Source organism: Rhinolophus sinicus, linkage group LG13 (genome assembly GCF_036562045.2).
Source record: "Rhinolophus sinicus isolate RSC01 linkage group LG13, ASM3656204v1, whole genome shotgun sequence".
Taxonomy (NCBI): domain Eukaryota; kingdom Metazoa; phylum Chordata; class Mammalia; order Chiroptera; family Rhinolophidae; genus Rhinolophus; species Rhinolophus sinicus.
The window spans coordinates 42390096-42442250 of record NC_133762.1 but is presented as its reverse complement, the minus strand read 5'-3'; the positions used below and the strand labels follow the sequence as shown (position 1 = coordinate 42442250).

The 52155-nt window shown below is 49.0% G+C and overlaps 1 protein-coding gene across 8 annotated transcripts; it reads right to left on the bottom strand.

Annotated features, from left to right (window-relative positions):
• Window positions 1-12110: 12110 nt before the first annotated feature.
• On the bottom strand, window positions 12111-47170 carry SMOX (spermine oxidase). 8 transcript variants are annotated; one of them, XM_074317229.1, is made up of 9 exons: window positions 46954-47137; window positions 40527-40603; window positions 23524-23757; window positions 20746-20972; window positions 16737-16910; window positions 15816-16575; window positions 14972-15132; window positions 13030-13119; window positions 12111-12577 (listed from the first exon to the last, which is right to left on the bottom strand). In XM_074317229.1, exons 3-9 carry the CDS (start codon window positions 23729-23731, stop codon window positions 12440-12442), a joined length of 1758 nt encoding a protein of 585 aa, XP_074173330.1. In that variant the 5' UTR covers window positions 23732-23757; window positions 40527-40603; window positions 46954-47137; the 3' UTR covers window positions 12111-12439. The 8 variants fall into 8 exon arrangements, with proteins under 8 accessions (XP_074173330.1, XP_074173331.1, XP_019589362.1 ...); XM_074317230.1 differs by lacking the exon at window positions 40527-40603 and adding an exon at window positions 29510-29598; XM_019733803.2 differs by lacking the exon at window positions 40527-40603 and having other exon boundaries at window positions 46954-47170.
• Between the last annotated feature and the right edge of the window lie 4985 nt (window positions 47171-52155).

Here is a 52155-nt window from a genome sequence, read left to right as displayed (position 1 = left end):
TGTCCAGGAACTGGGGCCACAACAGGCTGAGCTTTCAGAGCCAGGAGCCAAAGGGAGAAATGTAGCTCCAGGCCTCACCCATGACACCCGTGGAAGTTCCTTCCAAGGGTTCTCATTCATGTGACTCCACCATGATATCTGTGTCCAACTCTTTCTGTCCTGTCAGAAACCAAAGAAAGAGTCTCAATTCCCATTCCTGAGAACAGAGAGAGAGAGAGAGAGAGAGTGAGAGAGAGAGACCCATGTAGGTCCCACTCATCTTTGAACAAAGCCACATAGGTTGGTCACTGGCCAGCCTATGGATTGTCTAATTTGGGGACCAGTCAGAACAGCTGGGCTGGCAGATGGGAATGGGACAGATGGTACAGTACAAAACCCAGCTGTCTGGATACCAGTGTCTGTGTGTGGAGTGATTTTCCTAGACGGAAGAGGGGCGGGGCAAGTAATGATTGCTATCTCTGCTGGATCTGTTGATTCCACAGCTGCAAGTCATAAGGAAGCTGATCAACAGCTGCTTAAACATGGGCTATTAAACATGAAGAAAGATGTACCATGGAAACGGGCAAAATACACAGGGATGTGGAGCCATGACTTGGGGACCAAGCCCATGGCCTGGTGCACTCCATCCTCCCATCTAAGTGGCTCATGCTTCGATCCCAGCCTTTTGTAGCCAGAGCAGATAAGGCAGAGCAGGGGAATAGAAGATGAAGATGCCAGATGTAGGAGGTGATGGCAGCCAAAGTGTACAAGGCTGTGTAAATCATAGCAGGACTCTGGGTTTCCCACTGAATGAGGTGGGCCCTTAGGAGGCCTTGAGAAGTGACAGGACCTGACTTTGGATGAACAGGGTCACTCTGGCTGTCATGTGTGAGAGTGAGAGAGACCAAAACAGAAGCCCAGTTAGAGAGTGGTGACTGCAACAATCCAGGCAAGAGGTGGTGGAGACTTGGCCATTGGCCACGAGGATGGAGATAAATGATGAAAAGAGCTAGATTCTGGAGATTTTGAAGATGGCATATACATGAGCCACCCATGCTTGGCATTCCCAAGCTACCATCAAGAACTGCCTGCCTTATTAGGCGCCCTTATCACCTCAGGAAAGATTTTGTTTCTTTCCCTTCTCCCATGTCCCCCTAAATTTAGGCATTTCCTGAAGTTCTGTTCTCAGGTTTCTTTTCTTTCCTTCTTTTTTCTGTTCTTTCTTCCAGTGCCACCCATAGGAGCAACCATGTCCCAAACCCACATTTCCAGCACCAACACCATCTCCCCTACCTCATATTTACTGTGGTAAAACATATAGAGTTGACTGTGGTTGTCCGACACAAATTTCCTCCCGAGTCAATACTGAAGCTCATACACTCATACGACTGGTGTAGGAAAGCCATTTTGTTTTTTCGTCAAGGACAGGTACTTTCAACTTAAGATGACATCCTGCCAAGCCCTTTATAAAACCCCTCCCCTTAAAACACCAACAAAGACCTAAAAAGAGGATAGAAATTCAAAACAGATCTGAAGAGTAAGGATATCAACCAACCATTTGCAAACCATGGGGACTCCAGAGCTGGGGAAGCTGCATTCAAAGACGGACTCAGAGGCCCTGCCAGAGTTTTGCCTCCACATCAAAGACACCACTGGCTTGGAGGTGGGTAAGGAAAGGCTTTACCCTCTCCACTGCGGAACACCCCCCCCCCCATTGCCCACCCCTAACTCCAAGAAGAGTCTGCTCAGTCATCTAACCTCCAGTCACTGTCCTACTGCCCGACAACTGCTTTCTGAGTAGCTGAGGACACAGTAATGGCCCCCATCCTCCCAATTCCCTGAAGTAACTTTCTATTGTCAGGAAAGACTTTATTTCGCTGGCCTATCAGGCTTGTGGATCTGGGGTCAGAAGGGACCTTGAGAGCAGAGTAGGACAGTATAGTTTCTCAGGTGCTCCATTTGATGGAAAAGGAATAGTCAGCAGGTCTGAATTTTTAGAACAAAGTTCTTCCTCATTAACCTGAGAACTGGGCAGTAGCGGGGAAAAGAGGATTTTCCTCAGTCTGATAGAACAGAACTAAAAGAATGCCCAATGGTTTCTGTCTCCTCCAGCTCCTTGAGCCAGAGCCCAGCCATGAAATGCATCCTCCACAGACCTGAATCCCTTGGCCCATTCCTGCCAGGTCCCTCTGCTGGGACTGTGCCACCCTTGTACCCTGAGTGATTTCCCTGTCTATGGGTTCGTCACTCACTCTATCACTAATGCCCAGAAATATCCCTCTTGGGCTGGGTGACACCGCCGAACAGAGGTGTGTCAATCAGCTATTTCTGTGACAATGCTATAAAACAGACCACCCCTAAATTCGCAGTTTACAAGAGCAAACATTTGTATTCCTTGCTTATGCGTCTGTCTGCGAGTCCTAGGTTTGATTCTAGGCTTCTACGGGCTCAGATCTATTCCCCCTTTCTCCATATTCTCCTTGAAACATCATTTATCAGGGATATGTTCTTCTTGAGACAAATGGCAAGTACATGAGATGCCAAACCCAACTGTACAAGCATGTTTAAAGCTTCTGCTCATATTACATCACAAATATTCACATCCCATTGGACAAAACAACTGAGATGGCCAAGCCCAAAGTCAGTGGGGCAGGAAAATATACTCTTTTCCCAGAAGAAAAGAGAAGTGATTGAATATTTGCTGAATAATCTTCCGGTCTATCTCAGGGGGGCTGGATTAGGACTTCAACATACGAATTGGGGGAGGAGCGACATAATTTAGCCCACAACAACCTCTTTAGTGTGAGGAGATGCAAGGTCATATGTCAAAGCATGCAGTCACAGAAAGGAGTGACGAACTGAGGTCGCTTTTGCCATCACCTCTCATAGTGCAATACCAGTTTAGCTCTTGCCCTGAGCTAGAACGAGCATTGGTCCAGACTAAACTACCCATTCCTGTAGTCTAGGTTTCCTGCTGTCACAGGGGCCCAGCTCACACCTTTCTTGTAAGAATCAAATGAGATCCTGTTGTACATGTGCTTTGAAGAGTAGAGGGAGCTCTAAGGAGAGACTGGTTTTCTAAGCTAAATAGGGTGTTATTCACACATACAGGCAAAAGGTAGATATTCCCAAATATGCATGAACTCTTCTTTTAAAAAGGACCCTCTGACAAAACCCAATCAATGTAAATACAATGAAAAAGAAAAAATTTGAAACAAAAAGTGAACATATAAAGTCACAAAAGAGAATACGGTGTGCAATTTTAGACCAGTAAATGTTTAAACCAACATGGAAAGGCCAATTTTCTAATAAAATATAAATTGCCAAAATTGTATCTCACCCCCAAAAGTGAAAAATCTTAACAGAGTATTAACCATAAAAGAAATTAAAACAACAGTCCAGTATCTACTCCTCCCCCTCCCTGCCAAAAAATGCATTAAGTTCTTTAAATTTCTAGGAAACAGATAATTAACATTTTGTACATACTTATCCAATGTATATAGTAAAAAGATGTAAGTCTACCCAAATTATTTTAAAAACCAAAGAGGGAGGGGAAAAAGCCCAAGAAAAAAATTAGGTCGCTTGTGAACATAGACTCAAAACCTAAATAAATACATGCACATGAAATCCAGCAACACATTAAAATAAGAATATATCATGACCAGTGTGATAGATTATATTATTGACAAAACATTCACTGCCCCGACCTGCGAGGCACTTTCTGAGGGAGGAGTGTATGCTTGCCTATTCACTGACATTAAGCTCAGGCATTGACTTGATTTGACCAATGAAATGTGGATAGAAGTAACACATGCTACTTCTGAGCAGAAACATCAAGATGTTCCAGTATTTCTCTTTGCCATCTACCATGAGATGCTCCATCAATGTGGGTACTAAAATTAATAAGCCATGAAATCAATCCTCTGTGGTCATGTGACAGGAGCAAGAAATAAACTTCTGTTGTAATTCACTAAGATTTGGGGGTTGTTTGCAATCAGAGCAGAACCTAGCCTAAGCTAAGGCAAAGACTGCCCCCAAAATACAAGGAAAATTTTATCAATGTAATTAACACATTAACAGATAAAAGAAGAAAAACCTTATGATCATCTCAATAGATGCAGAAAGTTCATTTGATAAAATTCAATACTCATCCTTAATAAAACACTTACGAACTAAATATAGAAGGGAATTTCTTTAACCTGATAAAAGGTACCCACCAGAAACTTAGAGCAAACAGCATACTTATTAAGAACTTTAGAAACATTCCCATTAAAGTCAGGAACAAGGCAACGATCCCCATATCACTCTTTTACTCAACACTGTACCAATAGTTATATTTAACGCAATTAGAAAAGGAAAAAGAAATAATAGGAATATTGACAGTAAAGACATATGACTATCAAACTTTGCAAGTAATGTGATCTACCTAGAACACCCAAGAAAAGTGACTGATAAATAATCCAAACTAATAAAAGAGTTTGCAATTTAGCCAAGTCTACATTAATATTCAAAAACTGGCATCCTTCCTATTTCCCAGCAATAATCACTAGATGCCACTTTAAATCAGTGGGGAAAGGGAAGTCATCCAAGTAACATTGAGATGACCAGCCAACAATGAGGAATAAACATAAACCTGGATCCCTGCCTCCTACCACAAGTCCACTAAAGATCTAAATATATAAAACTTTAAGAATTATTTTAAAACATAGAATACTATTTTTATTACTTGGAATAAAAAACAAGGAGAAGCTGAGAAAATGTCACAAGCAAGAGGGAATAAACCTAAGGAAACACAATAACTCAACATAATATGGTATCCTGGATGGAATTCTGGAAAGAAAAAGGACATTAAATAAAAACTAAGGAAATCTTAATAAACTATGGACTTCAGTTAGTAATAATGTTTCAATATTGGTTCATTAGTTTTTACAAATGTACCATATTAATGTAAGATGTTAATAATAGGGAAAATGGGGGAGGGGGTCTATATACTTACTATTTCTATAAGTCTAAAACTTCTTTTAAAGTCTACTAATTAAAAAAACTGATGAAACTAAAAGGATAAATAAATACACAATTACAGTTGGACACTTCAACACTATTCTGTCAACAACTGGTAGAACTAAACAGCATGGATATAAAAGAAATCAACAACACCGTCAACCAACAGGTATAATCAACACCTATAGAACACTCCACCCAACAGTAGCAGAATGCATACCCTTTGCAAGCACCATAGATCATTTACCAAGATGGACTCTATCCTGGGCCATAAAACAAACATCAAAAAATTTAAACCACACAGTCCAGCTTCATTTGGGGAACAAAATAAGTTCATTTCTTATTTATTTATTTATTTGTTTGTTTGTTTACTAAACTTATTTATTGAAGCATAATTAAACTTTTTTAGCACAGAGGCTGGCATGCAAAAGGAAATCACTAAAAGTCTGGGGAATGATCAAAAGAATAAGTGAATGAATGAATAAAGAAAATATCTCATCTTGGGGGCAAAGGCCTCTTTACCGTTAAGAATAAAAAATAAGTGATACTCTAGAATAAGTTACAATCTTAATTTATTCAGTTATTCAACATTAATTAAAGGTACTTTCTGTGATGTTTGGTTTTTCGTCCTTTTTTTTTTTTTTTTTTAATTCAGAAAAGGTCACAGAGAATCCACACATGTTCTCCCTGCAGCACGAGGGCTGTAGTCCGATATGGCCAGTAGATGGTGCCAGAGGACGTGCTTCAGCCCATGAGGTTGTCCTTGCTCCCAAATGCCGGGGAATCAGTTGTGGCTCCTCTCAGCCTCTCCCAGCCATGGTGGGACACGGAGCCAACCCAACCCTTCCTATGTCTCCCTCTGCAACCTGAGGCTCCCCGCCGACAACCGCTAGGGTAAGGGTAGTGAGGATGCACAGAGAGCAAGTGTAGAAAATGCTAGTGTGAAGCTCGACTATGAAAGGGAGGCAAGGGGAGGTAGTAGCAAGAGGGTAGGTGATGGGAATGACATGAGCATATTGCAGTGTGGATGAGAAGGACGTCATAGAGAAAAGGGGAAGACGAAAGGATGAGGCAAGCCCCTGAGTTTGGGACATGGGCTGTACAAGTGGAGGGTCACTCACTTCCTTTGTGTGTGTAGAGGGGGTCTAAAAGGACTGGTGTAAAGGCTGGCTATCTGCAGACTTGCTGAGTAAGGTGCCTCAGTTGGCTCCTGTTTTGCCTATGACACAGGAGACCATATTTTGCCTGTTGACACTGAGGAGGTAAGAGGGGCTGGAAGTTGAAGGGGAGAGAGCTGATGATGGAAACCTAGGGGGATTGCCTGCCAGCACTGAGGGTAGGTCCAGAAGTGGGCACCATTCAGCTCGGCTTCTTCCTTCACTTGTTCATTCATTCTGTAAATATTTGATAACCAGCTATTACAACAGGTACTATTTTGGACACTATAACTTACATTTGGGGGGATTCAGACAAATAAATAACATATAAGTAAACAAACAAAAAATGAGAAAAGAGAAAGAGAAGAGTTATAAAGAAACAGGCCAGGGGATGGAACAGAGTGCTGGCAGTGCTATGAAAATGGGGTGTTTAGAGAAGTCCTCCTGGAGCAGTGACACTGAGTTGAGATCCAAACACAGTGAGGGAATGAGACTTGCAAATATCTGGGGACAAGCATTCCAGATAAAGGGGAAAGCCAGAGCCAAGGGAAGGGAGCAGGAAGTGGCAGTCAGGGGACAGATCACACGTGGCGTTGGAAATCACCTGTTAACGCTCAGTGTGGTGGGAATCATTGGAAACCAGGAAAGTACATGACTGTATTCATATTTTAAAAGGATTACACTGGCTGCTGTGTGGAGAACAGGCTAAGGCACGAGCGTGGACCATGCAGGGGGCTAATGCAGCCACAAATGACAGAAATGAGAGGAACAGGGGAGAAAGTACCAAGCAATCATATTCAGGATGTGTCATGTAGGTAGAGCCAACAAGATTTGCTGATGGCAAATTTGATGATAAGATGTGGAGTGTGAAAGAAAAACAGGAGCCCAGGACGCAGGTGTTTGCCTGGAACCGCTTATTCAAAGCGAGTAGAGTAGATTTGGGAAGGAGTAGATCAAAGAGTTCTGTTTTCCATGTTAAGTCCATGGAAAGATCCTGTAGGCCTGTGTTGCGTTGTTTGCTCTGTTTTGCTTTGTTTGGGCCAGGAGGTGTGACTCTGTGTTTTTCTCCAGTGTACCTACTGGTGACCCAGACACAACTGCGGAGAAAGCAGACAATGGATCCGTGACTGGGCTTTAACAGAACAAATGGCAAGAGAGTTAAGGATATTGGAAAGAGATCAAGTGAAATGATAGATAATTGAAAACCCTACACCTGGAACCAAGTTTAATTAGTCAGGGCTAAACTACCTACCTAGCCCAAGCTAATTAAACCAAAGGGAAACCAATGGATCATGTTGCTGGAAAGGACACTGGGGTAGCTCAGAAATGGGCTACAAGACATCTGGTCTTGGTCATGGCCTTGAATTGGGCATGGATGGATGACTGTGACCCCAGAAGCCCCACATATATGAGGGGTAGGTGACAGATCCAAGACAAAAAGGAGTAATGGACTCTACAGTGAAATGGAGGGGGAACACCCAACCCAACAGGTCAAAATCACTCAAATACTGAGCTCACTAAAATAAAATATGCCTGACGTGATCCCCTAACAGAGATCCAGGTTTTGAACACTCCTGCAAAATCATGTGTTCAACAACCACCACTAGAATCATGGGAGGTGAGAACAGCTTTTATAACCATCATCTCCCGTTACATAGTATGAAGCAGAGCGGTGACCTCCCCCTTCCTTTCTTATATGAAACAAGTAACATGAGCTTAGATGTCCTAGATGTCACCTTAGTAGGGCCACAACTCTTCCTGTTTGTTGAGATTTGATTATCCTACACAAATCACAAGTAGCCTCCACAAACAGCCCAGCCAGTCATTATGAGAAAGCATAGCCTCATGTAACACTACCATTATGTTTGGCAGACCATTCATTAGGCAGGCAGTTCTCTAGAACTGAAGCAGCTGCTCACCACACTCTGCACCTTGGGGTTACCCTTGGGCTCATCCCAACAGGCCCAAGTGAATGCAGGGTGACTCAAACCAGAGACGCTTCACTCCGGCATTTGTCTGTGGGTAGGGCAGACAGTCCAAGCCGCTCCCATGAAGTGGGAGCGACATGCTGCCCACCAGGCCAGTAGCAGCAAAGCTAGAAAGAGACAGTACCTGCTGAGTCCCTCAGGGGCCCAAGGGAACATTTCTGAGTCTTCCACGAAACCAAAACTGAACACCTGGCCTGTGACTTCACTAATGCCAACAGCACAAGAAACGATGCAAACAATTCTACATAGAATTCAGTGCCAGGAAAGAACTTTCCTCTCAAGTGACCTTCGACCGGCGATAGGAATTGGAGAGCAGGTATTGGTTTGGGTGTTGGCCCAAGCATGTCACATTTTCCACCCCTGTTCAAGTCCTTCGGGTTTCAATCAATGCCAAGGCTGCTTCAGAAATAGTCCCAGCAAGGAACTCATGCTGTGTTCATGGTACGTATAGTCTCTCCTCACTTCTGAGTGACTCTTGCTTTTCTTTTTGTATCTGCCTCGAATCTGCTTTTGGAACTGCAAATTGTTACGTGCCATCCACACGATGCAATTATTTAATATGGAGGCAGTGCCTAGGAGGGCTGACTGCTTTGGCAACCTCTCCAGGGCCATGCCTCCCTCACCTACTCTCACCTGTCTCCAAGGCTCCCCCCACCTCCCTCCCAGGGTTGCTCTCTTCCCTCTGAGATGGCATCTTCTCCAAGCTGTGGGGCTTTGCACAGCCCCACACCAGTCCTTCTGAGAACCTTGATTTCCTCTGCTGTGAAACAATCCCCTCCTCCCTAACATGGCTGCGGATAGATGCCCAGATGAGGGGACACGGGCAAGGGTTCTGATAAATGGTGACATCCTATGTAAATGCAAGGCCAATTCTTATCACTGGGCAGCCAGTGGGGCATAAGTAGGTCCTTCCTCCCTTTATCTGCTCTCATGATGGGTCATCTCTGCTGAACGGAAAAAATTGCCTGGGCCAACACAACTGTATGTTTTGGGATGGGCAGGTTGGGGAAAGGCCATTGTCAGACTCTTTTTAAAACTTTTTTAATTGAGTTATAGCATACATACAGAAAAGTACATAAACCTTCAGTGTATAATCCAATTCATTTTTACCAATGTATGCATCCATGCAACCACAACCCAGATCAAGCTATGGAACATTTCTGTAACCCAGAAAGTACCCCCACACTCCCTCCCAAGCACTACCCCATCCCCTCATTTCTAACACCACAGATTAGTTTTGCAGGTTCTTGAACTTCTATAAAAGAAATCATAGAGCATCGTGTTTCCCCGAAAATAAGACCTAGCCGGAGCATCAGCTCTAATGTGTCTTATGGAACAGAAATTAATATCAGACCCAGTCTTATTTTAGTATAAGACCCGGTCTTATATAATATAAGACCGTGTCTTATATCAATTTTTGCTCCAAAAGACGCATTAGAGCTGATGGTCCAGCCAGGTCTTATTTTGGGGGAACACTGTACCTCCTAGGAGATACTGCAGGTTCAGTCCAGACCACCGCAATAAAGACAGTATCGCAATAAAGTGACTTGTGACCTTCTTGCTGGTGGAGGGTCTTGCCTTCAATTTGTAAAAGCTTAACATCTATGAAGCACACAATAAAGAGAAGTACAATATAACAACGTACATCTGCAGCCTTGTGTCTGGCCTCTTTCCCTCAACATATTTTTGAGATTAACAGATGTTGCAAATATCAGCTCATCTTATTCTATTGGTACATTAGTATTCCATTGCATAAATGTACTAGTTTGTCCATTCTACTATTGATGGACATCTGGGCTGTTCTCAGTTTTTAGCTGTCACAAACTGGGTTGCTATGAACATTCTAAGATGTATTTTTGGTGGGCATACGCACTCATTTCTCTGGGGTGTGTATACCCAGGAGTGGAAAACCTGATGGACACATGACCAGTTTGAGTAGAATCTGTCACAGTCTCTCAGTCATGGCCACTCACCCCATTCTCTCCAGCAATAGCCTAGGGTGTTTTGTTTTGTTGTTTGTTTGGGGTTTGTTTGTTGTTATGCCATTAGCCTCTTTTCATCATGCAATAGAATGAGCCTGCACTATGGAGTTGGACAGACTGCAGTTCAAGTTTCAGCGTCACCTGAGTGATGTTAGCCTGAGTTGGCATCCCTGTTAAATCAACAGACCATGCGCCCAGCATTTATGACTGACATCCTACCTGGCAGGTGGTGAGCAGTAAGCAAATATTCTCTCTCTCCCTCTTGACCACACCTGAAGCTCCCAACAGGCGGTCACCAAATAAAAATTTCAGGCCCTTTCATCCCTGTGGAGTCCTTTAAAATTCCCACACCTGAAAATCTTCTGTAAGTTTCTTCCTGCATACTTATGTGACAAGCCACTTCTGCCCATCCCATCAGTTAGTGGGGAAAATCCCAGATGCGGAGAGGGTCTGCACTGGATCAGGACCTCCCAAAGAGAAGTTAAGAGAAAGGGCTTCCCGCAAAGTAACTTGGGGCCAGAAAGGAGACACTCTTTGACCAAAGTCAGGTCAAAATTTACATCATCTGTTTAAGTACTGTTATAGAAAGATTGCCAAGATACATCATGTTAATTAAAATGAGCAAAATGCATTATGAGTACTTTGTCATTTTTTATTGAAAGGACAGAGAAGGGTATATCTTTATATTGACATATCTAAAATGGATATGTAAGACTAACAACCTGGGGCAGTGAGAAGCGGCAACGGGAGATGTTTCAGTGTAGACTTGTATGACTTTTGAGCGTGAAGAGCCACATCAATAGATCCTCTATTCAAAATTCTTTTAATTGTTATACTTATAATTTTTAGAAGTTATACATCAGATGAATATGAATCCCTGAACACGAAGTCCATGAAACGTCTGGTGGATCAACCATGGCAAACCAAGATACCTGTTAAATACGTCCATGTGGATGGGTGTGCATGTAGGTGGGTACAGGCAGGCATGTGTATAGCTGTGTCTACATGTTGGACAGCTCTATCACAACCTGAGGTGAGGGAAGAAGAGGGTATAAAGTCATATCAAGGGAAAGTACCCTAAACTTCCAAGAAGGAGATCCAACCTAAGCTCATACAAAGTTAGACCAGGGGGCCCACCTGGCTTTTCACAATTTCCTCCACCTTTCAACCCTTCAACTCTATAGAATTTGAACTTTATCACTAGAAATCCGGAGTAAGAAAATGAGCAAATGTTCTTTCAGGTTCTATGCATGTGTATGTAGATATAGTTGTGTGCAAGTAGAAGGATGTGGGATGGTGTATCTATCTGTGTGGCAGTGAGTGTATGTAGGGGTGTATGTGGGTGAGTATATGTAAGGTGCATGTGTGTGTCTGTGTGTGTGTGTGTGTCTGTGTGTTTCACTTAGCAAACAGAGCAGAAAAGACCACACCTATATAAGGGGCAGGCCCTTGGAACACAGCAAGTGGGCAACACTTAGGGATATCTCCCTGCCCCCAAAATGGTCAGACTATCCACTTTCCCAGAAGTCAACAGCAGCCACCCCAAGGGCCAGACCCAGGGCCCCATGGAGAGGTGACACCAATTAATAATTAATACATATGAGCTTGACATGGAGCCACAACAGGTGTACCCTCCCATGGCACTCACCTTCACTCCATGTGGCCATGTCACCCAATTAGACGCTGAGAAGTTCAGCAAAAGGCCAGCAGGTAGGCCCAGGCCTGTCCTGAAAGAGCTGAGGCTGGGCAGTGAGGGGCCCTTATCCCTGAGGGTCCTCACCAACAGGAAGGCAAACCAACACAAAAAGATTGGGTTAAGGGGATATCCCTTCCAGTAAAGGCAGGCACCTTCCCTTCTGGAGGTACAGCCAGGCCATGGTTCCCCCCACAACCCCCCCACTCAAAGGGGATATAATTAAAAAAACAAAACCATACAAACACAAACACACACACACACACACACACACACACACACACGGCTGAGGAAAACAGAACAGAGGAGCTGAGGAGCATGGGAAAGGCAAGCCTCTTTTATTATCCCAGAATGTAAAGTAGTAAAGGCACTTTCAACAATGAGGTGGGAGGGGAAGAAAGGTCAGAGGTCAGAGCACAGAGGTAAATCAAAGGGCCCTACCCTGGTCACCACCCAGCATGGAGAAAAGAAAAAGCTACAGGGCCAGGTCTGAAGCTAGTCAGGGTGTCTAGCTCTACAAAAGATACAAATCCATCCTACAGAGTATTAGGAATTAGGAGTATACAGCAGCAAGGGGCAGGGCTGGCAGTCACGAGTTAGTGGTTCTTTAAGGAACACGCTCGGCGGTGATGAGGACCCTCAGGTCCCCTGCTGGAAGAGGTCTCTGTACATCTCGATGAGACGGGCGGCCTCACGCTGACCAGAGAGCAGAGCACCATGGGTGGTAGAGTAGTACTTGCGGTGGGTGGCCTCACCTGAGAACAGCACCTGCATGGGCTGGGCGGGGGACAGATAAGTGAGGGTGAAGGAGTAAGAGAGGCAAGAGGCTATCTGTCTCTCCCAGAACCCTCCATCAATACTGCAAGTCACAGAAGAATGAAGAGGCATCTAAGATGCAGGTATTTCTGCTTCCAGAGGATGAGGAGTTGCCCACCCCACCTGGCCACCTTGCCCTGCTTCTACCCCAAACATCCAGGCCTCAGTTCTGTCTACTCTGAGGCTTTTAGAGTCCTGGCTCTGCAGTCTCAGAAGCTCACTGTGCCTCTTACCAGTGAACTCGGGGCATGCAGTTTAACCTTCCTAAGATTTGATTTTCTCATCTGCAAAATGGGTTTATGCTACCTACTTCTGAGGGTGGTTATAAGGATTAAGTGAAATAATGTATCTAAAGCACTTAGAACCTGGAAGAACATAAGCACTCGATAAAGTTAGGCGGTAATTTAACAAACCTTTATGGAGCCCCTATTAGGATCCAGGGACTGTTCTGGGCACTTGGAAGATAAAAGGTGACCAGGCTGCTGCTTTGAGGAGCTTCCTTGCTGGTGGGGAAGCCAGACACGAAACCCAATTATTAATGATGTCATATGTGACATGATGGGTGTTTGGGTGAGGTGCTGAGAACCCAGAAAAGAGGTTCATAGTTGGGGAGAGGGACACACAAAGCTTCCCAGAGGACAGGACCTTGGGCTGCTTCTTGGAAGACACTGGGTAAATACAGGCAAAAGACGTTTCAGGAAGAAGGAAAGTGGGAGCAAAAATGCACCAAAGCAGACCTTGTTTAGGGGAGTGACGATTTTGATATAGCCAGGGCTCAACCTCAAGAAAACAGGCTATCTAGGTGAGGCCAGGCAAAGCACAAGTGCTCACATTCCAAGCTTGAGTTTGGACTTTAGCCCAGGGCATCTCAAACTGAATGCATACCAGCTGGGAAGCTGGTAGAGTGAAGTTTTTAATTCAGTAAGTCTGGGGTGGGCTGAGTCTGAATTTCTAATGCGCTCCCACATGATGCTGGGGTTGCTGGTCCATGGACCACGCACTTTGAGTAGTGAGGCTTTAACCCACCAACAAGGAGCCCACAGAGGTGGTTAAGCTGAAAGGGGGAACGCATATTCTGGCAGGGGGCAAGCTGCCTACTCCTACATCTATTATCCTTTCTCCTCAGTAACAAAGCCCTGATTTTTAACTGGGTCCATTGCCATCCAGAATAAAAATGACATATCCTAGCCTCCCCAACAGCTGGTGTGGTCATGTGACTAAGTTCTGGCCAGTCAGCTTCAAGACTATTGCTTAGATACACTGATTCAGCCCCAAGGGACCTCCTCCTTCCAACCTAAAACGTAGATGTCAGAGCAGCAGCCTTGGCAGCCCTCTTTGGACCACAAGGAGGCCTTGAAAATGGAGCCAGGTGCTAACCATACCAGGTCCTGATGCCTACTCTGGATTTCCTTTTGTGTGATAGAAGTATACTTCCTTCTTGTTTAAGCCACAGTTATTTCTGTTTTGCTTTGCTTTTGAGGAGGATGGCTGCAGCAGCACTGAGGGCCTTTGCCTCTCTCCCCGTGAGCACAGCTGGGGCAGGCACAACACACCTTGCTGGTTGGTTGACTCCATGTTGGCAGACAGAGAGAGAGGTTGGTGACAGCACCAATTTCACCAAAGAACTGTTTTAAATATAATTCTGTTGGGGTTTTAGCATTTATAGTATGTGTATGATTGGGGGGAGGGACTCAAAATCCACTTTATGGGAACAGAAATATAATTATTTCTCTCATATTTATTATTTTTCTCTACATATTATTTGTTATACAGTTGATAGAATTTGGGAGAGGGTCAGTGTTCTCAATTTTACATTCTAAAATATATTAGAGGAGAAAAGTCAATAATACATAGTGGGGCAACTTACTTCCACTGAATCAGTGCTGTCCACTAGAAATTTCCATGATGACAAAAATGTTCTATAGCGACATCGTCTAACATGGTAGCCACTAGCCACATGTGGTGATTGAACTTGAAATGTGGCTAGTGCAACTGAGGAACTAAAATTTTAATTTATCAATTTAAATTTTAATTAATTAATTTAAATTAAGAATGGCTAATGGCTACCATATTGGACGGCACAGCACTAAATGGCTCAGTTTTTATAACCTCAAGAAAGCATTTAACATCTCAATTTTATTCCCTCTTTTTTTTCCAGATGTTAAGTACACATTTTCTTGTTTTCTCTTCCATTATAGGAGACACTCCATCCCTGTCTCACCTTGGTACCCCTCAGTAAACGAACCCTTCCCCTTCTCTCCCTGAACCAAACAAACATACAAAATACACACAGCCACCCCTCACAGGCCCCTCCTTACCCTGCACCCCCCACATGTGGAGCACACCCACACTCACTGCCATCTTGGAGCTCTCCGTGTATGGCAGGGGCTTGGCCAGCTTCTCCACATCTGCCCCACTCGAGCCCACCTGAGTGTACGAATAGGAGCCTCGGAAGTAGGAGTTGCTGCCCCAGGCCGAGCGCAGGATTCGCCGAGGTTTGGGAATATTGGGGTTTCCTATTGGGGAGTCAAAAGAGCCAAGAGAAAGGATAAGAAATAGCCACACACAGAAGACACCCTGAGCCTCTCCTATCTATCTCTGAGGTTCCAAGAAGGCCAGGTTGCTGTGGGGAGGCATGGAGGATGGAGGAGGATGGAGGGAGGCTGAGGTTCAAGCTGTGTACCCCTCATGCCTCCTTGTGACCCCCAGCAAAACACCTCATCTCCCTGGGCTTTCATTTTCCTATCAGAAAAACATTCTAGATAATCATGTTTCCTTCCAACTTCAGGGGTTCTTGTGGGGCTTTCCCAGGACGATGGATGAAAGATGTTCAGCTAAAAGAATCAGACAGTAAAACACAAATCCATCTCTTTGCAAGATAATATGAGTCGGATATAAGCAATCTGAGGTTTTGCGGTGACATCTGAGTGTTTACCATCAGCCCTTAGAGAGAAGAAACATAGGACCTATGGTTTTGAGTGTCTCAAGCTCCAGACAGGGGAGGGCCCATAATTTAGGAGCCCAAGGCTGAGACGTGGCACCCTGTGGCAGGTCTCCCAATGGCTGTGCCACCTCAGTTTCACAATCTATGGAGGGAAGAGCTACCACATGGTTCAGGGGATTCAGAGGGTCTGGCAGAGGGTCATGGACGGATGGAGAGAGGCAGGTGGAAGCAGACAGAGGTGGCACAAGGTCGCACCTGTGAACTGCCGCAGCATCTCTGTGCAGATCTCAGCCACTGCCTCGTCATCACACTTCTCCATGACGAGGGCCTCCTCCCCACAGATCCAGCCGCTCAGCACGTGGCCATAGCGCTCAGGCGGGTAGAGGACATCAAAGCCGCAGATCTTGCGGTACCAGAGCTCGGGTGGGTAGGTGAGGGTGCAGCTCTCTGCCTCGTCCTCCCACACAAACTGTAGGCTATTGCACTCGGAGCCCCAGAAGGGCTCCTCGAATTCCAGAAAGATCTTGTCGGTGGTGCCGATGCCCAGGCGGTGGATGGCAGCCACCTTCTCGGCAGGCAGGCCAGGACGGAAGAAGCTGGTGTACTGCCTCTTGAGCACGCCCAGCGACACCGTAACAATCACGTGGTCCGCTGGGATCACCTCGCAGTCCTCGCACTCCACCAACACCGGCCACTGCTCATCCTCATCCCGCCTGTCCCCCAGGGGCTCCCCTCCACCCTGGCCACCCTCCCCAGCATTGTGATTGTGGTTCCCCTCACCCCGGGGCTCAATCTCAGGACCCCGGGGACGGCCCGAGGCCTGGTCCCAATGCACGCAACGGACAGGTTTCCCCAGCTGGATGACGTGAGCCGGAATGCCTTCGGCCAGCAGCTCTACAACCCGCATGAAGCCCGAGGGGATGATGTGGTGGGCGCCAGGGATCTCTGTCCACTCCCCAAAAGCGCTCAGGGATACCTCGTCCATGCTGTGAGAGCTACTCTCACAGCTCTCCACCTGTGGGAAGAGCCAGAGAGAAGCCAGGTGACCGCCAGGACAGGGCAGGGGTCAGAACAGCACCTCAGAGCAGCATGTCTTCCTTGGACCCAGACTCCCCAGAACAAGTCTTCTTCACTCTGGCACCTGTACTCAGCTAAGCTCCCACACACCAAAGATACCTTCAGGTACTGCTGGATCATGGCGAGCTTCAGGCGCTTGGTGGTCTCCGGGTCGTCAGGGTCATCCCTGATGCGGTTGCGCACCTTCTCCCGGGTGAATACCCCCACGCTGTTCTGACTCTCAGCATTGACTGGTTTACCATGCCGGAAAAACTCCTGGGTCAAGTTATAGACCTGCCAGAGAGACCCGAGGAGACTGAAAACATACTCCCCCATCCTATCTCCACCTCAGACTGAAGAATTCCAACATAAAAGTTGCCATCTCCCAGATGTCCCCAGATATACTGAGCCCACGACCCCTCTCCCTTGGGGCATCAATGTGGCGGGCAATGCACGGAGACTGCACCAACACGTCATGGTTCAGGGATAGCAAGCTCCCCTGGGCAGCCATTCTCCTCCAGATGCCACTCTCAAAGGCCAGTGACGGGGGTGGGATGGGCGGGCCCTAGAGGCTTTGTTGCTGGGCCTTTGCTTAGAAAAGTGGGATGCTTGGTGCCTGTCCAGTCTATGGGAAAGGAACCTCCCCTTATGGGCTCTACATGGCCAAGCAGACCACCCACTTCAGAACCCAGATCTGCACACATTTGCCTTTTCCAAGAACTAAATGCACAAACCCTTTCCCTGCCACCTCTGCCCAAGCATGTCCGCTTTGCTGTCTCCCAGGAGGGCAGTCTGGAGGGGTGGCCTGACCAGTGTTTTAGGGGAAGGGGAGCAGAAGGGGCTCTGAAGTTTGATCTCCCAGGAGACCCTGCCTGGCCAAGATACTCCCTTTATTGCAAGACTCAGACACAGGTAAGGAAGATGGCCATGCTGGGGCAGGGCATGTGCAGAGCAGGGAGGCCCTAGTGTGCCAAGGAAGGGAAATGCATTCCACCGGCATATTTTAGCAAGAACTTCAACCCACATCTCATCGACAGAAAGTAATGGCCCCCTGGAGTGGGTCCTATTGCCTCCCCTGCCTGTCTGGTATATCACCCCCACCAATCACCAGGCAGATCTCCCTGAGGAAAGGAAGCCAATCTTGGGTCAGGCATGGGATCCCCAAAGGGCAAGGTCTGAGTTGCAACATTCACTCAACAAACATTTACGGACTGCGCGCCTGACATAGGTTGTAATAGTGAGCCAGACGGATACAGCCCTGAACCCCTGCCCTCACTCAAGTTGGGGAAACATCAGAACTGTGCTGTTTCTACATAACGTGCCCAGAAAGGAAAGAACCCAGGGGTTGTGAGATCATCCACCCAGACAATCTTGGACAGTCAGGAGATAGCCAGGATGGCAGTGGGAGGGAGAGGAAAAATATTTCAGGCAGAAGGAATAGCATACTCAAAGATGAGAGAGAGGGAGAAGGAGAGAGAATATAAGATGCATTGCATTCAAAGGTGATTCAGTCTTGCTGAAGTGGGCAGCAAGGAGAGAGAAAATTGGAAGAGATGACTAGAAAGGCAGGTAAGGGCCTGAGCATGAAGAACCAACGGTCTTGTCAAGGGCTCTGGATTTTATCCAAGACCCTGGCATCACCACATGCCGTTGTCCCTCCCAGGACACTGGCAAATGCAGGCTCCTTGGTCAAACATCTGTGGCTCATGCCGATTCACGCTGTGTTTCCCTTCCTAAAGTGAGTTTGAATCTGGTTAGCACACATTCATGGGAAGGACATCTGCCCTGTAATGCAGCCCTGGTATAGACCATGGGGCTACAGAGTGGAGGAAGGAAGGTGGCATTGCCCACCCTGAACCATTCCACCCAAGAGAAAGGCCTCCACATAAGATAGAAACATGAATTAAACATGCCTCTGAAATATAAAATATAAAAACGTAATGAGTTAAATTGTTTATTTTTCCTCCCTTCAGTCACAAGATGCTGGGTGTTTGGCCTTAACTGGAGTCCTCTGCAAATTCCTCACCCAGTACCACTCCCAAGGAGTCAGGCTTTCAACTTGCCTCTTCCTACCTGCATTTTCTTCCTAGCTTATGTTGACTAGAGGCCAAAATGCCCAGCTGAGGAGTAACAAATTTAGTCCATCTACATGACTCTGTGTCAGTCACCAACTAGGACAGCCTTAACTGAATATGGGTTTGTCATATGGGTACAGTCTCCTTTTATGGGTTAAATGACATCTTCCCAATGTGACCCAAGGGAAATGGGACAAACCTATAACAGCTAATACCCACCCCGATTCTCATTAAGCACTTTCATCAGGATCTCATTTAATCCTCATGACACTATGAAGTTGCTATAACTATGCCCATTTTACAGATGAGGAAAGTAAGACTCAGAGAGGCTCAATAACTTACTCGAGCTAATAAATGGTACAACGGGTATTTGAATCAAGGTAGTCTTGCTCCATAAATAAAGTCATTTATTTATTAACAAATATAACACATTAAATGAGTAGCCCCCTTCAAAGTCATCACCTTTGGAGGGAGGCTTCATATTTGTTATGAAGCCACCCTCAGGCAGGGCTTCACTGCTTAGACACACCTCTTCAGAATGGCCTCCAGCATTGATTAAAAGCTACACAAGGAAACCTATCTCTGGATTTCATGCTTAATACCTTCTCCTTCTGATCCAAAGCATCACTACCCAGATCTATAACCCACCTTACCCATCCTACTTTCTACAACTCACTCCTGGTTTTCAAAAATCAAACCCACAAGCAGAAGTTTATGGTGATCTACTTTTAAGGATATTTAAAAGAACAAGTAAGTCATGGACCCTGAAAGTCATTCTCAAGAGGCATCCATGCCTGAAACACAAACTAACCTGGGAATCAGCACATGACTGATTCCCAGTAGACCAGAAAGTTCTACTTTGAAGAATACTAGTTCTTATCTGCTCAGTAATAATTCAGTCTTTTGGCACATGAGTGAGAACACACAATACCGTGGGACTGCACACAACATACCTAGTGGATGCACACACATTGAGCCGGCCTCATTGAGCAGGGACTACCCCAAAGCAAGTGTCATTTCTCCTTTTCCATGCCCAAGAGACATAGAAAATGTACAATATGTGTTTGTTGGCCAATTTATGGACCTGGAGTGAAAGGTCATTACACTATAAATGACAAGGTATCAAAAAGCAAGGCCTACATGTTACCTTGTTTGTTCAGTGCAGTTCACAGTACCACTGAAAAGACACTAAAAATATTAATATACTTTTAAGAACCTGAATAAGACAAGGATGTATGCCACTTCTCTCTGACACTGTACTGGAGATACTGGCCAGTGCAATAAGGTAAGAAAAAGAAATAGTCTTAAGCTATGCTGTCCAATACAGTAGCCACTAGACACCTGTAGCAATTTAAAATTAAATTAAATTATTAAATTAAATTAAATTAAATACTTACTTACTCGGTTTTACTAGCTACATTTCAAGAGCTCAAGAGCCACATGTGGCTAGTGACTACAATACTGGATAGTGCAGGTCTAAAACATCTCCATTACTGTGGAAAGTTCTATTAGACAATTCTGGTCTGAGGATTAGAAAGGAAAAAACAACATTTTTTGTACAGGATTATATACATAAAATTCTAAAATACTATTAGAATATAAATTAATATAACATATTGATATACAAAGTATTAGAATTAAAATAATAGTTTACCAAGGTCACTAAAATCAATATATAAGAATCAGTTATAGTTCTATATACCAGGAACAACTAGAAAATAAAGATTTTTAAAATTACCATTTACAAAAATATCTAAAATCAATAACAACAATCACTACCTAAGTATCTAGTAGTAAATCTAATAAAAGATGTTTAAGGCCTTTCTGGAGAAATATTTAATCATGTGTACCAATAATCTCTTACCTAGTACTTCTCCACTCATTATCTTCATTCTATCCACAAATTGTCCTGATGTTCCAAATGCAGTGCCCAGAGTGTGCAAAGACATGACCAGGATCTTAGAAGACCCTAGCAAGTCACTTGACTCCCCCAACACTGCCAGGGCACCTCCTGCCCCTATACTCTATGCTCATCTGCCCGGCCAACACCTCACCTCGTTGTATAAATCGCTGAATTCCTCAACCACGTCCTTGGGGATTCTGCGGCCACGGTTGGTAAGGTAGCAGGCCACGCCATTCTTGGAGTAGAGGCTGATGCGGCCCACGCTGCGCTCCCCATCAGTTGTCTCTTCCAGAAGGCCATTGGCTTCTGCTAGATGATAGATGGGATTCCCATGGGAGCCATGGATCCAGGTGGCTCCCAGCTCAAAGGTGGCGTGTCCTGATGGTGAAAACAACAGGCCCATAAGAGGGGTGAGGACTTCTTCAGAGAGGGCTATAACACTGCTTCACCCTCCTTCCTCCAGGAGGATCATTCCACACTCATAACAGGGCAGGAAAGGGATTAGGGTCCCCCTCTGGCAACCTACCAAAGTCTCAGTGGAAAGTTTTCAGTGAAACCACATGTGGCACAAAATGGATTCCACTTTATAGCTAACTGCCACCCTGAATGACTGTGATTTGCTCCAGAGTCACCACACGAGACTAATTAGAAGTGGGCAGACTGAAGGGCACCAAAAACTGAAAACTCAGTGCCCTGCCTCCAGTGGGTTCCTGGTGGGCACTGGGGGCATTTATTACTAATCTTTCTTTAGAGCCTCAGGCTTAGGGCTCCCCAAAGAATCTTGCCTGGTTTGAGCCCCCAAAAGGAGCAGAAGGGGTAGGCACCCTGGAGGCCCTAGTAAACCTAGGGACCCTCCCCAGGGCACAGCAGGGAGCTCCAAGTCATATAGCCACTGGGAAGTGATGCCCAGGCATGGGGTACCCTTCCTGGCTCTAGACACCCAGTAAAAGCAGGAACAAGGGGAGCAGCTAGAGGTCAGCTGCAAGGTCAGTACCCTACTCCTACCCCTCAGGCTCTGCCAGGAAATTGTATGGCCCAGAGCAGGCCCCAGTCTGAGGATATTTCCTGCCCTCTCCCATATGGCCCTCTGCTTCTGTGACCCTTGCTACACGCCTACATCCAAAGGACATCAGGTACTAGTTGGTGCAAAAGTAATTGCGGTTTAAAAGGTTAAAATTGCAAAAACCGCAATTACCTTTGCACCAACCTAATATCTCCATGTCTTCCCCCCCTTGGGGCCTTTGGCCCTGAACCCCTGCTCTTACCACTGAGATTCACAGCTACCATCTCACACTGCAGCAGGTCCATTTGCTACCTGGACTTTCAGCCCTGTGTGTCTGCACACACAACACATGCACGTATGCCCTTGCTTTGACATGCTCTCCCCTCTCCTGGCAGGTCTACCTTCCTCACATACATTATTCCACAAGTACTGACCTGTCCTCTTTTCACTACTACCCAATTCCCTCCATCACCTGAGACCCATCTAACCTCCCTCCCTCTGGGGGAAGGCTTCCTGTCCAGTTGTGTATCCCCTCCGCCTCCTGCAACCCAATTTCTTCCTCCTCGCTGCCTGTACCATCATTTCACTGCACGGCATGTCTCAGCTGTCAGCTACCACTGAGACGGGGCCATTTGTCCTCCCATCTTCTGCTTCTGTGTCAGATCCTAAATGTCTTATCAAGACTCAAGAACCACAAATGAAGCCATCCCTTCTCTAAGGCTCCAGCCCAGCCAATCAGGTGTCAAGCAAAGAGTTCCAGGCTTCCCCACTGGCTGTCCCCAGGTTTCCAAATGCCTTGGATGGTGCTTTCAGTCTTACTGCCAACAAACACTCCTGTGTGTGCGAGAAGACAGACGCAACTTCAAGCATGCCTTCCAGTAACTGCTATAAGGGAAGATTCCTAATGTGATCAGAGCTTCTGAAAGACGAGAGAAGGTCCCCATGTGTCCTCAACCTCTACTTATTCTAAGCCTGACCACATACTTCTCTGAGCCATTTGCCCTATCCATCCAAAATGGGCACACCGGAGGTGGCCCGTTAGCTCAGTTGGTTAGAGGGTGGTGCTAATAACAACAAAATTGCCAGTTCGATCCCCACAGGGGCTACGGTGAGCTGCGCCCTCCTTTAAAAAAATTTTTTTTTAATTAGAAAAAAACAAAATGGGCTCACAGAATCTGCTTGGCCTTGCTGCCTATGAGGGAATGGTCACAGAGACAAAATCCTCCAGCCAATGCAGCCCATAGTGAATGGTCCCACTGGGCCATTTTCATGGTCCCTATCTGCTCAACCACTCATTGGTCAAATTGCCTGGCTGGGAAGCCCTGGCCTCCAACTGCATTTCAGGCAATTCCCTACCCTCTAGAACCCCTGGTATCATCTGCCTACCCCTGGGGTAAGCCTCTTACCTAGCTGCTTTCTCCAGAGCCCTCATTACCTCATTACTCTGCAACCTGGACAGGCCCTCTTCCTAGACAATCCTAAGACCTGCCCATCACCCACAAAGAACCCCAAAATCCCCTTCCATCTCTGCTGCCCTGAGTTTCTATTGTCCCAGCTACTCTCACTCATGACAGACTAATTCATACTCAAAAGTTAATGACTAATAGAAGCTCACAGAATTTCCCTTCTTGGGAAATAGAAACTGGTCCACCCACTGCCAAGACAGTTTGGTTCTGGGTGTTCCCTCCCTCCTACACACTATGAACCCTAGGTAATGTTCCAAAAATGGAGGCCAGAACCCCATCTTGCCTACCTCAGAGGGCTACTGAGAGGGGAATAGGGAGCTTCTGGAAAACATCCAGGCAGCATACATGATGGAACACTCACCTCAGAGAAGAAACTAAAGTAATGAGATTTCAGGCAGGGCCAAGGTATTAGGGAACAAGAGGTAACTTTGAGAGGTGGCTGGGCTAAGGTGGCACTCACCGAGTTTCACGCTCTGCACACGGCCTCCGATGCGGCTGGAAGCCTCAAGCACAGTGACATCCGTGAAGCCCTGCTCCAGAAGCGCTTTGGCTGCAGCCAGGCCAGCCAAGCCGGCGCCGATCACCACCACACGAGGCTGTCCCCTTCTCCGTAGGCCACGACTGAGAGGGTCATCCGCACTGTCGCCACTGGATTCACAACTTTGCATACCGTCCGCACTCGCCTCCTAGGAACCTGCAGGAAGCAGGGGTGTCACAGCTCACCTACCCCCCTTCACTTCCCACCTACCCCAAGGGGTACTCACGAGCTCCACCCTCAAGGGGGAAGCTCAAGCCCTCCCCCACCTCCTTCAGGACCTGAGCAACGACACATCTCCAAAGGATCTGGGGAGGGAGGAAGAGAAACAGGGAAGGAGAGAGGAAGGAAGGGATGTACTGTTGGACCCTGTCACAAGCAGGAGAACTTGAGTCCCTGAAAGCCCTCAATGCCATCCCAAACCTACTAGGCACTATTTCTTCCCCAAGGCTAAGAGACTGGCCAGGAAGAGGATGATCAAGAAGGCCAAAGGCAGGAGAAACTGACTCTGGCACTGCTGACCCTGAGCCAGCTGGGCCCCGCACGGCTGCTGTAGTTTAGTTCACACCAACCCGAGGATGCCCACACTGACCCCAGGACGCTTGCACGGACCTCAGGATGCTCACACTAACCCCAGATACTTGCACACACGGCGCTGGACCTTCTGTTCTCTCTCCCTTGCCTGGCTCTTCCCTGGTACTCTCTCTTCCTTGCCCCTTCTTTTCTCCTCTGGCTTTCTGTTAGTCTTTCACAGCCTCAACGAGGTGGCAATTTGGTAGGCAGGACAGAGTCCCACCCTCCCCCCAGAAATGCCACGAGACCGGTATTGGACGCGCCTCTGCTATTCCGGGTAGACCTCTGGTTGTTTTCTCCAACCATCCAGCCCCTCAGTCACCGCAAAGCAGCAAGGAGCCCAGGAAACAGTGGACCATGAGGACCTGTGGCACCAGAGGCCAGACATCAAATTGACAGTTACGCTAAGCCAGCTTGCTCAGAGACGCCAGGCTAAGAAGTAGATGGCTGGGAGGCCAAGGGGGTCCAGAAATCTGGCCCCAGGGCTGGGAGAAGCTACCCTTCTATTCCCAGAGTGACCAGAAAGGTCTGAAGGTGTCCGTGGGTCACCCTGGGGAGCCACTCAGCTCTGATTCTGTCCCTGTTCCTTACCTGACCCAGTTGCCATGGCTGAAGTTTCAATGGCAGAAGTTGCAGACCTAACAACAGGGAGCGAGGTGGCTGCTCTGGGCAGCAGACAGGGGGCATCTAAAAAGCTGTGACACACACCCAATAGGGCAGATTTCACCAAACAGATATGCTGAAGAATGTTTATAGCAGCTTTATTCACAATAGCCAAAAAACAGAAACAACCCAAGTCCATCCACATGAGCGCGGATAAATATATTGGGCTATGTGTAGCATATTCATGCAAGGGACTAGTTCTTGGCAATAAATTCAACAACATTACATTGAACAAAAGAAGCCAGAGATAAAAGAGCTCATCCTGTATGAGTCCATTTATGCGGAGTTCACGAAAAGGTCAAATCAATCTGTGATGACAGAAGAGAAATGGCGGTCGGGAGGATGACTGAAAAGGGTCACAAGGGAACTTTCTGGGGTGGAAGGAATATGTATCTTGATCTGGATGGTGGTTACACAGTAAACATACAGAGATCCACAGAGGTGGACATTTAGGATTTGTGCGATTCACTCTATACGTGCATTTATACCTCAGCAACCACTCAGATATCCATTCCTGGCTCCCTATAAAAATAATAAATAAAAGCTGACACCCTGACTTCCTTCTCCATACATCTCAAGGACTGATCACTAAAGTTTTACCTTCGAACATCTTTTTATCACACATTTAGCAAAGGGGTCCTTTTATAAATATGCTCAAGCTGAGAAGCTGCTCCTCGCACCTCCCCCCACCCACCCCACCTGTCATGCCACACCTGGGCATGGACAAACATGTCCCCCCACTCCTGCCCCAAACTCCCTCCAAACCCTCCAGGCCCAGACTCAGTGCAGAAGTGGTTCCCTAGAGGGCCAGAAGGTGGTGCCTAAGGCCTGGAATCTCTGAGACAGACTCTCAGGTTCAGAGGTAGGGGCTCGCAGACTCAGACTGGTGCCCCGCCTCCTTCCAGGACAGCCTGTGTCCCAGCTTTCCCATTCCTCCTCCCTCCTGCTTCAGTCCTCCTGTCCGTCCACCACGCTCCACCCACTCCACCCCCAGTTTCCCAGGATGTTCCGTCCAGCCTCCCAGGAGCATGGGGATCAGGGCTGGCTTGAGTCCTTTCCTCCCTTCCCTTCTTCCCTCCCCCAGGTTCTCCTTCCTGCGCACTAAATCTAGGTAAGGCTGTGGCTGTCCACACCAGGAGGCCAGGGCAGGCAGCAGGGAGGAAGGGTCTACAGCAGGTCTATAAATACATAGGGCGCTGGAAGCTACCACTGACACCAACACAGCTGGGCACTGCTCATCTCATCTCTATTCCCACCCCTACCCTGAGGCCACCCCCAAAACAAACTCTTTTATACAATAAAGGAGTTGGATTGGTGCAGTGGTTCTCCAACTTTGTTGGTGGAACCCCTTCTCGAAAAGTTCCTGTGGGGCCCAGGGTATGCCTGGGATGAAGCAGGGGGTCCTGCCCCTACTGAAGTCTCATCACAGGTTCCCTGGGGCATTACCTCTAAAAACCTGGGGTCTAGGTAAGAAGCTACCTTGGGAAGCGGGTCTAGGGAAAGAATGCTTGGGGCAGCAGCACTTTCCCAGCCCTTCCTGAACATCCTTCTCTCGCAAATGGTCAGCTTGCCCTCACTACCTCGTTGTGAAGTCCAATAAGGCCCTATGTGGACGTCACAAGACTGTCACCCTTTTCAAGAGCTGCGCATGTAAACATCATTTGTGAAGTTCTATAGCTAAATTATGAGCAGATTGTCTTTGGGAAGGGGGTCAGGAATGGATTTTGAGAAGTACAGGCGGGCAGCTTGCCTTTCAGATAAAAACAGAAAAGTACCCCGAGTTCCCAAGTATCACAGACAGACATCACACATGGGGTGTCAACGTGGAAGCAGTAAGTAGGGTCATGTAGGTCGCCAGTGTCCCTGGCCCTCACAGCTAATCCCCCAGTCCTATGCTTCCACAGGCCTTGTCTCAGATGGCCCATCAACCCCTAGGGCCCCCAAGAAGCCACAGAAACCACCAGCATAGCTCACAGAAGGCAGAGAGAGATGAGGTGTCTGCCATGCCCCCCATATCGGTCCTTGGAGCCAACACGCCTTGGGGTCCAAACTGAAAGGTAGAAAGCCATGTGCAGGGATACCTGCTGTGTGCTGGGCCCTCAGCGCAATGCTGAACTGGATCTTCAGGTGCTGTTATCTGATTGGGGAGACAACTTGTTTTCTATTGGTTTGTGTCATGTTTTCGTTTCCAACATTTTTTTTTTTCAGTTTTATGAGAAAATGCCTGACTTAGGAAGAATTACTTAATGCTCCTTGGTGCCTGCCTGCCCTTCTCTCAACTTTGGGAAATAAATAAATAAATAACATCCGCTCCCTGATCTGTATGCACAGGAGAAACAGAACGCCCTGTACTTTTCTAGCAGATAAAGGAGAGAAGAAAAAAGTGCTGGCTCAGCCAGGCAGGGAGGGGGCAGGAGGAGGAGGAGGAGGGAGAGGAGAAGGGGTAGGGGAGGAGGGAGGCAGGAGGCACAGGGCAACAGCACTTGCCTTCTTGCTCCTGCTTCCCCCTGGCAAAATGGGGGTGGGAGCCTGGGGCCCCTACATCCCCAAGCAGGCCAAGCCTGGTAACTTCAGGAAATCAGGCCAGTGATGGCATGAGTGTCTCACTGCCATTCACGGTGCCCCACTGCCCTCCCCAGCCTCCTTCCCACTCTGGCCTGCAGGCCCCAGCCTCCCCCTGCTACACAGAGCCAACAATGCCATGACTGAGCTGCCCAGGAAGCCAAACTGAAAAGAAGAGAGGAAAAGAGGGACGAAAGATCTGTCCTGTGGCAGAGCCACCAAAGAAGAATGGATGAAGACGAGGAGGCCATGCCACAGGAATGGACACTGGCACCCAAGCGCGTCCACTTCCCCACCCATGTTTTCGCAACATCCTCACTGTTTCAATTGACATCCGGAGATTTACTCTTCAAAAAGTACCTCCTAACTGCCAAATACAAGAGATACGTTTTAATCCTGGCCTCCCACAAATGACCCTGCTCAGCCCCTCTTGGAAATGCCCAGAACTGAGCTGGGGGCACCATGCATCTCCTTATGCTTTCCCCATCTCGATTAAAAACGGCTGGAGCACCAAGCACTCCCAGGCTCAAAACTGAAGGCATCCTTCGTGAAAGACCCACCCGTATCCATTGGGTCACGACATCAACCCCACAGCCCAAATCACTGTTGCCTCTACATTCAACTTCCCCAGGCAGCGGCCTGCCTCCTCCATCTGAACTGCACCCCTACAGAATTGCTCAGCCACCCCCTCAAAGGCAACGCTGGCCGGGCCCCTCATTGACCAGGAATAATACCCAGCAATTCACTGAGGATCTACAATGTACCAGATATTAGGCAGGCCTCAGCCATTGACCCTCTGGACCTAGCTGACCGTTCTGGCTTCAGTTTTTATTCACACCCCCTCAAACGTACACAAATACCCCAACTTCACTAGTCTTGAGCATCCCCAGTGCAGCCCCGCTGAAGGCCTGTGGGAAACACCCGTCCTACACACGTCAGAGAAGCCAGCTGGGTTCTCTTATACGCACACCCTTGTGTAGCGTACTGTGGTTGTGCAGCTGTGTGGCTGCACGGCTGTCTGTTGCTTGAACCACCAGGAAGGTCTGTTCCCCTGATGTTTCCTGAAGCAACAGACACCCTGGCAATGTGAGTTCCTTGCACTGGTTCTGTTCTGCAACCACCACCGCCCAGCCACTGCCTGTTCCCAAAGCATAGGCATCTCGCCCCAGGGAATCCTGTTGCCTATTATTCTGGAGTGAGGCTGCAGCCGCATGATCACTGAGCAGGGCCAGCGTCCCAGGCTAGACTGGTGACCCCTCCCCAAGCCTAGGACTGAACTCCAAGGAAGGTCAGTGGCCCAGCTCAGCACGGGGTGGCCCTTCCTCTTCAGCATTGGCGTCCACTTCTGCTCACCCAGCAATCAGGTCACTTCCCTCCCCAACAGTGGCCATGACAACAAAAACGATGCCATGAAGGGCCAGCTTCCCAGATGCCCCACACCCTTCCAAAGTCACCCCTCACAAGGAACAAAAAAACTTCTACCCATTCTTGGCTCACCCCTGAACACAGGCTACTCCCACATGTGTCTGCTTCCTTCTCCTTTTCTCAAGGTCACCCAGGTGAATGACCCATGTCCCAGGGGAGAAGAGTATGGCCAGGCAGTTAGCCCATCTGGCTCACCTCACCTCACTCCTTAGGGTTCAGACTCCGCTCCAAAATGAGCCCACCCTTCCCAATCAGCAGGCTCCTCCCCTCCTCTCAGCCCTGCTCAGGGCTCTGGGGGCCACCTGAACGCTCCCCAACCAACCTTGGGGACTTCTAAGTCTCTCCTCCCAAAAGATGCTCCTAGTGCTTGAGGGCAGCAGCCCTACCTCAGTTTCCCTGGAGGGACCCCTCTGCCTCAGACATCTGAGGGGAGGGGGAATGTCAGGGGAAATCTCTCTGGACTGCCTGGCTGGTCTGGGGAGTGATTTGGATTCTCAAGGGGCCCCCCAGACAATGCAATTATTCTTCAAATGTAAAAAACGCCCAGAAATCCCAGACCAGCTGCTTTGCACGGGCAGCCCAGACAAAGGGGCTCTGTGTCTGCCGGCGTGGCTCCTCCTACCCCTCAGCCCCAGGAAGGGGCTGGGCCTGAACTCCTCCCAGCCAGACCCTCCCCAGCCCTCCTTACCCAGACCAGCCAGCCAGGAAGTAAAAGAGGCAGGAAAGCAGAGCCAGGCCTGGCCAGTCACAGGGGTTGGGGGACAGGACAAGGGCAGCCTGCAAGCCAAAGAGACACAGGGATGGAAAGGGAACACTGGCCTGGGTGCCCAGAGTCCCAGGTCCCAGCTCAGTCGCTTCCTTGACAGATGACCCTTTCTCTGGGCCCCACCTGGCCAAAACCTCTGAACCCACTCCAAGGACACAGCATCTGTACCCCGCCTCCTGGACACACTTGTCTAAGCCCCATAGGATGCTTCACGGCCTCCTTTAGACTTCAAGCTTTCCCATCTGTAAAATGGGATCAGGTAGAGCTACCTGGTGGGACTGCTGGGAAGATTAAATGATAGCACAAGCAGAAGGTGTGGCTACTTGCGAGGGCCACCTCAGAAAGGGAAGGAGAAGGAGGAAGTGACCCAGAGAGACTAGTACAGACGTGGGTGCCACCTTTCCCACAGCCCAGAGCTCCAGTTCATTTGAAGAACCCCAGTTTTCACCTGAACTCAGACCCCAGCCTCAGCCATGGCCCCATCCCTAATATCAGATTGGACCTTGACCCTGACACCCATCAGACTGCCCTCAGTACTGTCTCAGCCTGACCATCCTACCCAGTTTTGGGGGTAGGGACAGGCATCAGAGATGAGGGCCATTAGCCATCCCCAAGCTCATAAAAGGGCCAAAGCATGGGTGCCTCATTCCTCAGAACCCTCCCACCAGCAACATTCTCTGGCCCTTACAGGCCAAGGTGAGGAAAGCGCTCTGGGCGGTCCCATCTTCCTTCCTGGAACTTAGACTTCTCTCCATTTTTGTCAGCCACATCTCTTCCCCACTACCAGATGCGTAAAGTCCCTAAAAGCACAACTTTAAAGGCTTTGTAAGCCTTTTCAGAAAAAGGGGAGCTTACACTGCATGGAGAGACGCAGCTAGACAGGATATTTGAGGGGACAGATCCAACACTTGGCCCACACAGGCACGGGTGGCAAAGGGGGAGGGATTCTTGGAGAGGTCAGCACTTTGTGCAGCCTCTACTTCCCATGACGCTCTGCAAGATGGGACAGACCCAGGTGGATTGTTCCAGGACCCCAGCTTACAGCTGCCTGCAGGAAGAGACCCTGAAGACCACCTGCCTCTGGTTATTAAGGTTAGTTGGGGGTGGAGAAGGGAAGAGAATACAGAAAGAAGCCAGAGGAAAGGTAAGGTCTTCTGATGGGCATAAATAATGCCCAGCTGGCAGCTTTGATGATGGTGCAGCCAGAAAGAGAAACAGAGGTGGAGATGGGCCAGGGCAGAGCCTAGGACTGCATTCCTGCCCCCATACCCTCCCCCAAACAGCTTTACCCCAAACTACACCTTAGAGATCCCACCTTCAGCAAAAACAAATGAGTAGATCATGCTCTGACAATAGATCAGACCAGGTGGCAGTCATAATGGTTCTAAACACCTCCTATGAACCTTTCAAATTCTGGGCCAGCCGCACAGCTCAGCTTCCATCTCCAACCGCAGCTTGTCACACCCCACGCCCTGGTTTCCCATCTTTGTCTTCTTGCAGATGTCCTGTCTGGCAGGGTAGGCAGTTACCCCTTAGCCAGCAGGGCCCACAATATTCCCCTCTATCCCAGATCTTACAGAGGCAGACAGACCCCAGGCCCCTTCAGCCCAGAGAGAGGTCTGGGTCTGACATGATAACTATGCCACTCCTGGACACTCCTGGAGAAGATGAAACTGCCCAGCCAGTAGCCTCTGCCCCTAATCAGTGTGGCCTTTGGAAAGTCCATTGGCACTTGAGCCTCAGGTTCCCCATCTGTAAAATGGGAATAATTACCCCTACCCTGAGTGAGGCCCGAGCCCAGAATCTGTCAGCCAGCTTCCTGTGTTCCCCAGAAAAGTCCTAAAGGCACAGGTTTCACTGTGGCTCCCTTTAGCAACCCTTCGGAGGAGACTCCATGACCTAGATTCCCTCACTCTAAGCAGGACCTGACACCCCAACTCTGAACCCCCCTCCAGGAAGTCATCAACCACAGAATTACAAGAGTCCACAGAGCTGGCCATTATCCTGGTGACTACGTTGGTGTGAGACTGCCCTTGGGGATAGCAGACCAGGCCGTGAGCAGGAGAGGGCTGATGGGAAATGGAGCTCTCAGTCACTCACTTCCCTGGGAGGAAGTTCCCATAAAAGGGCTGGACCTAGAGAAAAAAGCCTCAAAACAAAGTACCAGCCCTGTTCTGAGACCATGGCCCTTGAGAAATCTCAGAAAGATACACGTCACTCTCTCACACACACATACACACACACACATAATCACAAAAACATACTTTGCTATGTTTCGCTTGATGATCCTGCTTGATAAATAGTCCCCTCCTTTGGGGACACTTTATAGCACAATGGTTTTCATACAGGGTCTGGGGTCAGATCACTTGTTTTTGAATACCAGTGGTTTGAATCTCTACCACATATTAAATGAGTGACCTGAGCCTCAGTTTCCTCATCAGTACAATGAAGATAAAGAGTACCAGCCTCAGGGTTAAGTGGGACAATGCAGAGTGCTTAGCCCACAGCCAGGCATGTAGCAGCAGTAGTTTTTCTATTCCTACAGGCCCAACTCTGCACACTAGTGGGGTGACTGTGGGGAGGGCTGGGCCAGGACACCAGATGTGGTAGGGGCTAGGGAAAATCCAGCCAAGTAAGAGGTCATAGACACCTCCCCCCACCACCCTGGGCCACATGATGACTCCAGAGCAAGACCTGCAGGCCCCAGAGAGAACCAGCCACCCTGCAGTGACATTGCTATGGTCTGATGACAGGGAAGGAACAGAGGTTAGGAAAGAAGGGCCCCTCCATTAACTGGGAATGCTTGGTCCTCCCAGGTAACACTGTGAGGCTACAAGTGCAATGACAGGACGATCTGTGTGGTCACCACCCTCCAAGATGGCCCTCAATGATCCTTGCCTCCTAATACCTGTGCCTTAATATAGCCTCCTTCCAAGCTGACCTGTGTAACCAATAGGATATTGTAAAAATGATGGAGTGTGGCTTCCGAAACTAGTTCATAAAACACATTGTGGCTTCCACCTTGCTCTCTTCGACTGCTTGCTAAAGGGGAAACCAGTCACCACATCATAAGGACACTCAAGCAACCCTGTAGAAAGGCTCGTCAGGCGAGAAACTGAGTCCTCCTACCAACAGCCAAACCACTTAGCAAAGCCTGTGAGTGAACCACCCTGGAAGCAAACACTCTGGCCCCAGTCAAGCCCTCACATGACTGCAGCCCCAGCCACCATCTTGACTGCAACCTCCTGAGAGGCCCTGAACCAGAAACTCCCAAAAACTATGAGGATAATAAATGTTTATTGCTATTTTAACCCACTAAGTTTTAGGGTAGTTTATTACGCAACAATAGATAACTAATACAGTCATCAGTTCTCTCTCCCTGGGGAACCCCCCAGGGTAGGAATCCTCAGATAAAACCCCCATTTCACTCAGGGCCCAGCTCCCTCTTTTCTGAAATTCGGGACTGGGGTGGAGTGAGTAGAGAGCCTGGGCCAGGCTTACAAGGCCCAGAGGACAGAAGCTCCTTCCTAGCCAGTGCATTAGACTCAACTAGAGATTAGTATAAAAGACTGAAACCCAACCCCCACTCTGAGTCATCTAAATCAGACTCTTTGGGAGTGGGTCCCATTGTGGATATTTTTTTAAGGGCCCTAGATGATGGTGACATATAGCCAAGGTTAAGAATCACTACTCTACAGCAGGCTCCAAAGGCAGGCTCCAGGCTAGCCCAGAAACATGGTGTTCACCTGTGCAGGAGAGGAGGAGGCAGAGAGAGCAGCAGGACAGGAAGTGCCCAAGGTCCACTCCCCCAATCCCCTTAAACTGAGGGTCTCCCTCTATCCCCAAGCCCCTGCAGCTGCCCAGCTCCCTAAGCGCTCTTCATTCCATAGCTGCAATGCACCTCAAGCCAGATAGGGACAACCTCTGCCCTTTGAGAGGACTCCGGGTACAGGATGGGGTCTAGCTCTGAGTGATCTTGGGGAAGACTGTTTCCTCATCTGTAAAATGGGGATTGCCATCACACCTGCTCTGCACTCTCTGGGGTCCTAGGTATCTTTAGAAAGATTTCTATGTGTTGTCTCCCCCAAGACACAGCCCTGGGGAGAATACAGCAATGGATCAAACAAACAAGGCCACAGCCAGTTCACTCACAGGTACAACATAGTGATAAGGACTTGATATGGATGGATTGTGATAGAGAATGTGGAGGAAGATAGGAAGGGGCACTTAATGGGGGCAGGGAGAGGGGTCAGATGAGATTTCCACGAGAGACATGAGAAGTGAGTTCCAGGCGGTGGGAACAGCATGTGCAAAGGCTCAGAGGCGTTGCTTACAAGATCAATTCTCAACATCACTTTTCCCTCCCTCCAAGACTCAACCTGCTGCATTTCAGTCTCACCTGGCCACTCACCTGACATTCCTCCACAGCTGCAGCAGCCACCACCTGAGCTACAGTGCAGGCCTAGAGGGCTTGCCCTGAGCTTCCCCAAGTAAGTCAGCCACACACGTAAACTCACCCTTGTGGGGGCACGCCCAGGAGAAAGGGCAAAGTGGCCCCAGGTCCCCAGAGAACACAAGACCTCACAGGCAGTGGAGTGTGGAGCATGACCCCTCTCCCAGCCCCATTTCATCAGGTATCACCTGCAGTCCCAACCCTCCAGACAAAGTGAGAGGGGGTGGGCAGGACGGTCACACAGTCACTCAGCAAACAGTGCAGGCTCTGTACAGCCAGTGCACAGTGCAGTGAGAAGTCTGGGTGGGCACATGACATCATGGGGTCCCCCCTTATCCACAATTTTGCTTTCCCAGTTTCAGTTACCTATGGTCAACAGCAGTCCAAAAATATTTAATGGAAAAATCCAGAAGTCAACAATTCATAAGTTTTAAATTGTGCGTTGTTCTGAGCAGTGTGATGAAATTTCACACCATCCCATTCCATCCTGCCTGGGATGTAAATCATCCCTTTGTCCACTACATCCACACTGTACATATAGCACAATATGATATTTGACAGGGAGAGAGAGAGACCACATTCACAAACTTTTATGATAATATTTTGTTATAATTATTCCACTATTAGTTATTGTTGTTAATCTCTTAGTGTATCTAATTTATAAATTAAACTCTATCATAGGTATGTATGTATAAGAAAAAAACATCGTAACAGACGGCTTGGTACAATCTCTGGTTTCAGACAAACACTGGGAGTCTTGGAACATATCCCCTGTGGATAATGGGGGAACTACTGTACACTTAAAAATGGTTAAAATGGTAAATGTTATGTTATGTACATTTTCCCACAATAGAAAACAACAAACAGTTTAGTGAGTACTACTCTGGCACTCAGACTACAGCAACAGTCAGAAGCCTCCCCATGGAGGATCTAACAGATCAGGGGTGACAGGTGCTACAAGAAAAGCAGGGTGATGGGAGAGGCAGCTGCTCTGTGTGGTGAAGTCAGGGAAGCCTCTCTGAGAAGGTGACAATGGAGCAGAGGAAGTGACAGGCAGGAGGGGATCAGAGGGTGAAAGTGCTACAGTGACCCCCTGGGAACTTGCTAAATGACAGGATATGGGGGCGAGAGCAAGAGCAGGGTCAGGATGACTTGGGTGACCAGTCATGACACCACAAGGACAAACCCTGTCGAGTTCTGTGTCAACTGGTTATCCCCTTTCTCCTTGACAACAAGCCTGTGGGGTAAGAAAGACAAGAAACTGAGGCCAAATAACTTGGTATAAGACCTGCAGGTGGGAGGAGGGCCCAGGTGGTCTAATTGCAGAGCCCAGTTCTCCCCTCAGGGCTATCACCAGCATTGAGAATGCTTTTCCAGGCCACCTCTCATTGCAATGCCCAGCATACCCCCAAACACATGGTCCGGAGCCCCGCTCCCAGCCCCCTTCTTCAGGCGTCACCTGCAGGCACCACCCTGACCAGCCCCTGACTTGGGTTAGCGTCCCCACCTATTCTGCACCTGGAGCACTTGAAGCCTGGGAGGTGTAAGCTGGCAGATGAGGAGGTGGCTTCCCTGCCAGGTTTCTCCCCTCTCCCTGCCAGGAGCCACAGCCCCACAATTCTAGGGTGAAGGGGGCTGCCCAGTCAGCACTTTCCACTGACTCTTTCAAAACCACTGACAAGAACTGAGGCTTGTGAGACAAACTCAAGCCCGGGCGCAGTTCCCCCTTGCTGGCCCCTCGTGACTCTGCACAAAGCCTGTCTGTGCTTCAGCTCCAGCCCCGGGGAGGAGGGAGCTCTCCTGCAAGCCCATCCTCTCTCCAGAGCCACGGGGTCCCCACTCTGCCCAGCCCAGGACCCGTGCTCCCTGCCCCCAACGAGACACTGCAGCCCTGACAGGAGAGCTGAGTGTCCAAGGCTTGCTGATTCCAGGCAGGTTTTGTGGGAAGGGGTCCCCCTCCACTGTAAACTCTTTTCTCATAAAGCTCCCTCTCCTATGGCCCCCACTCAGCACAGTTTATCACAAAGTGAAGGTGGCACACATGATAACAAAAGGCAAAAAGGAAAACAAAAACATCCCCCCAAAATGCAGGCACCATATGAACCTCGTAGCAAACTTCTGTTTATTGAGCCCTTCCTGCACCAGGCCCCGCGCTGAGCAGTCTCCGTTCATGCCATCATTTAATACTCCCCAACACCCAGGTACCCATTTTACAGAGGAGGGAACAGGCTCAGAGAGGTTCACAGAAGTGATGGAGGCCACCCAGACAGAGTGAAGGCAGAGCAGGGCTTGACAATACTGAGAGCTCATCTCTTGCTCCCCAGCACTTACTCGGTTCTCAGGCCCCTATCAGCCTCCAGGAACAGCAGGCATGAGGAAAGCCCTGGCCTGCCACTTCTCCTGTCCCACCCCTCCCCACAGACTGACACTACACACTTTGTGCCAAGCACTTGGGGCTGCCCTGCATGACGTGTCCCCAAGCCTGGCTGCTCCACCAAAACCTAGGGCTGCCAAGGGGAGGCCACCTGCCTCCTGCTCAGGGTGATAGTGGGGTCGGCTTCAGGCCACCCGAGTCTCCCTGCCTCATGGGGACTGGCTCAAGGCTTGCCAGGCACTACACTATGCCAGGCCACAGCCCTCTGCCCTTGGCTTCATCCTCCATAAACAGGGACAGGGACAGTGGTCTAATTGCTGTGCCTGCACACACAAAAAAAATTCTAAGAGCAACTAACTCATACTTCCCTCTAGATTGTCACCTCTCTCAGTGGCCCAAGATTTTCCCCACCTGGTAACTTCAGGATGGTGTAACTGTGCTCCTCTAACAAATCCTACCGTGTTTCCCCGGAAATAAGACCGAACCAGAAAACAAGCCCTCGCATGATTTTTTAGGAGGACATCCCCTGAACATAAGCTCTAATGCATCTTTTGGAGCAAAATTTAATATGAGACCCAGTCTTATTTTCAGGGAAACACGGTAACACAGCATCTCCTAACAAAAGCTCACCCAATAAAGGCCTCTCCATAAAGTTCAACCCTGAAGCAGAACTCCAGCAAGAGCTGGAACCAAGTCTGAAAAGCCAATGGTGTTCATTTCAAAATGCACACGTGGGCCCTGACCCCACGATTTAATCTATAAAACACCTACAGTTAAGATACTGAGCCTGTACAATAAATATATTCTTCAAGTCCTTTTGTTTAGTTCACAGAGAGACTTAATAATTCGCCAGCTTTTGAAGTCAAGAAATGCTTGTTCTTACAATTTTATCATCGTTATCACTATTTTTCCCTGAGCACATCTGAGGTACAGAACAAAGTGCTTAGCATTTCACGTGGAATATATCAGTGAATCCTCATGTCAATACCCTCATCCTACAGAGGAGGAAACCGAGGTTCAGAGAGGTCCCATATCTGCCATCTGACATAAGGCGCTCCAAAATTCACTTAGTAAAATACTAAGCCTCAGACTTCACATTATTTTAAAACCAAGGAATGAGTTGAGTTCATTGTCTTGAGTTACTTTTTCAGATTAAGTCAAAAGTTTTCCATTCATAGTGTATGATTTTTTAAATCAATTTTTCCAAAATTTTCAAAGAGAGTAGAAAGGATCTGTATGTTTAACATTTAAAGGCCTCATTTAAAAATCTTTCCTCAGAATGTTCGCCCATTGATGGTCCTGAGTGTCTCTGCCTGAGTCATCTTAAAATCTAGCTGACTCAAGGTCTAGTTTTTTGCCAGTCCAAAAGCACCATCAGCACCTTCTCCCTGAGGTCAGGAGTTGGGCTGGGCTGGCTTGAGGGGGAAGTTCTGGTTGTGGTGGGGAGGCTCTGAGGGGTCTGTGAGGTGAAGAACAGGCCCCTGACGAGATATCCTAGAACTGGGGTTGGAGACCCAGTCATTCCATTCGTTGGCACTGCCAGTGTCCCCGTCTGTGAAATGGGGTAATAGCTCGGGCTCTATGGGGCCATAGTTCCTGAGGCAGGAACTATGGATCTGCCAAGGCTTGGCCCAAAAGTGGTAGAGAGTGGCTAGGTTCTTTGTTCTGTTTTCTAATAAATTACAGTTCATTTCCAAGTGCTTCTTCTCCTGGGCTTAAATCACACCTTCCTTAACACCCTCCTCCAAGAATTAGCTAGAAGATAAAAGAATCTGGACTGAGGGGGCATGGGGGCTGCACTCCCCAGCCCAGGACACCCTACTCTGGCTGACCCAAATGCTTTTTACTTCCTCCCCTGTCCTCCCAGCCTTTTTAGAGACAGCAGGAAAAGCCCTGGGCTCCAACTGTTTGAGGAAGAAAGAGGAAGAAAACGAGGAGGAGGGCGAAGGAGGACACGAGAGTGTCGTGTCGCTGTGCTGGGTAAGCAAGCTCACTGAGCATCCTCTGCCAGGGCCCTCCTGTCTGCCCAACTTTGAACCATGAAAGCAACTTCTCCTGGGTCACTGTTTGAAATGCCACACCCTGTCACCCCCACCTGAGCTGCTGAACAAAGAGTCCTCACACTTCAGAGGAAATGAGGTGTGGCAAGGGACAAGGCAGGGTGGACTCACTGAGGCCCTCAGCCACAGGGGAGGAGGTGGGGAAAGGAGCAGGGGCCCTGGAACTCCCCTCACCCCTTTCCTGCACTTGCAACACCCTGCCAGGAAGGCAACAGGATGAAATTCCCAACCTTTGGGAGAAAATGACTCAGAGCTCTGAGAATCTAAAGACAGGGGTCATATAAGCAACTCGACCCCGGCCAGTGCTTTGAGTTGTGAAGGGGCATAAACTATTCTATGAGGAAGGCCTAAGGGGGTCCTGCCCCCCAAACCACCATCACAGCCCTGCCAAGCTTCTCACTAAAGCGCTGCTCTCATCAAACCACTGCGACGCTCAAAAACCTTTGATGACTCCCCATGGCCTAATGAATGAAGGTAGATCCCTGACACCTCCTCCCTGCCCTCAGTCTCTCTGTCTCCTACACCCCACATGATGCTCTGAAATCCACACTCAGACGAGGCCCACAGAGGCCAGAGTGGCCTGAGAAATTACTTCATTCTGCCCAAATCTCCTGATCTGCCAGCCATTCCTCCCCTCGCCCACACTTTTCTTCTCCTCTCCAGAAGCTAACTCTTCTGGTCTAATTAGGACCCACCTCAAGCCTCATCATGCTCTCGGCTGGCTTTTGTGCCTCTCATGATTCTGACCACTGTCCCGTTCCCTGGGTCCCTCCTGGAGACACTACCTGCAGCCATGTCAGTCACACTAAGAGCAGCCAATAGAGATATTCGATATCACAATGACCCTACGAGGGAAATAATGTTATTCCCACAGTACAAATGAGGAAACTGAGGCACTGAGAGGTCACAACCCTGCTCTCCGAGATGAACAGCTGGGAGAGAATTTGTAGAGCAAGGAGATGGTAGGAGTGGTGGGGTGGGAGGCACTCCCAGAATCCCAAAGACCAGGGCCTGGTTACCATTGAGTCTTAGGCACCAGACAGGTCCTCTGAGGTCCCTTCCTCACCCACCCAGTGAAGCCGAACGGTTGCCACAAGAACCCAGGGCTGGCTCTGGGCCCCAGTCCTCTCCAGGCTGTCCCTCCCTCTGCAGTGCCCTTTTCTTCCACTGACCCTCCAAATGGTACCCATCCTACCAAGTCCACCTCCCCCAAGAAGCTATCCATCCACCTTCCCTTCCTTCCCTGGCACTTCTGGGCCCACCCATCACTCATTTGTGGTCTTTTGTGGGGCAGCATCCTTCCACATCAACTCTTCCCCCCGGGTGTTTTCCTGGTCAGTGGGATATTATTAGGAAATATTTAAAAAAAGAAAAAAATATCTCTATCGTCAAATCAATTTGGGAAACATCAAATAATTTCTTTTCTGCAGGACTTGTCAGAGCCTTTAATTCTCTTAAAAGCATTTTGAATCTCCCACCCAGCAGTGGAGTGAATTTCCCAGTTCCTATCCTTATTTGTTCTCTGAACCCTTGAGGTTTCTCAGAACAGTCTTTGAGAAATGCCACACAGGCAGGCACTGGGCCCTGCGGACCTTTTATAAGGTATGTGGTACATTTGGGGAACTTAGCCTGAGAGTCCCTCTTGGCACTGCCCAGGGCTGCAGAACCTTTGCCTTCGTGTCTGCCCTTCCCACTTTCCTTTGGGCGAGATGACTGCCGACTATCTTGCCAATGTCTAGAGGGACCTCATCTCTCCAGTGCCCTCAGATACCACTCCCCAGGCTATGCTGAGCCCAGAGAACGAGGGACCTTCGGAGACCCCAAAGCAAGCTAGACAGTTCTTCCATGCAAATTGCTCATTCTACTCTATCATTAGCATTCAAGTTTTAATAGTAAACCAAAATTAAAGAGTATTAAGCTGCCATTCTGGGAAGAAGCAGTGCCCCACCCCACCCCAACAAACCCTATGACCCTCTCCCCTCCTCCCCAGGTCAAGGACTAAATCCCTCAATTTATAGGAAACTGTGGCCTAAGCAGGGAGCAGTCACTTGCCTGTAGTGGCCCAGCCAGAGGCAGAGCAGAGAGAAGCATCTGGGCCTTCCCACGTCCAGGTGTACGAGGGACGGGTCCTGGTGGGAGAAGATCCCAACAGTGGCTCAGGTAACCATCGGCAGTGGCTACAAGGACTCACACAGGCTGGGGTAAAGGACGCCGGGTACAGCTCAGCGGCTGAGTAGAATCTGGGGGCTTTTAGAAGATGGCATGTCGGGCTGAAGTCAGCTGTTTACCCAATCTCCCTGGCCCCACCGTGAATGGCTAGAGGAAGAGTGCTCACCCCAGATCAGCTACCCACAGGGCTGGGTTCAGCTGTGGGCAAAGATAAGATGCCCTATGTGCCTCCTGCCTGTCATCCTGCCCTGGGGCCGTTACCTAAGATACCCTCCCATTATCTTGTGAGTTCCTCACAGTCAGGTGCCCCGGAAATCAAGCCTGTGTCCTGGCCTGAGACCCAAGGCCCCAGAGACCCCTCACCTAGCCCCACCTACCAGTAGAGCAGCCCCCTGCTTCCCACACCCTCTACACACTCCCCTCTGCCCTGCTCCCACCTCAGGTCCAACACAAGAAGTCCGTGCACCTCCCCAAACACAGTCCATAGGAGCCAGGACAGGCCTCTTTGCCTGTTCCAGGTCCCACCCGACCTGCACTTGCCTGGCCCTCAAGTTGCCAGCCTTAACCCTTGCTACACAAAGAAGGCCCGTGGGCCAGCAACATCGCACCACCCGGATCTTGTTAGAAATGCAGAGTCTCAGGCCCCACCCTAGACCTGCTGAACTAGAATCTGCATTTTAACAAGCTGCCTAGGTCATCCCTGTGTATGTTCGAGTTTGAGAAGCACTTTTATAGGCCACTGTTCCAATCAAGTCATTGCACCCGGAGCCTATAACCTTCAATGGCTCCCTGGTGCCTAGTGAATCAAGTCCAGACTCAGCAGCTTAGCAGTCAAGGCCTTCCCCAGCCTGGCTTTAACCCACTTCTTCAGGCTTGGGCTTCCCCTCTGTCTTGGGAATGTCATCATCACCACAGTCAGCCAAAGCCACCCAAGACTTCAGGACCCTCTAAAAGCACTACCTCCTCCTCCAGGACGCTGGTCTGAACTGCACCTTATCATATCACACCCAGCATGGCTCACTCTTATTTCTTAGAGAGTGAGGATCCTGTCCTGTGTTCCCAGTGGCTGTGAGTACCAAGCCAGGGCACTAGAGATGCCAAATGATGACCAAAGGTAACAAGGCCCAGCATCCAGTTGTCAAGAAGCCCACCCTCCGCTCTAGCCTGCCAGCTTCTGGCTCTGCCACAATCTTCACCTCAAACCAGCAGACAGAGACTTGGGCAGCGTGGCTAAGCCTCCTGCATACTCCCTGCCAGACCCATGCACCAGTTGAGCTTCCAGCAGCAATGTCCTTACTCTGTGCCTCAGTTTCCCAAAATGCAGAGGAGAAGCCACCAACTCTGCCTCCCTCTTTTCCTGGAGGGCTGGCAGAATCTGTCAAGATAGAAAAGCAGATCCCTTAAACTCTAGGGTTCAGAATTTGGAACAAAGAGATTCCATCCTTGTGTGTTCAGCAAATCCTCACTCGGCCAGCCAGCCAGGCCCCTGGGAGCCCAAGTCACCTGCCCAGAGGCATTCTCATGACCAAACAGGAAAGCCTCGCAGGACAGGGCTGCCACACCTTCCTCTTGGCTCCCTCCTTCCTGGCCCCGTTCCTCAGGGCTGGTGTCCCATGGGAAGTCCTTCACACTGGGTCTGTAAGAAGACACTCAAGCACGTAACCTTAAGGAGTTCCCAGCTTCCACAACCTCTGGGGAAAAAGGGAAAAAAGCCTCTCTAATCCCATTTTACAGACAGACTAAAAGAGGTAAGGACAGGGCCACCAGTGAAGTACATTAAGCTCTCAGCAGGTCCCATTTCTCTGTTCCCCTAGCTCAGCTCCCACATTCAACCCAACCCCACCCTGACCCCCATCCAGGCTTCCCAAGGCCAAGTGTGAAATTCAACCTCACGATATCCTAGATGGAATCCAAAACAGGCCAGTTTATCTGCAGAGCTCCTACCTGACCTCCCTGGCTCTCTGGAGGGAGATAAAGAGAGAAGTGAGGCAACGCTAAACCCAGAGGGGTGACATTCTACTGTTTCCCCGAAAATAAGACCTAGCCGGACAATGAGCTCTAATGCGTCTTTTGGAGCAAAAATTAATATAAGACCTAGTCTTATTTTAGTATAAGACCCAGTCAATATAATATAATATAATATAATATAATATAATATAATATAATATAATATAATATAATATAATATAATATATTAATTTTTGCTCCAAAAGACGCATTAGAGCTGATTGGCTAGGTCTTATTTTCAGGGAAACACGGTAATGGTAGCATCTCAAGCAGAGAGTTGTTTTGTACCAGAAGCAGTTGACCTCCCCAGCACCCTGAAATCACAATGTGCATAACACCCAACTACTCGGCCTGGGCCTACGGCCCTCCTGGAAGAAAAGGTAGTACATGAAGCAGAGAAACTCAGCTGCCCACTCTGAGCAAGGACCCCTTCTATTTTAGAGGGCATGACTTCTTTCCTACCTCCCCAGTCCCCAAGGCCAGGCACCTCAGGAAGTCTGGGAAACCCACTTGTTTGTTAAGACGACTTCAGCTGGGCCGTATCTGAGAGGCACGAGAGTCATAGTAGAGTGAGGTGCTTTAGAGCTTGGATTCTGGAGCCAGATTGAGTGGGTTCAAATCCTCGCTCTGTCGCTACTGTGTTGGATTACTGTGCTTCAGTTTTCCCGTCTGTTAAATGGGAATAAGACCTACCCTAGAGAACTATTAAGATGATTAAAGCAGTTAATACTTGCACAGTCCTTAGAACATTGTCTGGCACCCACTGAATAGATGAGGGCCCTGGCCCAGCCTCTTGGCCTCTGCCTGCTTTCTCCCACCCAGGATACCCTCCTTGTTCCCACCTGTCCGAGCTCAAAGACTTTCCTAGGCATGCCAGCCCAATTTTAGATCTGGACCTCCATCCCCTAGTTTCAGTGCTCACCTCACAATGTCATCTTGGTCCATCACCAGTCTGCCTGGCCAGCACCCAGTTCCCCTCCCTCCCAGATCTGAGGTCTCCTGGCTCTCAGCCCTCCATTCTGAGAGCACCAGCCACACAATTCAATTCTCAGCTGGTTCCTCTATGCAAAGAGGAGAGCTGTAGGTAGAAAGACAAGGGTCTATAGAGAGATACCCAGCCCCAGCTTCTTCCTCCCTTTCAACTCCCTGTCCCCCAAGGCTAGGCACCCAGCAGTCACCCAAGAGAGTAGCTTGAAATAAATCCCCAACTGCCCGGGCCGCTCTCATCTCCTGAGTTAGCGAACACACACACCCCTCTGTTAACCCAGCCTGGATTTCCACCAAAGAAAGCAAAGGAAGTCATTTATTCCCAACCCATAGCTACCCACACCACTCCACATCCCCCAGGCCCCCAATTTCCCCCTAGGCATATAGGCCTGCCTTCAAGACACTTGTACCTTCTTCACTTCCCTTTTCCACACCCGACTGGCCCCCTCAGATTCTTGCATCCATTTGCACAACTGCTTTTGTGGAAAAAAAATTAAAATCCTCATTGTCACTTGAGGTTTAAAGGGGACTCCTGAGCTGATGGCAATACCCACCTCTTTCTGCCCAGCCCAGCCCAGCCCAGACCTTCCTACCTGGCGCAAGATTTCCTGAGCAGCAGCTACATGCCAGGTACTGTGTTAGATGCTCCAGATACAGCAGTGGGCCGTTTGGTCAAGGTTCTAACCCTTGAGAAGCCGGACGAAGTAAAACAACAACTATAACAAATGGTTACGGACTGTGATAAATATAAGGAAGAAAGTAAAGCAGGTGCTGTGATGAATTACAGGACAGAGAGGGACCCTCTACCAAGACTGGGAAGGCATATGAGAAAGGCATATTTAAGGTGAGACCTGCAAAATAAGGAGGAGCCAAGCTAGCCCAGTAGAAAACTCTGGAAGAACATTCTTCGCAGAGAAAATAGCACAAGCAAAGGCCCTAGGGCAGGAAAAGTCTTTGAAAGTTCAAAGGCAAAGTGATTCAGGTGTGGCTGACAGGAAGAATGCAAAGGGACAAGGCTGGAGAAGGTCAAAAGGGCCCAGATCATGGAGGGTCTGAGAGGCCATGGGAAAGTTTTGAAATTTTATTCCAAGTGCAACAGAGAGTTATGGAGGGCTATTTAGAGGAATGAGATTATCTAATCAATATTTTCCTAAATACTTCTCTGTTGAAATGGATTAGAGGAGGGCAAGTGCGGACTTAGGGAAAGCAGACAGCAACTACTACAGCATTCAGGCAAGACATAAAAGGTAGCTTGGCCTGTGGCAGTAGCCGAGGGCGGTAGAAGTGGAGTCAGAGTTTGATGAACAGGCCTGAGATAGATTTTGCAGAAAGAACCAAAAGGATTTGCCGTTGGACTGGATGTGGGGAGGGAGACAAAGCGGGGAGCTGATGCCACCTTGTTTCCTGTCTTTAAAGCTGGGTGGGTTTACTGAGATGAGAAGGCCTGAGGAGGGTCATGTTTGAGGAGTGCAGTCAGGCTTCTGTTTCAACTGTGTGAAGTTTTTCATACCTCTGACACATCCAGGACACCATAAATCATCAGATGGGTGGTTGGATAGAGAGGCTAGGGATAAAATTTGCTACTTAAAATCATGAGAATGAAAATGATGTACATTTAGGATCTGTATTGTTGTAAATGAATGCTTGGTTTTAAAAATCCTAAGAAAGAATGAGAACATGGTGGGGTATGTAAGAGAAGGGAGCCAGGAGAGAGGAGGGGGCTGAGGAGAGAGCCCTGAGAGCCCCCAACATTTGGAGCTGAGTGAAGTTGTCCCCAAAGAGGACTAAGAAAGAACTAGCCAGGGAAAGAGAAGAAAACCAGGAAAAGCCAAGGGAGATTATTGGTTCTAGAAGAAGAGAATGACCAACAAGACAAAGGGAGGTCAAGGAAGACGTGGTGGGGGTGGGAAGAGAATCACTCGAGACCTTGACTGGGGCAGTTTCAGTGAAGTGGTGGGACAGAAGCCAGGTCAAGTAGGCTGAGGAACCAAAGGGATGTGCTTCCGAGGAGCAAGTCCAGACAGCTCTCTGGAGAAGCTTTGCTGTGAGGAGTGGAGAAGTGGGTCTGTTGCTGGAGGAGAATGAGGAACGAAGGCAAAAAGGGGACTATGAAATGGGGGTGGGGATGGAGGAGGGCGCCAAAGTATGTTCTTATACTGTTGTGAATGATTAAGGGGGAAAGAAGCCACTTCTCACACTAGAGAGAGAAGTAACTGAAGAAAGGGGGATTTGGAGCGGACCACGTTGGGGCCCAAGTGGAGGCATGGGCCTGTGGCAGGAATTGGGATGCTTCCTACCCCTAACAAGGGAGAAGAAGAGAGGAAGGGGGGCCAAGGAGGCAGACTGCAAATGTGAGGCCTTCACTGTACACATTTTCAGATGCACGCCTACACCCTCCATTCGTGCCCACTCCAGTGACCCCTGAGGCACCTGCCTTGTTTCACTGCTTGGACAAGTGGCCCTCCCACGGGCTGGCATGGGATGTGCCAGCACCAGCAGGTTCTGCAAACAACCTGTGGACACATCTTACCATACGGTCCAGCCACTGTGCTTACCTCATCAGGCGGTGCCCCATCCTGGTGCAAGCTAGGAAGGGGTCCACGGGACCCTCACCCGCTCCATCAGGGCCTCAGCCCCCAACTCAGAGCAGTGACCTCCCTCAGCCCCTCCCCCAAAGTGAGCTCTCAACACACTATCCCTTTCCGAGTGTGGCTATCACCAAGCCTGGCGCAGCCCGTGAGCCCTTAGTTGGCCCATTGGAGAGAGCTGCTCCCCACCCCAGCGCCCGCGAGGAGACCACCCGTACGTCCGGAGGGAGGGCGGCCCAGCCTCAACCCGTGTCCCAGCCGTCGCCCCGCAGCCTTCTCTTCTCTCCCCAGCGCCCACCCTCTGGACCGCCCGAGTCGTCGCGGGGCGTCGGCGCCCGGCTTTGTCTGCGCCCACGGAGCGCGCCTGCCGAGCGCCCGGGGCGCTCCCCAGCCGCACGTAGCTCGCAGGGGCCGGCCTGCCCTCCACCCCGGCGCGCTGCCCGGGCTCGCGCAGCCCCCTCCCGAGATCACGGTCCCTGGGGCCCGACCACCGCCTCCCCCGACGCCGGCGAGGTGGGCGCGGCGCCCACAGCTCTCCGCAAGCCTCGGGGAACGCCGCGCACCTAGCCCTCCGGCCCCAGCGCCGCGCTGGCTGCCGGAGCTCCGGGCCGGCGGAGCCTTCGGGGCTGCTCCGGGGCCCTCACCCCGCGTAACTGCCGCAGACCCTGCCGACCCCCCAACGAGGGCCGGGCGCCGGGGGCTGGGGCCGGAGAGCCGGCGCGCCGTACCTTTCCCTGCTGAGCCCGGGAAGTGAGTCTGCCGCGAGCGGCGCTCCAGCCTCGGCCTCCTCCGCCTCCCCTCCTTCTTCAACCGCCTGGCTTCCTCCTCCAGCCGCCACCGGGACCGTAGGGGCCCAAGCCAGCCGCCGCGGCCTGTGTGGGGCCCCGCTCCGCCTAGTGTCCCCAGCCCACCCCGCCCGGTCCGCTCCGGCCCGGCCCCCGCTCCGCCTCGGGGCGGGAACGCACCCAGCTCCTCCCCGGGCCCGCCCCGCCGGAGGCGGGGAAGCTGGTGGCCGCCGGGACCGAGGACCATGGTGCCCCGGCCTCGGATCCCCAGCCTGGCGCTTCCCACCAGGGCCCCACAGCCCTCTACTGCAGTCAAGCTGAGCGCCAAACGTCCCCACCCATCCTGGAAAGAAAAGGAGCGGACCCAGCCCTGCCCACCCTGTGCTGGGCAAAACATAAGGTCGAGCTTTCCTGCCAGGCATCCAACAGAGCTAGGACGGGGGCCTCAGTTTACCCGCAGAGTTTGGAATCGCCCTTTCGAAAGGAAGGGGCGCACCTCTCTCGTCCCAGAGTTGTCTTCACTCCCTCAGACCAGGGTTTGGGGCCACCGCCAATCTCATTTTCTCCCCAACAGCGCTGCCGTATCCACCACCCGGCCCCCTAGCCTCCTAGAATCAATCTCAGACCCGCAACAGCAGGGGGTAGGGGGGCACTCAAATCGCCACAGCCTGTCTCTTCGCGGCCCACGGGCTGTCAGTGGAAATAGCCTCTTTAAGAAAATATCTTTCACTGGCACCCACTGCCTCATCCTCGAATAAAAACCGAAGCAAATACAAGTGCGAGGGTCACTTTCTTTTCCTTAAAAAAAAAAAAGATCAATAATAAAAATTATTTGTTTTCGGTTTGAGGTTCTGCAAGCACTGCTCTGGTCCCTGTACAGTTTTTCATTTGTTCTAGTTTAAGGGTGTAAAGGGAGGGAGCCCTTGGTCTCTGACAATTGCCTTCTATTTAACCCTGTAAGCATCTCCAGGGCTTCCTGGGGCTGATAGAGACCCAGTTCTAGGAGTGCAAGTGTTCAGTGGAAGCCAGGCCCTTGCCCTGAACTGTCTTTCAGGCTGAGGAAAGTGCCTCACCTAACCCAGACTCCACAGGGGACCCACAGGCCCCAGGACAGAGCATAGGTCCTCATGGGTCCTGAGACCAGGAGGACAGAGGCGTCCCAGCAGTACTGGAATTTGAAGCTCCCCTGCAGAAGGGACCCACTTGGGTTCAGGTGTTGGAAAATTTTCCCCAGGCAAACGTAAGGGAATTTACACATGAGGCTTCTCGTGGGCAGCAGCAAAATGACATGGATATTCTCTGGGCAACATGGCAGGCCCTAAGAATTATATATAGAATGGGGCAGAAAAGATAAGGGTACTGATACGTGACTCGCTCCAGACAGTGGGAAAAGCCTTATGTGCTTGGTAGGGCAAAGGCCTGTTCCAGGGCCAGCACATCTGGGGCATAGAGGAAGGGGAGAGCTCTCTGAGGGGATTTTTAGGAAGCACTTCCTGTTTTAGCCCAGATCTATCTGGTGGGTCTGGCAGCAGTCACATCACAGAACAGTTTCTCCTCCACAATAGGCTGTAGGGCACGTGTATGGTGAATTCCAGTTGAGATTTCTTCTCAGCAGAAAAAGGCCTTGTCATTGTCCGAACTATTCCCTCCACCTAGAAGCCTTCCTCCCTGCTCCTGACAAGCCCATGTATTCCCTTGGAGTTAAATGTCACACCCTCCTCTGTGAATCCTTCCCCGTCACCAAGGAAAGCAAAATGTCTATGAGTGGGCTCTCAGGATTACATTTCCAGGGTTTGAATTCTGCTTCTACGTGCCTTCCCTGTGCTTCAGTTTCCGTATCTGTAAAATGGGGTTAATAAGTAGTACCTACTCCAAAGAGTTGTGAATATTAAATAAGAACATCATTATGAACTTGATGGATTACAAATGATGGGAAACGACTCACGTTGTCTTGGTGTGAGCAAACAGGAATTTTATATGCTCACAGAAGCAAAAACTCCAATGGTATGACAGATCCTGGTATCAAGAGGCTCAAAAAATACCAAGACGTAGTCTTCCTCTCCTCATCTCTTATCTCTGTTTCTTGCAGCAGCAAGATGGCTGCAAGCAGCTCCATCTTCACAGCCCAAGTCCACATTTCTTTCAGTTGTCTGAGCAAAAAGCCAAGGTTATACCAAGTTGGCTCTGACTGGATCACATATCATTGTTTGGGCCTAAATCACATGCCCAACCCTGACGTCAATCCCATCCACACCACAGCAATGGAGAGTGAAGAAGGCTGGTATCAGGGTACTGTGTACAATCAGAAGGTGAGTGGACCCAGAGCTGTGTGCCAAACAAACAGTAAGTTCACAAAAAATACATAGGCCATTGTTGGGGACCTTCGTCGTGTTTCAGGGATGCCCAGTATCTTTGGAACATCCTTCTTTCTTGGGAGAACTTTCAACAGTGACAGAGGTGCTGGAGTACTTGCCAAAATACATTTCAGTTGTCCATTGTTACCCAACAAACAACCCTCAAAACTTAGTAGCTTAAAACAACAATGATTTCTTATTTCTCACAACTCTTTGGGTTGATTGGACTCAGCTAGACGGTTCTTCTGCTGTATGTGACGTTGACTAAGGACAACAACTGGAAGCTTGGCTGGGCATGGAATAGTCCAAATGGATTCTCTCTGCATGTGACTCTCCAACAGGATGACCTAGACTTCTTACTACATGGCAGCCTGGCTTCCTGGAGGGTAAAGTTGGAAGCTGCTAGGCATCTTAAACCTAAGCCCAGAACTGCCAATACATGATTTCTGCCACATACTATAGGCTAAAGAAAGTCACAAAGCCAGCTTAGATTTAAGGAGAGGGTGAATTGACTCCACCTCTTGTTAGGAAGAGTGGAGTGTGGTATTAGTTTGCTAGGGCCGCTACAACAAAGTCCCATAAACTGGGTGGCTTAATCAACAGTAATGTACTGTCTCACAGTTCTGGAGGCTGGAAATCCAAGGTCAACGTGTCATCTGGGGTTTTTCTTCCTGTGAGGGAGAATCTGTTCCATTCCTCTCTCCTGGCTCTGGTGGTTTCCTGGCAATCTTTGGTGTCCATTGGCTTGTCGATGCATCACCCCAATTTCTGCCTTCATCCCTTCATCTTCACATGAGTTCTCCCTGTGTGCAAGTCCTTATCTCTATGTCCAAATTTCCCTTTTTTTAAGGCCCACCAGTGGATTAGGGCCCACCCTAATGACTTCATTTTAACTTGATTACCTCTATAAAGACCCTTTCTCCAAATAAGGTCATATGTTGAGGTACTGGGGGTTAGGACTCCAACATAGTCAACCTACCTATGCGGGGGAGGGGAGGCAGCCATGATTCAACCTATAACAAATTAACATACAGGAAAGGAGGGACTCCTTGTTAGCCATCTACCACAAAGTAGAAACACCAAAGAATATCTCCCTCTTATTCTTAAGAACAGACTCGTGAGGTAGGCAGGTTCAACTAGGTCCCCAAATTTAAACGCTTCTTACAAATCACATTGCCAGCATCAGCAGCCTTGGGTGAAACCTGTTTTCCTATCCCCTCAAGGGACCCTTTGGAGCCTGATTGGTGCAAAATTGATTAGAGCTAAAACAGTCCTTCATTGTTTCCTCCCAGAACAACAAGGAGGGAAAGGTCAGGCTCAGGCACCTGACAAGCTGTGAGGCCTTGAGCAAGTTTGGCAGATTCCCTTTCGTCATCCTTAAAACAGGGGTAAAGATAAAAAACCTACCACTCAGGATTGCGATGAAGGTTAAAAAGAATACAGTGTGTGGAAAATGATGTCTAAACCGTCATGCCCCCTCTAGATGTAATTATTAGCATCAGTCTCTGCTACATCAGTATAGTTGACTTAGATCCCATTTTTCTGTTAAAATATTAGGAAAGCACTAATCACATTCAGACTTCTCATGTGTGGAACACTTCACAGTTTACAAAGCACTTCCATAATCTCCGTCACAAGAAGCTGGGTTGCCCTATGCTATGAGGGCAGAGTAACAAATAAGGACTTTAAGAAGTGTATTAGTTATAGTAATGCGGTAACAAAGAGATCCAAGAATACAGTGGTTCAAACATCATAGAAATTCATACCTTACCCACACAATAAAGAGGCGTTCTCATTTGATAATGGCTTTCCTCCATATTCAGTGATCTAGGTTCATTCCAACCTGTGCCTCCAGCAACCATTAGGGTCTGTAGTTATTGGAAAGCCAGCAGCATTGGGAAGCCTCAACTTGAAAAATGACATTATTTCTACTCACATATCATTGGCCAAAACCAGTCACGTAATCATACCTTACTACAAGAAAGGCTGGGAAATGTGTTCTAGCTATGAACACAGGAAAGGTAGGAAAGTGATTTGGGAGTAATAGGCTGCAGTCTCTGCCATGAGAGAGTTTATAAAGAAGTTCTAGAAGGAATGGGTCATATATCCCCAAGGAAGTGTTCCTGGTGGGAGGATGTAGTACGTTGACCTACTGGCCACAACGCTTCACTTCTCTGTGTAGCATTTTGCATCCATATTCTTACCATGGACTCAGAGACATGGAGTATGTTTTCCCACCTACTGATGTTGGGCCCGACCATGTGATTTCCTCTGGCCAATGAAATGGAGAAGTGGGAGTGTGTCCATTTTGAGCCTCAGTTTTGAGAGTTCCTGCACATTTCCACTTCCTTATTTTGCTTTTGCCATCTCCATTAGAAATGCTCCCCTAGATAGCTGCTGCCCTTCAGCCTGGAGCTATAGAATGAACACATGAGGAGCAGCCCAGAGTTCAACCCAGCACCTAGAGCCAAACTCACCCAGACCATTAACTTAAAGACCCTACCTGATCCCAGTCTAGATCAGCCAACACCCACCCACCCTGTAAGCACATGAGGTCAGCAGAGCCATCCCAGCCAAACCACACACACGAGAAATAAATACTGATTGTTGTATGCCAGCCACTGAGGTTTCACGGTTGTTACAAAGCACTGTTGTGACAACTTCTGACAGATAAAGACAAATAAAAAGTATCCTCGCTCACCCAGTGTTTTCATAAGTTATGTCAATTCCATCTGATTGAAGAAAGAGGTAGGAAACAAGAGAGTACATAGCTCAAAACCAGGCCTGCGTG

Excerpts from the sequence above, each read along its gene's own strand:
- SMOX (XM_019733803.2), bottom strand. The coding sequence starts at position 23,731 with ATGCAAAGTTGTGAATCCAGTGGCGACAGTGCGGATGACCCTCTCAGT. Across the intron at positions 20,973-23,523 it reads TGTGCAGAGCGTGAAACTCG|GACACGCCACCTTTGAGCTG; the intron begins GTGAGTGCCACC and ends TTTCACCATCAG. Across the intron at positions 15,133-15,815 it reads GATGCTGCGGCAGTTCACAG|GAAACCCCAATATTCCCAAA; the intron begins GTGCGACCTTGT and ends ACTCCCCAATAG.